Raw genomic sequence first — 72,089 nt, forward strand, 5'->3', positions numbered from 1 at the left:
TCTGAGCGCTAGTATGACCTGAGGTAGCTTAAATCCAGCTCACGTGTAATCGAAAAATATAGTGACGAATGTCACACTGAACTTTGCTATCTCGTCAACTTGAGCGAAAACCTAAACTTGAAAAGGTTTGCTCGAAAGCAAAACTTTCACGGCTGCACATAGCAAATCGTACGAAAAAAAGCGCAGAGGAACATTTAATAAGACAAAAAAAAGCTGCATGAAGAATAAACACTTTGTCGATATTTGAAGGAGGTCGTTATTGGACATCAAGGAATGTGCAGTGGATAAGAGCGAAACATCTGGTAACCGAATGACTGATGGAAGTAGGGCTCACAGGATATGTTTTCCTCTATATAAGCCGATAATGTAGAACGTATTCATGCAAATAAAGCGCCCGCTATGCGCATAAACCACTCTCGAGTAAAGTCGCCAACGCAGCCATGCGGCATTTGTTATTTCAGGACCACGAAGAACAAGGTATTCCTCCAAATAAAGCGGTGGTTTAGGTTTCAGCAAGCTGTTATTTCACAAACGGCGAAATTAAATCTCACGGAGTCCAAGCCGATGACTGCATAGGTCAAACCGAGCTCGCATGAATATCGCACACGTTAGGGCCTTTTCGACGCGCACAAAAGTGGGCGCAGAACTTATCGCGGCCAACACGATGGCAATGACTGATATTGTCACGCGGTGGTGACAATGAAGAACACAGTAGCAATACTGGCAATACTGTGAAAGCGAAAACTAACTTTTATTGGGCGAACCTGTGCCCACAAAAAGAGGCTGCACTTATACCACAAGGATAGCGGCGAACACGGTCGGCGATCGTCGAAAATCTGATCAGCGGGTCAAGCGCGTCAGCTTTTATACAGCAGTCGTCGAATGTTGCAGACTAATCATCCGGACCCACGTGCCTTCCACAAAGTTCTACACCATTCGCGTCACGCGATGAAATCAGATACCACTACGTTCGGCGACAATACACAGCCGGATAGAAGCATCGATAACTTTCCAGAAACTTCGGATACATGCACTCGTGTCCCGCGCTGTGCGATTACATTTCCTAGGCGGCGAAACGTGGTCAGCCGATAAAGATAAGTAAACGTGTCAATACCCCCCTCTTAAAAAGCGCCATCCTGATGCTACAAATATAAGAGAGCGAAACACAAAAGGATACTTATTAAACATAAGTAACAAAACAACGAAATGAAAGAAAGTCCAAAGGTCAGTTACGCGAAGTCCCAAAGTTCATCAACGCTGGTAGTACGGCTTGAGTCGCACAACGTGCACAATATCAGGTCGTGAGCGGCGCCACTGTGACAGTAAAATGCCGTCTGGCATGACCTCATAGTCCAGTGCGCCAATACGTCGGATGATCTGGTAGGGTCAGAAATAGCGACGAAGTAGTTTCTCGCTGAGTTCTCGTCGGCTTATCGGGGTCCATACCAAAACACGGTCGCCGGGCTGGTACTCGATGAAGCGTCGTCGGAGCTTGTAGTGTCGGCTGCCGGTCCTCTGCTGGTTCTTGATCCGCAGGCGGGCGAGCTGACGGGCTTCTTCAGCACACCGGAGACAGGTAACGATGTCAAGATTTTCCTCGTCAGTGACGTGCGGCAGCGTGGCATTGAGCGTCGTCGTCGGGTTCCTGCCGTAAACCAGCGTAAATGGCATTATACGTGTTGTTTCTTGCACCGCCGTGTTGTAAACAAAGGTTACGTACGGCAGGACCGTGTCCCACGTCTTGTGCTCGACGTTGACGTACATTGCTAGTATATCGGCGAGGGTCTTGTTCAGGCGCTCCGTGAGACCATTAGTCTGCGGGTGATAGGCAGTTGTCCTCCTGTGGCTTGTATGGCTGTACTGCAGAATGGCTTGGGTGAGCTCTGCTGTAAACGCTGTTCCCCTGTCGGTGATGAGGTCTTCTGGGGCACCATGTCGCAGCAGAATGTTCTCGACGAAAAATTTCGCCACTTCAGCTGCGCTGCCTTTCGGCAGAGCTTTAGTTTCAGCAAAGCGCGTGACATAGACCGTCGCCACGACGATCCACTTATTTCCGGATGTTTACGCCGGAAACGGTCCGAACCAATCCATCTCGATCTGCTCAAATGGTCGGCAAGGAGGTTTGATCGGCTGTAGTAATCCTGCTCGCTTTGTCGGTGGTGTCTGGCGTCACTGTCAGTCTCGGTATGTCTTGACGTAACGATCGACGTCGGTGGTCAGACGCGGCCAGTCATACCTTTCCTGTACCCTCGACAGCGTTCGGGAGAACCCGAGTTGCCCAGTGGTTGGATTGTCATGTAGGGCATACAGTATTTCTGGACGCAGCGCTGACGGAACAACAAGAAGGTAGCTGGCGCGGATTGGTCAGAAGCTCTTCTTTACGAGCAGGCTGTTTTGTAATGTGAACAGAGACAATCCGCGCCTAAATGCCCCTGGTGCCGTCGGTGTTCCCTTCCGAATACTCGACGAGACCTTTAACTTCCGGGTCTGCTCGCTGCTGTTTAGTGAAGTCTTCCGCGCTTATTATTCCAAGGAAGGCGTCGTCGTCCTCGTCGTCTGGCGGCGGGGGATTGATGGGGTCGCGTGATAGGCAGTCGGCGTCTGAGTGTTTTCGCCCGGACTTGTAGATTACCGTGACGTCATATTCTTGTAGTCTAAGGCCCAAACAATGAAACGTTGCTTTCCTTCGAGCGCTTCCTAACCTTACGTGAGGCCTCCTTACAGCGAAGGACCGATGGAGGAAGCAAGCATACTCTGAAAGCTCCCTTCACCCATCCTCACGTAAGGAGCGGTTGCCGCCATGCCTGGGTTCGAGATTATCTCTTAAAAGCTTTAGGCGAACACCAGAACACCGCTATTCAATAAAAAAGGTTGTATCGTCGCACAATCTAGTTCTGTTTACTAAAGTTAAAAAAAAGTTGCGCATTACAGTGCAAAATTTGATGTGCTCCAGCAACGCTGGCACGCCGGCGTCTTGCAACGCCTAGCAACGCCTAGCAACGCCTAGCAATGCTTTCATGCCGGACGCGTGACTGAAACGAACATGCCTCACAAGACGTACCGTCCTCGCGCTTCTCCGCAGGTGGGTGACAGTGCGCATGCGCAAGCAAACGTCAGATGGTTAAGCAGTGAGGCGAAGCGCTCGTTCAGGGCCAGGAGCGGGGTAAGGACGCATGAAGGTAGCTTGGCCCAAACAATAAAACGTTCCTTTCCTTCAAGCGCTTCCTAACCTTACGTGAGGCCTCCTTACAGCGAAGGACTGATGGAGGAAGCAAGCGTACTCTGAAAGCTCCCTTCACCCGTCCTCACCTAAGGAGCGGTTGCCGCGTGCCTGGGTTCGAGATTATTTCTTCAAATCTTTCCGCGAACACCATTATTCTAATAAAAGAATGTTGTATCGAAGCACAATGTTTAAATTGAATAACTAATATAGAGAAGCATGGACGCTTTCTTCCAGTTTGTTTACAAAAGTTAAAAAAAAGTTGCGCATTACAGTGCAAAACCAGATGTGCTCCAGCAACGCTGGCACGCCGGCGTCTTGCAACGCCTAGCAACGCCTAGCAATGCTTTCATGCCGCACGTGTGACTGAAACGAACATGCCTGGCAAGACGCACCGTGCTCGCGCTTCTCCGCAGGTGGGTGACAGTGTGCATGCGCAAGCGAATGCCACGTGGTTAAGCAGTGAGTCGAAGCGCTCGTTCAGGGCCAGGAGCGGCGTAAGGACGCATGAAGGTAGCTTAGGAGCTACCTTATGCTGAGGAAGTACCAAGGAAGCCTTCACTGAGGGCGCCTCAGTAAGGGAGCTTTCAGGGTGACATAAGGTAGCCTCACCGCAATGAAGGCTTCCTTACTGAGGAAAGGAGGGTTTCATTGTTTGGCCCTAAGGCTCCACCTCGCCAGCCGTTCTGAAGGGTCCTTTGAGTTAGCTAGCCAACACAACGCGTGATGGTCGCTGACGACTTTGAATGGCCCGCCATATAGGTAAGGGCGGAATGTTGCTTTAGCCCAAATGATGGCGAGGCATTCCTTTTCAGTCGTAGAATAATTGCCTTCCGCTTTTGAGAGCGACCGGCTAGCACAAGATATCACCCCTTCACGTCCGCCTTTCTTCTGGACTAGGAGGGCACCGACGCCTAGGCTGCTGGCGTCAGTGTGGATTTCGGTATCGGCGTCTTCGTCGAAATGTGCCAGTACAGGCGGTGACTGCATGCGCCGTTTTAGTTCTTGAAATGCGTCGGCCTGCGGCGTTTGCTGTTTGAACTTGACACCAGATTTGGTTAGACGTGCTAGCGGCTCAGCGATGCGTGAAAAGTCATTCACGAAGCGCCTGTAGTAGGCACACATGCCAAGGAATCTACGCACTGCGGTCTTGTCAGTGGGCTGCGGGAACATTGCTATGGCAGCTGCTTTCTGGGGGTCGGGGCGTTCTCCGGATTTACTGATGACGTGGCCTAGGAACAAAAGCTCGTCGTAAGCGAAACGGCATTTTTCTGGCTTCAGAGTGAGCCCTGATGATTTGATGGCCTCTAGTACTGTTGCAAGCCGCCTAAGGTGATCGTCGAAATTCCCGGCGAAGACGACGACGTCATCCAAGTGTAGGAGACAGGTCTGCCACTTCAATCCTGCTAACACCGTGCCCAAGATCCGCTGGAACGTTGCAGGCGCCGAGCACAGTCCGAATGGCATAACCTTGAATTCGTAGAGGCCGTCTGGGGTGAGGAAGGCGGTCTTTTCGCGATCTCTTTCGTCGACTTCTATTTGCCAGTAGCCAGACTTGAGGTCCATCGACGAGAAGTATTTAGCGTTGCAGAGCCGATCCAATGCGTCGTCTATTCGTGGGGAGGGGTAGACAGCCTTCTTCGTGATCTTGTTCAAACGATGATAATCGACCCACAAACGTAGGGTTCCTTCCTTTTTCTTCACCAGGACAACAGGAGATGCCCACGGGCTTTTTGACGGCTGGATGATGTCGTCGGTGAGCATTTCGTCGACTTGTTGCCTACTAGCTTCGCGTTCTCGCGTCGAAACTTGGTAAGGGCTCTAGTGGTTGAGCGTATTCTTCGGTTATTATAGGATGCTTTGCAACTGGTGTTTGTCGAATCTTCGATGAAGTCGAAAAGCACTCCTTGTATCGTCGGAGAATACTTCTGAGCTTTTCCTGCTTGCTCATGTGCAGACTTGGATTTACGTCGAAGTCTGGTTCGGGGACTGTGGTTGGCGGGGTAGATGCTGCAGAATCTGAGAGGACAAGGGCATTGCTCGCTTCCACAATTTACTCGATGTACGCGATTGTCGTGCCCTTGCTGATGTGCTTGAACTCTTTGCTGAAGTTGGTTAGCATCACTTCCGTTTTCTCTTCGTGGAGTCGAGCGATCCCTCTTGCGACGCAAATTTCACGGTCAAGCAGTAGGCGTTGGTCACCCTCGGTAAAGCCTTCTACGTCGGCAGGTGCTTCGGTGCCGACGGAAATGACAATGCTGGAGCGAGGCGGGATGCTGACTTGACTTTTGAGCACGCTTAAGGCATGCTGACTACGAGAGCTCTCCGGCGGTATCGCTTGATCTACAGACTGGGTTATCGACTTCGACTTCAGGTCGATGACGGCGCGGTTTTGGTTTAGGAAGTCCATGCCGAGAATTATGTCACGTGAACATTGTTGGAGGATAACGAAGGTGGCAGGGTAAGTCCGGTCCTGAACGGTAATTCTTGGCGTGCAGATTCCAGTCGGCGTAATCAGGTGTCCTCCAGTGGCACCATTGCCCACCAGGAACCATTGCCCACCAAGCCACCGACACCGAAACCATGGAAGTTGTATCCGAGAGTCACGCGAGACCTCTGCCTGACGAAGCCTTGCCTGGGCCGTCTCCCGTCCTCTCGGAGCAGCTCCACAATCAAGAATCTCAGTGGCAAATGGTCGTTTCCCTTAATCAGAAACGCCGTCTTCAAAAAGAACAATCGACTGGTGAACAAGACCTAGTCGGGCAAACTCCGCCATGGAAAGCCGCACCGTTAGGGCTAGCTCTAACCCAGGCGCCAGCCGCCGCCGCGAAAGCCACGTCACAAGCTACCTGTGAAGAGCACGGAGCCGGAACAAGTATTTCTGAAGACGCGGCTGCAAGGAGCAGGCCTCGCCGACGCGTGCCTCCACTCCCGCGCACTGACAAGAAAATCATTATCCGCCCGACCCCGGGCCTCATAGTTCGAACCTTACAGACCCACAAGGTGGCAAGGCGATCGTCCAAGCCACCTGAGGTGCGCCGACCTGCAAGGGGGATGATTTCATCGTCCGCCTACGAGATGGCTCGAACATCATCATCGTGAGCACCCCTCATGAGGTCACGGCGGCCACCTTCATGAAAATTATAAGCCTCATCTTTCACGGACTATCTCCCCCTGTGAAGGTGTGTCTATCAACACCCGAAGGCCTGCTTAAAGGTGTCGTACACGGAATCAACGCAGGCACCGGCGATGAAGAGCTTATGGCGAGTCTTCGGGTCCGCACACATGAAGTCCGCATCGTGCGGGCCCGTATGCTCGGACAATCCCAGACAGCCCTACTCCACTTCGAAGGAGCCCAGGTGCCTAGATTTGTGTATTACTATGGAGGTGAAATGCCTTGCCGTGAGTACCAGCCGACAAGGCAGTTTTGCTCCATCTGTAGAATCACCGGACACCGACAAGACGTCTGCCCCAACCCAACCGTTCGTGCGTGCAACGTTTGCCACCACATTAACCCAGACGCCAGACATACTTGTGTTTCGAAATGCGCCCTGCGCGGAGGGGCCCATCTCACAGCCACAACAGTGCAAGAACAAGCTCAAGCGCATTGCACCCAGATGGGAGCCTGCCTCCACCACCACATCCAAAAACCAACGACAGCCCCGCCCGGTCACACAGTCGACCAAGGCGGCTGACCTTCGCCCGCGATGGTTCTGCTCCGAGCGGGAAGACTCCGAGTACTCGGGGTCTCCGAGCATCTACGCATCCCGGTCTGGTTCCAACCCAAGGTCCAGGTCCCAGTCCTGCTCTCGCCCCCGGTCTCACTTTCGGTCGCCCAGACGGCGATCTCGGTCGACGGCCAAACAAGGACAGCAGGCAGCACCAGCTACTGCGGCACTCAAAGACAAGGGGCCCCAGCAACACCACCAAAAGACCAAGGAAGCCTCACTCAAGAGGACTACCACCAAAGAACACGAGGTAAGCTGGGTAGCAGCAGCCTCCCCCTTGTATAAAAAACCACAGACGCCACCACCTGTTAAATTGGAACAGGAACTCGCCACCATGCGCGCACAAATACGAATCCTCACAAAAGAAAACAGACAACTCAAGAAAAAAGTGATACAGCTCACACAAATACCACAAGAGATGGCTACGCACAAGGACATCATGGACCTACAAAGCCATGTCGATGCCGTCCGCCCCAAGATGCAAGCCTTTATGGACGCTACACGCATCGAGTTGGAACAAATAACACAGTCTGCAATACAATACACAGATGCAGCAATAAAACACATGGAAGCCACTGTAGATTGCAAGCTTAGGAACCAGCTTCACTCCATAAAACTACGAAAGACGCTACGACAGAACCTTTACAAGGCCACACCTGTAGCAGCACCGTACCAAATCGTAACATCACCGACCACAACGTCCAACAATGCCTAGACCATACGGGCAAGTCAAAAAACTTAGAAATTCGGCAATGGAACTGCCGTGGGTACCGGAGGAAGAAAGCGCTGCTGACACAATTGATCGCCCATTCCTCAGAGCAACCGGGGCTCATAGCCCTACAAGAACCCGGTACCCGACCAACACTACATGGCTACGAAGAATACCCCGCAAGTCAAGACAAGTGGAAGGTAGCCACACTAGTAGACAGAAACATCACAACCATACAACACAAACCCATAGACGACGTGGACTTACTACATGCACTTCTCGAAATAATATACAAAGGCAACCAGAAACAGAGCGCCTTCATCCTAAACATTTATTGCCCCCCCCCCCCCCCCCGGCCAAAGGCGGGCAAATATAGGAAAACTCTGCGGGGACACCCTCCGCCTCGCTAAAGACGGTCCCCTGGTAATCATAGGCGACTTCAACGCTCAGAATACGCTATGGGGGTACCAGAGGCAGGATTGGAAGGGTCTCCAGCTACAAACACTAATTGAACAGTGTTACCTCACACTCATCACAGACCCGAACATACCGACGAGGGAAGGGAACAGCGTAACACGCGGCACCACTCCCGACCTCGCCTTCATAACTCAAACCACGCGAGCCGAATGGCTCCACACACTCGAAAACCTAGGCAGTGGTCACTACATACTAAACATAACATTACAGACTGGATGCCTACGCAGGCAGATCGGCACAGCTAAACTCACTGACTGCCGAAAAATCAGGGAAGCCCAAGAACAGGACGCCGACGCAATCACGAACCTGGAAGACTAGCGTGACAATCTCCGTCGACATAAACAACACCACACAAAGGAAATCGCCAGAACGGAGGAGACCCCAGAGGTGGATACCCACATACTACACCTGTGGGATGCGAAAAGGGGCCTTACCCGCCGCTGGAAAAACAGAAATATAACAGGAAACTGAAGACGTGCATAGCACAAAAAACAGTGGAAGCAAAAGAATGTGCCATGCAACTCGCCTCAGCGAACTGGTATAGATTCTGTGACTCCTTCGGTGGCACGCTGGACACGGCGCAAGACGTGGCACATCCTCAAAGCCATCCTGGACCCCACCAAAACCAAAGGAGAAGGACACAGGGCTCTGGAACGGTTACTACACACCTACCCAGGCAGCCAACAAGACCTCATCGATGCCATCAAGACCAAGTGTTATGGAGATCCCACTCCCACACAACCATGTAGAACACCCTATACAGGACAGCCCAACCCACTAACGGATGAACCTATCACCAAAAATGAATTGAGAGCAGTCATCGCAGCCACCACCCGTAACACAGCAGCGAGCACGGACCAAATCATGAAGTCGATGATCAGAAACCTGAGCGACTAGTCTATCTCCGCGCTCACGGCCTTTCTCAAGCAACACTGGGAAAAGGTACAGTACCGGCGATATGGAAACACGCACGAATAATCATGATCCCTAAACCGGGCAAGAAATTGGCAATTGGAGACCTCAGACCCATATCGCCCACGTCCAGCCTCGGCAAGGTGTACGAAAATATTATGAACACGAGACTACAGAGGCACTTGGAAGATAACAAGCACCTGCCGGACACCATGTTCGGTTGCCGCGCAGGCTTGTCCGCACAAGATGTGCTACTTCAAATCAAGGAAGAAGTCCTCAGTAACGTTTCCCGCAGCGGCGAACACGTCATCCTAGTAATCGCCGTCAAAGGGGCTTTCGACAACGTCAGCCACCAAGGAATCCTAGAAGGGCTGGCCAGCACCAACTGCGGCGAGCGAACGTACAAGTATGTTCAGAGCTGCCTGAGCCACCCCACGGCGGAGCTGAAGATGGAAGAGATCCAGATTCCAGTGTACCACCCTCCCAACAAGGGCACACCACAAGGTGCTGTCATCTCTCCCACGCTGTTCAACGTCGTGATGATCGGTCTCGCAAGCAAACTGCAGGACGTAGCAGGTCTTCGGCATGCAATCGACGCCGACGATATAACGCGCTGGACCACAACAGGGTCCCTCGTAGAAAAATAAGAACGGCTGCAAACTACAGCAAATCTCATCCAAGATTACGTCAGCCAACGGGGTCTACAATGCTCCCCCGAGAAATCTGAGCTCCTACGAGTCTGGCGAGGCCGGGGAAACCACACAGTCCCCACATACGCAACAAGAAGACTCGAGGTACGCCTCAACGGGGGCCTCATACCAGAGAAGATATTGCTGAGGGTGCTGGGCATGTGGCTACAGTCCAACCAGCGGGCCACACACACCCTTACACTCCTTAAAACCAGTGTCAAGGCAATATCACGCATGATATCCCGCGTAACATCCAAGAACAGAGGCATGAAGGAAAGGGACACCCTCCGACTGGTCAGTAGCCTGGTGGAGAGCAGAATCATATACAGCCTGTCTTACTGCCACCACACACAGTCCGAGACAAAGCAGGCCGACAAACTTTTGAGGATGGCTTTGAAGACCGCTCTCCGCCTGCCGATGAGTACATCGACTGAAATAATATTGGCGCTAGGGTTGCACAACACCCTCAGCGAACTGACAGAAGCCCATTGCGTCTCCCAACAACAGACTTGCGCGGACTCGCACGGGCCGGCAGGTCCTACAAACCTTGGGGTTCCCAGCAATAACAACACGAAACGAAGAAACCTGCTTGATACCTCGTCACGTCCAGGACAGTTTTCACGTTGCCCCGACACCACGCAACATGAACCCTAACCAACACTCCGGCAGGAGGAGATCAAAGGCCCAGTACCTGGAGAATGTGTTCAGGTTCAGTACAACGGCCCATTTTACGGACGCCGCCATGTATGGGACTAAAAACGAGGGCGCAGTTGCAGTGGCATGCGACCACGGAGGCCACGTTACCTCCGCGGCATCAACCCGCCCCTGCATGATTACGGAGGCCGAACAGCTGGCCATCGCGTTAGCCATCCGCGAGGGCCTACACGCAAACCAACCACTGACAATCCTCACGGATTCCCAGCAGGCCTGCCGCAACTTCCTACAGGGTAGAATTGGTAGACCTGCTGCACAATTCCTAGCCGGAATACTCATGGAGGACTCTGAGGACTTCACCACCCAAATCATCATCTGGATACCGGGCCACACTGGCATCACGGGCAACCTGCATGCCGACAGAGCAGCTCGAGGATTCGTACATAACCGAGCAATAATCACGCCGGCTGCAGAAGACCTGGACCCTGTCGACCTCGAGTATTCAGCCATCGTGAACTACCACAGAGGGCGTCGCTTGCGATATCCACCACCCCATCGAAACCTAAAGACAGAAGATGCCGCTGCCTGGCGTAGGCTCCAGGCAGCACTTACACGAACCTACACATATGACATCGCATACACCACACAGCCTATAGGGACGAATGGCGTGGGGCCACACCAACCCTATACCACATTACGTGGGAGTGTACACTACACAACATCAAAAAACACCCAGACACGAACACAACGAGGGAGCAATGGGAAGCACTGCCTCCAGCTCGGCCCTCGATGACCAGCTAAAGCTGACAAAGAGAGCTGAGAAGTTCGTAAGAGCCAGCGGAGCCCTGAACTAAGTGCCCCGACCATTAGTGGTTTTTCTGATTAGTCTTTTAATAAAGTTTATCTATCTATCTCCAGCAGTCCGAATTTCAGGGCCTTCCCATGCAGTCTTAACCTTCTTGAACTGGGCGGCGATGTGTTCACTCATGACGGAGTAATCGGCCCCTGTGTCGACTAAGGCGGTGACTGCGTGGCCGTCGAGAAGCACATCGAGGTTGGTGGTTCTTGGCCTTGCGCTACAGTTAGGTCTTGGCGTCGGATCACGGCTGTGCCGCGTTAACTTGTGGCAGGTATGGGACGTCGTCAGGTCGGCTTTCGTCGTCGTATTCTTTGCTTTCAAACTTCGTCGGGATGGCGGGCGTCGTTATGTCGTCGAGGTAGTTTCTTCGGCGTCTTCTTCGGCAGCGGAGCATTCGTCAGTTCGTCAGTTCGACGAACAGCAACCGCACCTCCATCGGTTGCTGCTTTTAGTTTTCCTGATATGGACTCGCTGACCGGCCCCGGGCTGGGCTAGTGTACGGATGGCGCTGCGGCGACAGCTAGCGGCCTGGTGACGGCGAACGGGATGGTCGTCGAGAGTTGCACTGAGTGGCGGCTAGGTAACCGGCGATGTCACGTGGGCGCTCCCTAAGCGGTGGACGCGGCGCGTTGACGGAGAACCCTCTCAGTCTCATGTCGCGGTATGGGCATCGGCGGTACACACCGCCGGCTTCTCCGCAGTGATAGCAAAGCGGGCGGTGGCTGGGGGCTCACCAAATGTCCGTCTTCCTCGCGTAGGTGAGCTGGGCGATGGGTGGGCGTGCGGGTGGCGGCGGCGGCGGACGACGCAATTGCGGCGTTAGAGGACCCTGACGCGGTCGCGGAGGGGGACCTTGACGGCGTGCGACGGCGGCATAGGTCATCGCTTCTGGCTGGGGCAGCGGTAATTGAGGTTGAACCTAAAGAACCCCAAGCGATCGCTGAACCTCATCTTTCACGATGTCGGCGATCGAAGCCACTTGAGGCTGCGACGAAGGCAGGATCTTGTGCAGTTCTTCGCGCACAATGGCCCTGATGGTCTTTTGTAGGTCATCCGAACCCAGTCCTTGGATGGCGTACTGTGGCGTGAGCCCCTGGTGGTTATATTGCCAAGTGCGCATCCGCAGAGTTTTCTCGATCACCGATGCCTCCAGAGAAAACGCAGCCACAGTCTTCGGTGGGTTACGAATAAGTCCGGCGAAAAGTTCTTGCTTGACGCCCCGCATCATGAAGCGGACTTTCTTCTCCTCCGACATTTCCGGGTCGGCGTGCCGGAAAAGACGGGCCATCTCCTCGGTGAAGACAGCGATCGTCTCATTTGGCAGCTGCACTCTGCTTTCTAGTAGAGCTTGGGCTCACTCTTTTCGCACCACGCTTGTGAATATTTGCAAGAAGCCGCTTAGGAACAGGTCCCAAGTCGTTCAGGTGGATTCTCGATTCTCGAACCACGTCCTGGCAGCGTCTTCCAATGCGAAGAAGACATGTCGCAGTTTGTCGTCGCTGGTCCAGCTATTAAATGCAGCGACCCTATCATACGTCTTGAGCCAGGTTTCCGGGTCCTCGAATGTTGATCCGCCGAACGTCGGAGGTTCCCTGGGCTGCTGTAGCACGATGGGGGACGCTGGGGCGGTCATTGGGGTTTTGGCTACAATTTTCTTGGCCTTTTCGGGTAGAAGTCCGAGTTCCGGGGGCAGCTGTTGAAGACGGTGGCTTGGTCGATGCTCCGGGGCTACGTTGGTGTTCTCTTTGCGGTCCCGGATTGGATCACGGCTCGTCGGGGGCGTCCGGTACATGAACGAAAAGCACCTCCACCAGATGTCACGTGGTGGTGACGTTGAAGAACACAGTGCTAATACTGTGAAAGCCAAAACTAACTTTTATTGGGTGAACCTGTGCCCACAGAAACAGGCTGCGCTTATAGCACTACGATAGCGGCGAACACGGTCGGCGATCGTCGAAAATCTGATCAGCGGGTCAAGCGCGTCGGCTTTTATACAGCAGTCGTCGAATGTTCCAGACTAATCGTTCGGACCCGCATGCCTTCCACAAAGTTCTACACCATTCACGTCACGCGATGGAATCAGATAACACAACGTTCGGCGACAATTGACAGCCGGATAGAAGCATCGATAACTTTCCAGAAACATTGGATGCATGCAGGCGCGTGCCGCGCTGTGCGATTACATTTGTTAGGCGGCGAAACGTGATCGCCCGATAAAGATAAGTACACGTGTCAATATACGTTCGAGAAGAGCTATATCAAAAAGCAAAAAAACAAGAAAAAATGCGACGTCACACCCTGTGCAAAATAGTTGTTCTCATTTCTCACCTCCTCTCAGCTCACCAATGCGCAGCGACCAGTCCTCGGCGGCGACGTTCCCGTAGTTCCGGTATCGTCCACCCTTAGTATGAACTAGAGTGTACTCTAGTACAAACACGGCGCAGCACGGCCACGCTAGTGGGGCACCTGCACACACGGCGCACCCGCGCATCAAAGCTAAGCGGCGCAGGCGCACAGAGCATTGTAGGCGAGTCTTCGTGTCGTCTGCGAAAGCCAGGGTGCGCGCCGTGCTAGCTTTGCTGTGAAGCACGCATAACTCTCCGGACGCTCCACGCAAGTCACATCGTCCTGGAAGTTGGCTTCGATGGGACCAGCCGTTGTGCCAACTTTATTTGTGCATAGTCATATTGTTGCTCCTGGGACGATAACATCTAAAGTACATTTTTTCATACAGTTTTTCAACGTTCTTGTATTCTGCGCCTATCCGAATGCCATCGCCACGCTAAGAACCGAACCCGCGACCACAGCAGCACAATGCTTCTCAGACATGTCTTTGCATTCACCACAAAATTAGTCTGCATTAGCTTTTCTACTGTCACTTCTCAGGGAACACACTATCATCATCACCTTCCAAGTGGTTCCTCCCATCACACATCACATGTGCACCAGGACAGAAATGAGAGATCAATGTTGTGGTGCAAAGAGGTCCTAAGATGCTCCGTTTTCAATGACCTAATAATAGCATGGCTTATTCATGACCAACTGCATCATGCAACATTTGTTAGTCACCTACCATGCAGTACGTCACCAGATCATGGAACCACACTGCGTTTGGCATATTTTTAAACATTTGCAATATTCTGGGAAGCTCCCGCGAACGAAATACGAGAGTTGAAGAAAGGCACAACACGAAGCATTACTGAAAACTGATGAATTAATGAAATTAACACCAAGCTTATACAGATCCCATACACACGTGTGCACCCGAAATGCAACGTAAAAACCAATAAAAAGTCAGAGTGACCATGACCAGGGGTGCGATACAAAAACTAAGAATATGTTCACAGACGACTAAAGCATCGAACACGTGTGTATCCCATGGACGGAAACAAAAGCTATTTCTGAGAAACCGCAATTGACGTGAGGTAACGCAATCACCATCCTTAAAGTGTCGCATGGCCACTGCCTCTACAATCTCTTTCTAGCTGGCCATTTTTATCCTGATAATCTGTCTTTGAAAGCGTAGGAGAGGAGCCCACGCAACTGCGGCAATGAATAGTCAAGTTAGAGCCTCTAATAGCCATCGCGGAAGGTTTATCTTCACGCAAGCACACCTTAATGCACCTACGGCTTTGTGTCATGTAGTATTTGCCGCGCTTAGTACAATCTTAAATAAGACACGTTTCGTGCAAGGCACATGCGAATTTGTGTGCTTCGTTACACAGGAGGCCGAGGTCGTCTTTCCCTTTGCCACCATGCTGCACAGCTTCGAAAGTTTGCAAGGTGCTGAAAGGGCAACATCAATCCTGCATTTCTTGGAAATATTTTTATGATTACCGGAAACCTTATGTATGTAGGTAAGTGCTGTAAAATTCTTCCTACTGGCCCATTGGTTAGAAATTGATGGTTCTTTGTCCGTTTTCCGAATCTTCACAAGCAATGATTCGGCAACTGAATGTAAAAGAAAGCTCGAAAACCCCGCCTTTTCCAGTCGTCCTACTTGAAGTTGAAAACTAGCAAGCTGTTTGTGGTGACATGATTTTAAAAACGCTGATTGAAAACATGACGAGGCTATGCCCGCTTTATAAGCTTTGAAGGAGAATCGAAAGACAACAATGCTTTTTCCAACCTATGTTGAAAGGCCCAGGAAGCACAGTTAGCAGACGAAAAATCTTACATTATCTCAAAATTGTACTGACCCATTATGCACAAGTTCGTGAGTTAAGATCGACTGGCTTGAGCAACTGCGATAGACACAAAGTCTCGAGATACACTTCTGTAAGGTCGTCATCCGGGGAACGCTTTATTATGATAAAAAATTATCTACATATCTAAAGATTCTCAAAAATGGAAGGATGAGGCAGCTTAAGCTGCAGCGCATGGTCAGAAGTAATAATTTAGAAGTGAATTTTAATAAAATGGTGTTGGTCCATATTCAGGTCATTGTAACTGTATTGTCAATGTATATAGGATCCAGAAGCAGCACCATATCGAGGTATTGTGCCATACCATGCAAAGTCCTTTTATTGTGCCCCTCTCCCCTCTCACTGGTTAAACCTCCTGGTTAAGCATTGCGAGGGGTCTTTCTAGGTATGCTGCGTTCTTCCCAAAATGTCGTCCGAGGCGGCCATCTACTTTGTTTTCCAGACGAGTATCGGGCCAGAAGTGCATGAAAAATGCAAAAATTGCTGTCAATAGCGCTACTGAAGTTCCAGAGATGATTTCTAGTCTTACTCTCAGGTTGCAGAACACAGCAATGCTGTAGCGAGCAGTGTGGTGAAAGCTGATTCAGGGCTCTGAGAAGGCATAGCCAGCACTGCATGAACAGAAGATACACACGCATGAGGTTTTAGGAGCAATAGAAATGAAACAGTACATCGTATTTATACAGCTTCACCTTTTTACCACAGCCTGGTTTTGAAATTCACGAGGAAAGGTCAGTATTTCATTTGATTTGCTTATACAAAGACTGCGTGTGCGTGGAAGGGGCTAAGGCTCCTTTATCAACCCAAAATGACTCCCCGCATGATAAACTTAAGCGTTGTGCATTTCGCTCTGTAGACACTCACTGCACTTTCAAAAGCGCAATCTGAATATAGAGCAGAGCCAAAACACACAAGCAACCACTCAACAATTTATTTGAAACAGATGCAGCTTTATTTTACAGAACGACCACATTCCAAGAAAGCAACCATATGCTATGCACAAAATACATTCAACTTACACTAATTGGACAGCTGTGAACGTGTCCACCCTTTATATGGCAATAGTCTCGACTCATAGTGTGCCCTACTTTGTTTGTTGTCCTTTTAATTTGACACTAGATTATTTGAACAAGTGCTAAATTTAGCACCATGGCCACATTGATAGAAGTAAACTAAAATGGCAACTTCTTGATGAACAGAGAAGGGTGTACAGTACACTTCCATCATTCTGACTCCAGTGAATTTATTTTTTCAGTTAATTCAATCATGGCCGACGGTTCCAGCCGGCGCCCGTGCATTTCTATGAGCCTAAATATTCATTATTTCGATCCTAAAATCCGCATTCGCCGCATAATGCGAGCTTGACCAGAACCCAATAACGACCCCTTTTAGTGGCAGCGTCTGTTTCAGCAGAGGTTAGCGGACCGTGAATGCGTTACACAAATGCCATCTCCTGTGTGAAACGCCTATTTTCTAGCCAACCAAGAAAGATTTTCTAGCAATAACGGTAGCTGACAATCTTCGATTGTGGTACTTTGAGGCGAAATCGAGGCGAAAATTGTCTGCGCTGTGCAATCGAGTGCTAAACTAAACCGCAGCATTCATTTGCTATAAGACATATCATGACTCTAATACGGTGAAGCTGACGTTAGAACATCGGCTCAGCATTTATATGCTATACCACATATCGTGACTGTAATACGGTGGAGCTGGCTTAAGAACATCCCCTCCCATTCCAAAAAGTCTGGCACGCCTCAGGTTTCCACTTTGGTCCGAAGTTTTAGGTCATTTGTACTTTAGTTTTATACTTTGAGCAAATAAAAAGTTGGCGCGGGTTGGTTTCGGAGGCGTGTTACTCAAGCACGCACTGCCAAATGAATCAGCGGTGTTTCGGCATGTATTTGCATCGTGTTTGATTGGACCAGTCGGACAATTAGATAAATTTAGTCGGTGTCGTTAGGGTATAATTAACAGAATTTGACTGTGAAAAGCACATACCCAGTTGAAAAACACTACAGGAAATTCTGACAGTCTGTCGTATTTTGGGACGCTGTTTCTGTAGTTCTGTTGCCTGTAGTTCTGTTGCCTGTAGTTCTGTTGTCTGTAGTTCTGTTGTCTGTAGTGTGACGTCCTGTAGTAGAAAGCTCTGTAGTTCATGATCAATATTTAATTAAAAATTGACAGAGACCTCCTTAAGGATATGTAAATTTGTTAGTAAAGAAAAAGAAAAATATAAAAGTGAAAAAAATTAAAAAAAAAAAAAACATCCGCGACCAGGATTCGAACTTGCGACCACACGATTCCGAGCCCGACATCTTACCACTGTACCACCGCTGACACGTTGTCGGAGAGTAAATTTTTGGCCTTTTGAACAGTACGATGTGCTGATGCGCTGATGTTTAGATTTGCGTTTTAAGGGTCAAGATGCGCTATCACTCCACCGCGTCAAGTGCCGCATCTCTAGAAGACCAAGAGTGTTCTTACCATCGACAGGTACATCATGGAGTGCTAGAACATCTATTTTGATGTACGATATCCATATTAAATGAGAAATTCAGAAATAGGCAACGGTGACTGTTAGGGTTGTTTCTGCTAATTTCGACAGTTGTCGCTCTTTCTTTACACTTTCGAGCGCGCATATAATTGTTGTGTTCAATGCAAAATAGCTACATAAACATTCGTGGATGAGTGTTCTTTCTGACAGCATACTGGCTTCTCACGGCAGCGCTGTACCAGATTAATGTGACCCGAGCGAGACAGTCTTTCACGCAACTTTATGGAACAACCCAAAACTTCTTTTCCGCTTCGCATAAGCTTGGGAAATATTCCTGGGAAATTAGCTAATGTGTCAGTGTAACAGCACATGTAAGTCCACAGGGCTGTGTGCCACATTTTACCAAATAAATCAAAACGGATGCGCAGCCATTCCCGCAGATGGTACGATTTTGATCAGCGGCCGATTTTAAGGAGACTGGCAGGGCGTTGCTGGTGCCGCGTCGTCACGGCACAATTATAAGTATTGGCCATGTCGACTTTAATACCGGTGTCCGTGCTATCAGCATTGCCGGCTTCAGAGAAGCGCGATTGAAAACCGCGCAAGAGAAAAGTGCAGTGTACATCACCGATCTGAAATTGACATACAATTTTAAAGGGCCGCGACGGAAGGCGCTTCTGTTGCGACTCCAGAACTCTTGGCCCTCGCGACCGAATGTTTCTGTTGCGACGTCAGAATTGGTGTCGTAACGTCGGGGTCGCTGTCACGATATAAAGCTGTTGTTCCGACTTCAGAACTCTTAATTGTTGTCGCGACAGAACGTTTATGTTGCGACTTCATAACTCTTGGCCTTCGCGACAGAATGCTTCTGTTGCGACATCAGAATCTCTGTCGTAACGTCAGAGATGTCTCTCAATTAAGAAACGTCAGGAACTTCTGTCGCACAACAGAATTTCTGTAGTTGCGGCAGGAATTCCTGTTGTCTTTTTCAACTTGGAATTTTTAAACTGAGTTATGTCTTCACAGTAGGTTATGTGTCAAAACGAAATTCCGTGCTACATATATGTAGTACACACTACAAAAGCTTGTCGCATAATTTCAGTGCACTTCTGTTGTCATCATTGGGTACATGTTGCGGCGATAGGTTTCTGTCGTACAACAACAGATCTCTGTAGTACAACAGAAGTTTGTCGCATTACTTCAGGGACACTTCTGTTATGACAATTGGGGGCCTGTTGCAGCGATAAGTTTCTGTCGTACTACAACAGTTCTCTGTAGTACAACAGAAGTTTGTCGCATTACTTCAGGAACACTTCTGTTGTGACAATTGGGGGCCTGTTGCCACGATAGGTTTCTGTAGTATTTCAACAGCTCTCTGTAGCACTACAGAATTTTGTTGAGTTACTTCAGGAACATTTCTGTTGAGACAACAGGGTGCTTGTTGTGCTGACAAATTTTTCTGTAGTACTACAAAAATCTGTTGTAGAGCTTCAGCTTTCTGTTCTAACAACAGACATACGACAGAGTGTACTTCTGTAGTCACAACAAGAAATGTCTGTTGTACATCAGAAAAGTCTGTCGCTCCGTCAGGAATCTGTAGTTACTACAGAAAAATCCTGTTGTACAACAGAAATTTCTGTAGTTGCGACAGGAATTCCTGTTGTCTTTTTCAACTGGGTAGTGAAGCACGGAGGAAGTTATCTATGGTGCATCACCGCTTGTAGTCTTGCTGATGTAGTGAAAAATCATGAGGAAAGTGCTTCAGACTACACCCACAAACGTTCTGTTGCAGAGGCAGTCAGCCAGATTATTCAGTTTTTACAGTGTTGCCACATCACCATTTGCTTAGCCTCTTATGGTCAAAAAAGTCCTTGCCATATCTAAAATGTCCAGATTCACGTGTTTTTCGCCATCCAAGCAGTGTTTACAGTAAAATAATATTGCTTTCAGTAAACTCACCGTATGTTAGCCTGTACGTTAACACTGAGCTACATGATAATCTTGCTATAACGTACAAAAGAGTAATCTAGGTTTATTTCTGCGTTATCTTTACACATAAAACGTTTAGTGCTCGAATGCATGCAAAATCTGTACGTTACATTGTCTTTCAGTAAAATGGAGATGTCACTGCCTACTTATCTTTAAGTAGGAAGCTGTGGATCTGTTCATTGCTGCATTTTTAACAAGGAATCCAGTCATAAAACCAACAGGGCAAACAGAAACAAAATTATCTCTATCATGTACACTTGCTCTCAATTCACATGCTTGTATCAAGCTAGCTACCAGGGCTTTCAAGAGAGCTTCACAGAAACACACCATCGAGTATCTTCACATGACAGGAAAAATTTACCTGTTGGCATGAATTTCCATGAACTCACCAGGAACCAAATAAATAGCAGCCAAACATCAAGATTGGTCCCCACTCACTAGAACTTAACAATATTGCCAAACAGTCATGCAAGATAACATTTATCTTGCATTTAATTACCACAAACGTGGCTTCCCGTAATAGTTTTGTTTCAAAACATATGTGAATGCCTATGTTTATTTTATCGGAGAGCTAGATAAATACAGTTAGTAAGCAATGTGAAATACATACAATCTGTTTGGCTTACAAAACAAAAGAAACTGGTCATTACTTAGTGATAGCTTTCTTTTTTTGTGTAAAAGCTTGACGCTTGAAAAGTTCCTCATTTTACAAAGGTTCGCTGACGAAATTACGTTGGTCGCATGCGCATTCCAGGAAAGGTCGTGAGACATGGTTACGCCTAAGTACTTCTTTTCGAGAACTGATTCCGCTGGGACATTTGCAATTGTGTAAGTGGAGAGAAAAAAATTACGAGCGCGGAAAAGCGAAATAAATTTATACTCGTTATGGTTCGAGGCCATTTGCCAGCGGTTGCAACAGTTTTGCACGTTATAAGGTCATTTCGTAGAGATACTTGGTCAGAGATGTTAGTTACCGTACGATAAATCACACAGTCGTCAGCGATTATGCGAATACGCCAAGGTATGCGAAGAGGAAGATCGTGAATGTATATTAGGAAAGGAAGCGGTCCCAAGACTATGCCTTGAGAGTCGCCTGAAGTGATAGGGAGGGCTTTGCAGGAGAAGATATTGACAAGGACGAACTGGGAACGATTATTAAGGAATTCTTTTATCCATTTTACTGCGTAAGGATCTAAGTTCAACCTGGATAATATTATTCGTAAGCGGTTTTGAGGCACTGTGTCAAGAGCTTTAGAGTAGTCTAAAAAGATAGTATTGGCTTGAACGTTGTCATCGAGGTTACCGTGCTAACGTGTTAACGTGTTACCTAGCTATCAACGAAGTTAGCTAGTTGTGTTTCCACGTAAAAGCCCCTTACAAAAACTATGCTGAGAAGGATGAAAGAAGTTTACCAAGTCTGTAAGTTTATGATGTGCAATTACATGACATGTCTCATGATTTTGCAAGAGACACTAGTTAATGAAATGGGGCGGTAGTCCAAGCAGAAATCTTTGTTACCCGGTTTGAATACAGAAACGACCTTTCCCACTTTACAATCATCCGATAAGGCACCTGTAGATAGTGATTGAAAAAAACAACAGATTGAAACTTGGCGCGGATATATGCTTAGTATTCATTAGGATCTTTGAGTTAATTTCGTCTACAGGAGAAGAAGTGTCATAATTTGTTGTTTTTTTCAATGAGTGGCAGTATGTCATCTATCGAAAACATGATGGGTGGCTTACGCGCTGTTCTGCTAGTAGGTAGCGGACAATCTGGAGTGGTTGTTTCTTTCGTAAACACGGAAAAAATTCTCAAAAAATATCAGCACACTCGGCGACCGTGGCGGTGTCGCCGGCTACATTCATCACCCTGCTAGTGCGAGCTTCTTGAGGATTAAAAATGCGCCAGGACTACTGAGGATATCGAGTACGTAGCTGGGGCAGGTGTACGTTATAAAACGATTTTTTAGCATAGCGAATGGCACTCAGGTAGGCGTTCTGTGCCATGTAATATTTTGACCATGCCTGGGTGCTTCGAATACGTGTGGCTAGCCTGAAGCGACGTTTCTTTTGTTGTCAAGCCTCTTTAGTGCTTTGGTGAACCATGGCTTATTTTGATTCTTGCGTATAGGTATTTTTGGTATATGGTTGTGTAGTGGCTCCATAATTTTGTTTCTAAATGGAGTCTAGCTTTCTTTGGATGAGTGCATATGGAATATTGTCTCAAATGTTGAAGCGAAGTCGCCTCACTCATTAATACTAGCTTCGTAGTTCCCTTTGCAACCCCCATAGCCCCAGCTGCGGGGGTTGCCGGGGACCTCCTCCATCGGCTTCGCCGCCACTGGGAGGCGGCTCTCAAAAGTTTGGAGTTGGAAGACAAGCTCTGGGCCGTACGGCAAACCAAAGATGCACCCCGAGCACCGAGTCCAAGGACTTCGAGCCGCCACCTGAGGCCGCTACCACAAAACTTTTTAGCACAGTTTCTTCATCTCTGTCGGGTGCGCATTCAAGCTGCCGATCTCTCGGTTGCGCGACCACCGCGCTAACAAATGTATTCACTGTGGGTTCATCATATGCGCCCTTTAAAGCGGGGTTTTATATGCATGAAGAAGGCACACGCAGCGTAAGGCGCAAGCCAATCACACACGGCCCGTACCTCCAGAGCAGGGAAAGGGTTTGATCGCGTATTCGCTTTCTTCGTACCCTCGCGCCCGCCGTTTCCCCACCAGTTCAGGTCCATCAGTCAGATGGAGAAGCCGTGCTTCCTTCATTCTGCTAAAGAGCAGGCTGCGTTCAAGGAACGGCAGCAGGAGTGGTCCAAGCGTCGGGCTTTCAGCCGAAGAACAGACGGCGTTTAATGAACGCCGCCGGTAACTTGCTCGATAACGGGCTAGTGGTCAACGTGCTGACCTCGCCGTGATGCAGCGATAAGTCGAGGCGTTAGGACATCGAAGAGCAGTGGTTCCCTAGCTTCGCTTGCACCCTTCTATAATAAATAACAAATAATGCACTGTGTGCTGTTCTTGGTTTCATTTCCTATTTCTCCGTTTGGTCATGGACAACCAGAAATTGTGCCCACTGCTTGGATCTCTTTATTGCAATTGAGCAATGCCACTAGCCGGCTCACCATCGAAGATTATAGAACAGCCCAGTCGTAGTTGATCTTTTCAGTGGACGATTGAGATGAGCTACGTAGATAGGGCAGGTTACGCTGCAACGAATGACTGCTTCACGTAGCAGCTGGGGAAAGTGTCTTAGCAGTCTGCTTGCAGTGAAGCCCCTTTCTCGGGCCCATGAAAATATTTTCATAGGTGCGCCAAACCCACCGTGATTGCTCAGTGGCTATGGTGTTGGGCTGTCAGCAAGGGGGTCGCGGGATCGACTCCCGGCCAAGGCGGCCGCATTTCGATGGGGGCGAAATGCGAAAACACCCATGTACTTAGATTTAGGTGCAGGTTAAAGATCCCCAGGTGGTCGAAATTTCCTGAGTCCTCCACTACGGCGTGCCTCATAATGAGAAAGTGGTTTTGGCGCGTAAAAAGCCATAATTTATATATTTTTATATGGGTGCACCAAACGCTCCGGCTGCCTATTTGTTGTAGTAATTCAAATACTGTATTATTCTACCAAACCTCTACCCAGAGTAACATACAAATACTAATCACGCAAGACAATTCTCGTGCATCATCCCAAATTCCATCAGCTGTTATACGTGTACTATATCAGGGGTGTTTTTCTTGGGATATGAGTCTTTAATAAACTTAAAACTGGGAGACATACTTTGTGAAAGGGATATGGTTAGCTTTCTTGGGAATGGCCACTGGTGAAAAAATATTCGAAAATACAAGAAAAATATTTTTACAACAAAAGTGAGACAGCAAGCTAATGTTGAACAGTACAATATGACCGAACGCAATGATTGTTAGTCGGTGCACTTGGTGCCATTGTTCCACCAGTGACTGATGTTCTTGTACACTGATTCTTGGACAAATTCCTCACCGTACAGCTCATTGCAGACTCCGCAGAAGTCGTCGTAGTTGTGCATAACCACCTCGTAGTCCCTTTTCCAGCTAAGAGACTGGCTGTACACAAATCGCTAGCCGCCTTCATCATAAAAGCGACCACATTGTAGGGCTCCGCATACTAGTCCACATTAACGACGGAACCCTGTGGTGCAACCATGCTGCAGTTTGCAGCGCCCTTCACTACTGGAACCACTTCGTAGCGGAGGAACCGGCAAAGAGGCATCGTCACGTAGTACACGCACAAATCCCTCTCGAAGACAAGCACGAAGAAGTACTTGTTCGCCAGCATCTCATAGCACTCTTCGTCGTCTCCGTAGGACGTCGTGCGGAAGCTCATGTTGCCACACTTTCCGTACACGTCGACGAAAACGTGCTTCTTCAACTCTTCCACGTACTTGGCAGCGGCCCCGTCACACGACGTCGGGAACCAGGCCACCATGCGGCTCTTGCTCCTCCAACGCTTCTCGAGCTTCCCGACGTGTAGAGAAGAGGGGAGCGACTCGCTCCTGCGGACCACTCTGCCGAAGGCGTTCATGATGTCTGAGTCCCGCTGGTACGTCATGCTCCAGTTGAAAGCGGTGTTGACTTCCTTAAGCCTATCTTGAATGCTGTCCTTAGGACTCTCCATTGTCCAGAAAACCCACTTCTGGAATGCACACCGTCCCGGCGGAAAGGGCGAACCACCAATTTTCTGTATGTACATGACGACCGCGTCGCTACAGTGAAGTTGCTGCCGGTTGTAGGTGACGTAGCATGGCCGCGTGCAGCCTTCGTATCGCACTTCGAAGTTGTTTACCCGTTCAACAACGGGTGACTTGAACCACACGAGGATTCGTGGTACATCGCCCTTCACGCCGTCATAGTCCTTGCGCTGCGGCCATGGTACCCAGCTGGCGTAGGTTTGCCGCCAAGGCAGCATCTCGTAGTTGTCGACGATGTCTTCTGGAAGCATGGATCCGCACTCTTGGCCCTTGTAGAGATATAGAAACCCCGGAGGCAGCCGGCTCGCGGCGACTGCCAGAAGCACCTGCCATCTGAGGTTGCGAAACGGGGTAGTTCTGTTCGGGAATGAGAGAGCAGTGGACGTGTGAATTGCAATAATGAACAAGGGTTGAATGCCTTTCTCATCTAGAAAATTTCAAAACTTTTCTGCACAGTACGTTACCACGTTCGCCCTACTGCAATGTTTTAACTGGCACACGCACTCTTTTGTCGCGCTTCGCGAGTTACGCAGTCACGAAAATGACCGTCGCATCAAATATGTAGCGTTGTGGAGTCGTCAACAAGCCAATCAGGCTGAACCACAGAGCGCTGTATTATGCTTCCGCTTTCAAGACTACGCGTGAAGTAAACAGGATGTCTGATCGAACGCATATAGTTTCCGACATGCACCAGCTTGGGCGCGGTACAAACTCACCACTCGCGTCCTATTATTGGTAGAACACGATCGACTTTTAAAGTTCCTCATCGCGTTTAGTTTGATCCCGATAGTACTTATGTATCATCAGTTTTATTGGCATTCGCCTCTGGTTATGTTTTAAATTTTCTAGCCAGAAAGGAGTATCGCGTATGCTGTACTCGCCTTGACCTAAACTGCCGCGAACATGTTTGCCCCTAGAGCAGACACTTGTCTGATCGAGACAAATTCGTGTAAGTTTAAGTGGTCTGACGAATACGAGTAATCTGACAGAAACATGGATCAACATCCGTCCAGAAGGAGAGAGCGTCAAGTTTCGTTTTTTCCTAACCTGTTTTTTGGTTAACGTTTTGTATGGTCTGAAAGTACACAAGTGAACGTACTAATTAAAAGAGTACCTGGGCTATTTAAAGAAGAAAAATTCCGCTACTACTCTGAACACGGAGAAATCAACCTACATGATGCCTAGCAAGGCCATGCTTAAATTATACTCTCTGATAAGGGTGTATACCACAGATTAGCTGCGAGTTTGTGTAAACCACACATAAGGCGTGAATTTCCTTGAAGAAGATTGTTAAATCGATGACTAAATGGTGTTGAACGCATTTATACACAGATCCGAGTACAAGAACGCGTATATGCCTGTGCATTGAGCAATGGGTTTATGTATTGCATTTTTGATGCTAAAGCATTATATGTCCCTCGAGGCAGAAAAGGCGGCGTTCTCCGCAATAGGTAATACCAAAAATAAATGTGACCTTACCAGCGACGTCTATGACATCAGCGGTAATACAGAAGCGAGTATATAGAATAACAACGTATTTATTAGTAATTATGGATAATTATTGTGAAAAAAGTGAATCAGGGTGGAAAAATTGGATTATGCTTTGTATAAATTATAGCATAGTGGAATAATGTGAAATTAATATTTTATTATCACTATAAATTGTGTGGGTACAAAATATAGCAAGATTGACTAGGGCAGGTGAAAATAGTTCAGTAGGACATCTTGCTGGGCGAAGCCCTTGTTCCGTCTGTGCTTACTTCTTTGCACCAAAGCGTTAATATTGATCGTCTACTCGGCAGATGAAGATATAATTGTGAAGAACATGTGACAATGCATGACGTCACGCATCATCATCACGTGATAGTTGAAACTATACATCCGTGAGGTCATTAAGCTTTCGCATTTAAGGCGAAAGTCAATTTTTTCTAGGATTCTGGTGTTACGGGTATGATGGCCACTCCAGAATGTATCATCCAGGAAAAGTACACTCTATCACTTACAATTTCATCGATTATTATTATATTTCGTGGTTGTAGTATTATTACAAGGCAATTAAACACTTGCATTGTAATATTACTGCAACCACAAATTACAGTAGACAAACCACAGTAGCAGAAAGAAAACACGCGAGCTACTTGCACAATTCTGCAGCAATATTGCGGTGCCCTTAATAGACCAACAAAAAGTAGCGAAAGTTAAGAAGCTGTCTAGATACATTGCTGAATAAACTGGGACATCAAACAACAACAAACTGGGCATCAACATTTGCTTTGGCTCGCGAAACCATAAAGAATATATATATAGTGATGATGTAAGGCTGGAAGTTCTCAAACTCCTCCGGAATCTCCACTCACCCTGCCCAAGTTATTCAGAGCTTTACTAAGCTACTTTTGTGCTTCCTATGCACATCCTCACAGTTTGTAATGCTCAGATGATTTGTGTGCTGTACCCATAGTAATGCGGCACAGACAACGTCCCCCCCCCCCCCCCAAAAAAAAAAATTCTCGGCACGATACGTAGTAGCAACTACCAGCTCACCGCTCTAGCTAGAGACCACTACGATATAGCAGCAAACAGGCGGCCATGCTGGCAAGCAAAGTTGTCAGAATAAACGGGTGGCGGCTGATATTTCCTTTATAACTGGACTGAGTTCAGCGCGCGGCAGGGAGGGAAGGCGGAAGCTGCTCCATCATCGCATTCGCTGCGCTCGCTACAAGAAATGCGTTGTCTCGTTATCCACTGGGTTCGCGTCTAGCATTGTGCGAAATAATTTCCAATGTTTCATTTGTTTTCTGCGCGATGTACAGAAAGATGTGTCCCGTGAGTTGTGTTTTAACCGTGCCCCACCTCAAAGCAAAGCGTTGGCACACACTGAAAGATGGATCCACGGAGGGCGAAATAATCAGTTGCAACGTGCCCGGTGTCGGCGGTCGTTGGTACTGCCACAATGGAAATTTTCAGGCAAGTGCCCGTTTAAGTGGCATTTCTTTGATGCGTTACGTATTATTGTTGGCTGTGTGTGTGTGCGTGCGTGTGTGTGTGTGTGTGCCTGCGTGTATGTGTGTGTGTGTGTGTGTGTGTTTGTGTGCGTGTGCGTGCGTGCGTGCGTGCGTGCGCGTAGATGCCGGTCTGTTCATGCCACCATGTTTGCGTGTGTCTAGTGCGTACGTGTTTTTGTGAGCGTGTTTCGGTGTATTCGCGTGCGTGTGTGCGCGTGCTTGTGTGTGGGTCGTTTCGCGTGCGTGCACGTGTTTGCATGTCTGCATGCGTGTATGTGTCCTTGTTACTGTTTATCAGTGTGCGCGTGCGTGCTTGTTTGTTGGCGTTTTGTGAGTGCGCGTATTTCTGTGTGCATGGGAGTGCATTTTGCTTGCGTGCGTATGTATTGCTTACGGTGGGCAAAGTTTTACTCACAAGAAAGCTTTTCGAAATTGGCGCAGCGGCTAAGCCCACCCTGAAATCCGAGTTTTGTTTCGAGCCACCGTGGACAACTACATAATGAGTTGCCGTTTCTCGGGAGGACGAGTGGGAAGGCGTCAGGTGTAAGCTTCCTCCTTTTTCCTCTTCTACCCTGATGAATCCAGGTGCTTGATTGCTGTTTTGAAATAAGCATTACATCAACAGCATAGATAAATGAATGAGTAATATGGTAGTGTTTTACGATTACAGTAATTGGGCTCTTAAAGACGTGGGTTTTCCATTAGCCCACATTTCCGTTGGTAGACAGCTGTTTAAATTGTGATGGTAGCTTATTCGAGATGTTCCGCGTGCATATCATTTCATTTCAAGAGCTTTAAGGAATTTAAAATATCAAGTTCTGTGCTTTAGAACTGTCATAAACAAGCTTTAGTTCTCTCTAGGCACTTTGCACGCCCTTCGAGAGTTGTCGCCTATAGCCCTATTGGAATTCGTAACTACAGTTTGAGGCAATGTGGAAGCTCCAAGACATGCCCTGCCATCTATTGGAGAAAGTGTTGGAGCAGGCTGAACGGGTAGGTTGAGAAGTCTGCGGTTGGTCACACAAAGGCTTTTTATGCTTTAATAGCAGGAGTGTCAAAGCATAAAAACACATGTGTGTCAAGCGTGGTAGATGGTGTGTGTGTGTGTGTGCGCGCGCGTGCGTGCGTGCGTGCGTGTGTGTGTGTGTGTGTGTGTGTGTGTGTGTGTGTGTGTGAATTCTCTCCTCAAAAGAGAGAACGTGTGTAAGTGCGCTGCTAAACAGCACTTTCATCATCATCATCATCATCATCATCATCATCATCAGCCTAGTTACGCCCACTGCAGGGCAAAGGCCTCTCCCATACTTCTCCAACAACCCCGGTCATGTACTAATTGTGGCCATGCCGTCCCTGCAAACTTCTTAATCTCATCCGCCCACCTAACTTTCTGCCGCCCCCTGCTACGCTTCCCTTCCCTTGGGATCCAGTCCGTAACCCTTAATGACCATCGGTTATCCTCCCTCCTCATTACGTGCCCTGCCCATGCCCATTTCTTTTTCTTAATTTCAACTAAGATGTCATTAACTCGCGTTTGTTCCCTCACCCAATCTGCTCTTTTCTTATCCCTTAACGTTACACCTATCATTCTTCTTTCCATAGCTCGTTGCGTCGTCCACAATTTGAGTAGAACCCTTTTCGTAAGCCTCCAGGTTTCTGCCCCGTAGGTGAGTACCGGTAAGACGCAGCTATTATACACTTTCCTCTTGAGGGATAATGGCAACCTGCTGTTCATGATCTGAGAATGCCTGCCAAACCCACCCCAGCCCATTCTTATTCTTCTGAATATTTCTGTCTCATGATCCGGATCTGCCGTCACTACCTGCCCTAAGTAGATGTATTCCCTTACTACTTCCAGTGTCTCGCTGCCTATTATAAATTGCTGTTCTCTTCCGAGACTGTTAAACATTACTTTAGTTTTCTGCAGATTAATCTTTAAACCCACTCTTCTGCTTTGCCTCTCCAGGTCAGTGAGCATGCATTGCAATTGGTCCCCTGAGTTACTAAGCAAGGCAATATCATCAGCGAATCGTAAGTTACTAAGGTATTCTCCATTAACTTTTATCCCCAATTCTTCCCAATCCAGGTCTCTGAATACCTCCTGTAAACACGCTGTGAATAGCATTGGAGAGATCGTATCTCCCTGTCTCACGCCTTTATTTACTGGGATTTTGTTGCTTTCTTTATTAAGGACTACGGTGGCTGTAGAGCCGCTATAGGTATCTTTCAGGATTTTTATATATGGCTCGTCTACACCCTGATTCCGTAATGCCTCCATGACTGCTGAGGTTTCGACAGAATCAAACGCTTTCTCGTAATCAATGAAAGCTATATATAAAGGTTGGTTATATTCCGCACATTTCTCTGCCACCTGAATAATAGTGTGAATATGATCTATTGTTGAGTAGCCTTTACGGAATCCTGCCTGGTCCTTTGGTTGACAGAAGTCTAAGGTGTTCCTGATTCTATTTGCGATTACCTTAGTAAATACTTTGTAGACAACGGACAGTAAGCTGATCTGTCTATAATTTTTCAAGTCTTTGGCGTCCCCTTTCTTATGGATTAGGATTATGTTAGCGTTCTTCCAAGATTCCGGTACGCTCGAGGTCATGAGGCATGGCGTATACAGGGTGGCCAGTTTTTCTAGAACAATCTGCCCACCATCCTTCAACAAATCTGCTGTCACCTGATCCTCCCCAGCTGCCTTCCCCCTTTGCATATCTCCTAAGGCTTTCTTTACTTCTTCCGGCGTTACCTTTGGGATTTCGAATTCCTCTAGACTATTTTCTCTTCCATTATCGTCGTGGGTGCCACTGGTACTGTATAAATCTCTATAGAACTCCTCAGCCACTTGAACTATCTCATCCATATTAGTGATGATATTGCCGGCTTTGTCTCTTAACGCATACATCTGATTCTTGCCAATTCCTAGTTTCTTCTTCACTGTTTTCAACAACAAGCGTTTTCATCAACAAGCGTAAGACAGCTGACATCAGGAAGTATAATATGGAAAGAATTGAACATGAATTGAACATGCTCTCAGAAACGGAGGAAGCCTAAAAACAGTGAAGAAGAAACAACACTTTGTAATGCGGTAAAAGTGGTTTAACGTGGATTAGGGACCCCAAAGTGTCGCAACGTCATGCTAAAGCATTTCCCTCGAATTTTGCAGTATATTGCGGCTGATTTTCTTTTTTGCTCACTGGTGCTGTTTGCCAAGGATTTGCAAGAAAACAATTATCAAATAAATTTGACATAATAAACTATGCAAAGTACGCTGGCACAGTGATGACAGCCGCACATGAGCATACAAATATGCAGCTGTGTGACAATTTTAATACTTAACTTGAAGATCAGGAAGGAGGCTTGCTTCTTTTTCAGTAAGCAACACGAAGCCCATATTTTGGCTTTTCTCATGCAAACCAAAACGAGGCTCATTACCAGTGATCTTGCGTTTTGTTCTTATAGTATTTGTTTATCTTGAACATAAAGCGTTGTTTCTGGCAGGTCATCCAGATGATACCAGCAGTTTCACGATTCCCAACCTTGTTGCCCTCCATCAAGCAAGCCACTTTCGTTCGCCTTCAGACAGATGGTTGAGATCTTGTTTGACGCAGTTGTGAATACAACATTGTAAGCAGATATAGACGTGTACATTAATATAATGAGTCAAGTTGTAACTGTGAGGCTCCTTGGTGGCCTAAGCTTGATATCATGTGCAGTTGTGTGTGGTTTTAAATATTGCCGATGATGAATCCCAAACCGCAAGTATAACTGCTGATCCAACGTGTACACTTGAAATTTCTAGATGGCCTATCATAATGAGCATTTTCCTTTGTACATCAATTGTCATAGATTGTGGAATTGCAGCACAATATGCTGTAATATGCGTTTGGTGCCAATTTCGTATGATCTTCATTCTACCAATTTATTCGCAAGAACGGAATATTTGTTTACCATCTGCAATGAGCTCGGTATATGCTCATCATATTAAACTTCTCTAGCTTTAATTTATTCCCAAAAAATTCTCACAACCTCAAAATTTCGGCTGTCTTCATTTTGAATACTGTATCAAAATCAAAAGTTGCCTGATTACAATCTACATGGCAAGGTAATTCAAGAAATTACAAGAAACCACAACCTGTCGTCGGCGTTAAAAATGTTTCAGCTTGCAATGCGCCTATTTCTTGTACTGAGCTGGCTGCTCATGAAAATTAAAAGCACATTTCATTTACAGCAAACAGTTTTGCAGCAAATAGCGGTCCTATCATTGTCTCTAAGCACAACCTTTCCTCATATGCTTCAGGAAAATGTATTTTACTTAATTTGAGACAATTCCTAAAAAATGACTGTTTGATAATTTTGAGACTACACAAAGTGTTCATTGGAGCTATACAGTTTTCAGACATGACCGTCTTGATTCTATCCATTCAACAGAAGACAAAAAAGATGCGCAGGAGCACTCATTCAATAAAATACAATGTTTGTCGTCATTTTCCAAGTGGCAAAATGTACTTTGAAGCGAGAGAGGGTGGGTAGCCAATTTACACCTATTGCGACTCATGTGGGTAGTCGCAACACACGATTATGAATGGTTGTGACTCTGCGGTCCAATGAGTATTGAGCTCATGTATACAATCTACCCCCCCCCCCCCGCAGTGAGGGAGAAAAGAGCAATAGGTGCTGGGCGGTAACGATAATGGTTTTCATCATCAGCCTGGTTACGCCCACTGCAGGGCACAAGCCTCTCACAGACTTCTCCAACTACCCAGGTCATTTACTAATTGGGGCCATGTTGTCCGTGCAAATATCTTTATCTCATCCGCGCATCTAACTTTCTGCCACCACCTGCTACGCTTCCCTTCCCTTGGAATCCAGTCTATAACCCTTAATGACCATTGGTTATCTTCCCTCCTCACTACATGCCCTGCTCATGCCCATTTCTGTTTCTCGATTTCAACTAAGATATCATTAACTCACGTTTGTTCCCTCACTCAATCTGCTCTCTTCTATTCCCTTAACGTTAAAGCCATCATTCTTATTTATATAGCTCATTGCGTCGTCCTCAACTTCAGTAGATCCCTTTTCGTAAGCTCCCAGGTCTCTGCCCCGTATGTTAGTACTGGTGAGACACAGCTGTTATACACTTTTCTCTTAAGGGATAATGGCAAATTGCTGTTGATGATTTGGGAATGCACGCCAAACGCAACCCAGCCCATTCTTGTTCTTCTCATTATTTCAGTCGTGTAATCCAGATCCGGGGTCACCAACTGCCCTAAGTAGATGTATGCCATTGCCATTTCCACTGTTTCACCACCTATCGCAAACAACTGTTTTCTTCCGAGACTGCTAAACATTACTTCAGTCTTGTGCAGAATATTTTTAGACCCAACTTTATGCTCTGACAGTCCAGGTAAGTGAGCGTGCATTGCAATTGGTTCCCTGAATTAATAAGCAAGGCAACGTCATCGGCGAAACACAAATTACTAAGGTAATTACTCATGTCCCCAATTCTTCCCACTCCAGGTTCCTGAAAACCTCTTGTAAACACGCTGGGAATAGCATTACAGATATCGTATCTCCATGCCTGACGCCCTTCTTTATTGGGATGCCTTTGCTTTCTTTGTGGAGTACTACGGTGGCTGTGGAACCGATATATATGTTTTTCAGTATTTTTACATATGGCTCGTATACACATTGATTCCGTTATGCCTGCATGACTGCTGAGGCTTCGACTGAATCAAACGATTACTCGTAATCAATGAAAGCTATATATAGGAGTGGTTATATTTCGCACATTTCTACATCACCTGATTGATAGCGTGAATATGGTCTATTGTTCAGTAGCCTTTACTGAATCCTGCCTGGTTCTTTGGTTGACAGAAATCCAAGGTGTTCTTGACTTTATTTGCGATTACCTTAGTATATACTTTGTAGGCAACGCACAGTAAGCTGATCGGTCTATAATTTATCAAGTGTGGCGTCCTTTTTCTTATGGATTAAGATTATGTTGCCATTCTTCCAAGATTCCGGTACGGTCGAAGTCATGAGGCATTGCGTATGCATGGTGGCCAATTTTTCTAGAACAATCTGCTCACCATCCTTCAACAAATCTGGTGTTACCTGATCCTCCTCAGCTGCCTTCCCCTTTTGCATAGCTCCCACGGCTTTGTTTACTTCTTCCGGCGTTGCTTGTGGGATGTTAAACTCCTCTAGACCATTCCCTCTTCCATTACCGTCCTGGGTTTCACTGTTACTATATAAATCTCTACGGATCTGCTCAACCACTTGAACTATCTTTTCCATATTAATAATAATATTGTTGACTGTTATATTTAGAGTTTCTTCTTCGCTGCTTTTAGCTTTCCTCCACTCCCGAGAGCATGCTCAATTCTATCCATATTATACTTCCTTATGTCAGCTCTCTTACGCTTGTTGATTAACTTGGAAAGTTCTGCCAGTTCTATTCTAGCTGTAGGGTTAGAAGCTTTCATACATTTGCGTTTCTTAATGAGATCCTTCATCTCATGCGCTGGCTTACCGGTATCCTCTCTAGTGAAGTTACCATGGACTTCTATTGCATACTCCTTAATGATTCTCATAACATTATCGTTCATTACTTCAACACTAAGGTCCTCTTCATGAGTTAAAGCCGAATACCTGTTCTGTAGCTTGATCCAGAAATACTGTATTTTCCCTCTTACGGCTAACTCATTGATCAGCTTCTTATATAACAGTTTCTTACGTTCCCTCCTCAAGTCTAGGCTATTTCGAGATCTTACTATCCTATGGTCACTGCAGCGTACCTTGCCGAGCACCTCTACATGTTGCATGATGCCAAGGTTAGCGCAGAGTATGAGGTCTTTTTCATTTCTAGTCCCGCCATTTGGGCTCCTCCACGTCCACTTTTGGTTATCCCGCTTCGGAAGAAGGTATTTATTATCCTCAAGTTATTCCGTTCTGCAAACTCTACTAATCAGACACTAAAAGGGCCTAAGCTAGAATATGCATCACCTATATGGGACTCCATGCAACACACTTCAATTGAGGCTATAGAATCTGTTCAGAATCGCTCAGTTCGCTTAATCTTTTCGAATTATTCTCGCACAGCTAGTGTTTCTATAATGAAATGGAAAACTTGACCTACCTAATCTTGATGTTCGTAGAAAAACTGCACGCCTTAGTTTTTTCCAGAGCATTTTCTCTCATAACCAGACACTGAAGCAGAATGTTTTTTCGTCAATCCCATCAAGCATATCACATGTTGATCATCCGCACAAAGTAGCCATCCCTATTTGCAAAACGAATGCGCTCTTTAATTTTTTCTTACCCAACACTAGCGCAGGGTTGAACTACCTTCCACCCCCTATTGCCTGCGTTGAAAGTACGCCATCTTTCTGGACAGTCATACCCAAGTTTATCATCGAACGGCATCGGCAGCATTTTCGCATGTACTCTGTGTATATTCTTCTTTTTCACCCCCCTCCCCCCTTTTGTAACGCCGCGGTTGGCCCTAAGGGCACTGCAATAAACAAGTAAGCTTGTTTTACTACCTTTCGGCAGCTGCCAAAGCATCCCTTCCAGGCAGGTTGCCGCCCGTTTCCCACGTCTGTGGAACACGTGACAAGCCTACCAGAACGTCTGGTTTACGCAGAGGCCGGAGGACGGCGAAAGAAGTTTGTCTTAGTGTTGTTCCGGAAAGGGTTTGCTTTCTCCATAAAAGAGGCAAGTTTGGGGCTGTTTTTCTTAGAAACAAACTAATTACCTGTGTGAATTTTGATAATAAATACTTTATAACAGAACTTGTTGCTCCGATAGTTGGTTGACGACTTAAAAACAAAGGATTCGGTGCTACGCAGTCGAGCACACAGTGAGACATATATGTCGCTTGTGCCTCACTTCCTCGTCTTCTTAGTGCCGTAACTTTTGTTTTTAAGGCATAAGGTGATCCGGAAACCGTGATCTTGCTAAGGAATTTCATTCACAAGAGGCGACCAGGAGGAGCAAAATCATTTTATGCACTGTTGAGAAAAAGTGCGCAGAAATTCTAATGCAGCTGCTTAATTATGCGTAAGTATACCACCAACTTTCAGTTTACCCACCACGAAATTTCAGTTCGGCCACATCTAAATCTCAAGTTGGAGTACCCCCACATTTCATGTTAGCCTACCACATATTTCTAGTTGGCCCACTCGCGAATTCCAAGTTAGCCCCCTCCCAAACTTCAGTCGGCCCACCCCCAAATTGCAGGTGGTCCACTCTCAAATTACCACTTGGCCCACACCCAAAATTCAATTGGCCCACCCTAAAATTGGAAGTTTTCATTATTCAAGGTCATTTGGTCGAAGAGGCGTACATTACTAGCACGAGAAATCAAAACAGTTACTCAAATGGTTAACAAAAATTCGATAAATAATTTACCGATTACTTTACGGCACTTACTGCAATTTATTAATTGTAGCTGGAGTGCTTGCAAAACGTTTCCATTTGAAATTAATTTCCAAGATGGCACCAGTTTCGAGATATTACTTCCCCAAGTGTAGAATGAAATACATGGGTGTTCCATTTAATTCTCTTGTTCAATGCATACAAAAGAGTTTTGTTTAAAAAGTAAGTGGAACACTGCATTTTTAGGGTAAGTTAATTGCGTAAGTCTCCAAGCTGGCGTCATTCTGGAAATTCATTACGAGTGAATACGCCTTGCAAACTCGCAGGTTATAATACGTAAATTTCAATGTGTGCCGTAAAGTAACAATTCTTAGCATAAATAATGTATTTTTGTTACTTAGTTGAGTACGTGTAAGTAAAGTTTGTTTATCTGAATGACTCGGCTGAAGGACCAGGATTCCGTTACCTGCAGCAGGCTATTTTAGCAGTTCCATAGAACTGAACAAGGGTCCCTCTGTATATGCGTGCATGTCGTTTACATCCTTCTTAAACGTTACAAGACACCCTTAGTTCCAATGAGAGGGTGCTAACGACGCAAGGAGCCTACTGAAATGGTGTAGTATAGCAAAATAGTGGCAAACACTCTTAGAAATATTTACACCCTTTGGGGCTTATCTTGTCCCACAACAATAATCGTCATCTATCTTGCCCGAGTTTCCTTTCTTGAAAACTTGGCGCACGCTACTTTCCTTTCGAGAAGCTGCGTCACCCTGATAACGCGCATGCCGTTCGTGACTGGGAAGTACCGGGCTCGCAGCGTTAAAGAAAGGAAACGCGGGCAAGACAGATGACGATTATTGTTGTGGGACAAGATACGCCCCAAAGGGGGTAAATATTTCTAAGAGTGACGGGTCGCTAAGGGGTGTGAAAAGGGTGTGAAATCTTCATACCCCATTTTAAACCCTTACGGTTGTAAAACCTTCTGCAGTGTAGGGCTGCTGTTGTGAAATAAGCGTTTCTCGAACAGCATAAATAGGTGAATAAGGAATCTGGTTATGTAATCTGGTATTCTGATAATGATTTCGATCTGAAGTTCTTGGAGTTCCTATTGGCTCACATTCGCGTTGAAATGTAAAAGTGCATATAGAGGCTGCTGCCGCCGAAATGGAAACACTCACTTATCCCGTGCATTCGGGGCAAGTTTAAAAGCCCTTGGTCGTCAAAGTTGATCCGCAGCTCCCCGCAACGGCGTGTCTCATAATGAAAACGTTGTTCTGACTCGTAAAATACCAGAATTCAGGTAGACTCCTGCCTAAATTGTGAATAGCTGGTTATTTAGGATGGTATGCATATATGCCAGTTGGTGTCGGGTGCGTTTAACAATTTGGACATAATATGAAAATATTAAGTGCTAGGCCTTAGGTCTCTCAGGATGCTTTGCAGGCATTTCGAGAATTGTCCCCCATAGCCCTAGTACAATTTGTAAAAACGGAATTTGTAAGAATGCCCTGGCTCTCGAGAATGAGTTTGAGTGAGATGGAGATTCATATTGAGAAGGTTGCACTTAGTCACTAATTCTTTTCATGCTTTAGCAGTAGGAGTGTTGAAGTGCAATCAAGGCGCATGTGTCAAAACTGTTGGCAGCGAGCCATGTTGTACTAGCGCATATATGTGTGCGTGTGCAGAGAAACACTTTGCTCCTGAAGGTAGGACTTGTTTCAGGTACAGTGCTGAGCAACACTTTGCCATGTGGTGAACGTGGTTTAAATAATACATTTGAGACCCCCCAAAGTTTTGATGCTATACTAATGCATTTCTCTCACATTCACCCCTAAATGGCCGCTCAATTATTTTACTCCCTGGCGCTGTTTGGCCAGCATTGAAAAGAAAACACAATAACCAAAGAATTTGTTTGATTCGCACCAGTTATTGCCAGCATAGCAGTGCAAGCCACTAGTGTCAATAGGTGCAGATTTGCAATATGGCACTAAGGTTAGTCATGGCATATGTATATAACTTAAGTTCTTAAAAAATCTTTGCAGCCACTTTCACAACTGGTAATGAAGGTACAGATCCCTATAAGAAATAATAACCTATGAAAATCACGCTGGCACAGCATTCGCAACAGCGTATGAGCTTTGAAACGTACAGCTGTGAGGAAAGTTTCATGCAATGAGCTTCAGCTACATCATCAGTGGTACGAGGCTTCCTTGTTTCTGTAAGCTGCAATGCGTTCATATATGTTTTTCTCTTGCAAGCCAACATTAGCCTTATTGCCAGTGATTATATCTAATTGTGATAGCATTTGTCTATCTGAAACTTAAATCACGCTTTCTCGCAAGTCATGCAGGTGAAAGAAGCAGTCTCGAAATCCCCAGCCTTCGTGCTTTCCATCAGTTAGCCATCGGGGGCGAGCCATTTATGTTTACCTTCGGACTAGTAATTGATCTCACGTTCAACGCAGTTGTGAAGACAACATTGTAAGGCACATTAGGCAGGCAGTCTAATATATTAAGCCAAGTCTGTTTAAAACTGTGAGGCTTCTTTGGCGACCATGGGTTGATATTATGTGCAGTGGTGTTCAATCTTTAGAGATTGCCAATAGCACAGGGCACACTGCGGGTATGACTGCTGGTCTAAAGTATACACTTGCAATTTTATTAGGGCTTTTCGCAATGAAAGTTTTCCTTTGTTGAAGGATATTGGTAGATGTGGCATTGCAGCATTATATTCTGTATTGCGCATTTAGTGCTAATTTCGCAAGACCTTTAGCATGCCAGTTTATTTCTTCGAAAGGAATATTTTTATCATCTGCAATCGGCTTCTTTATTTGTTTACTGCATCATACTCCTATACATTTTCATAACCTTAAAATTTGAGCTGTTTACTTTTGTTTGAGTACAGTATAAAAATGATAAATACGCCAGAGTACAATATATTTTATTTTGGTGAAAAATGCAGCAGCGGACACGCCCAGCTCGCGCGTCTTGTTTCCGCCTGTGATTGGTTGGGTGCCTCGTAACGTCAACTCTAGTAACGGAACGCTGCCGCTACACATAAGCGCGGTGCCAGGTAGTTTGGTGCTGTTTTTCTGAGATGGTAATGGAAAATTTAGAGAGACTGCATTTTTCTGAGGAGTTCGGCGTTACTCCCTACATGTACGAGCTGATTGCGAAGAGCCGGCCTCTCGAAGAAGCAAACGATGCTGGTGCGAGCAATGCTTTCGACGCGAACGAAAGCAAAGTCTTGCGATCTCCTCGTGTTGGAAATGCTCTTTGGAGAGTATGATTTTTGCAAAGCGATCTAGTGATCTCGCCGGTCAAACAACTTTTCGTTTCCAGTCAAACAACTGTAGTGTTGTGTTCCTGCATGCCTCTTCGTGGAACGTAAGCGGGGATGCGATCGTCGGCATTTGTGCGCTGTCCGAAGCTGTCGGCAATCTACAGAGACGGTTTAAACGCGTGAAAAGCTTCCCGGTTGATGCAGCACGTGTAGTGACCTTCATCTGTTGACTACCACGTTGACTACCACTCACATTGATTACCACTCACGTTGACTAAAACGCACGTTGACTACTACTCTACATACATGCAGACGCACCAACAAAGGAATGCAGGGTCGATCGAAGCAGATTACGATGGCACGCACGCAGAAACAAGTGCGGTCAGGCACGGTCGCGGACGCTGCGAAGGAAGGAAACACTAGAGTTGACGTCACAACACCGTGATTTCCGGTCTCCGCTCGCATCGTCAGCTTCAGCAGCAGCGCGTGGCATTCGACGGGGGGTGGAGCTACAGCGCAATTTCAGCCGACGATAACGTCGCTCCTAATTTAAAAAAAAAAACAAAATTTTACCTACATGGTTTATAAGGTTCCCGCATCCGTATATGAGCGTCTTATTGAATTCGACAGAATCTTCAGCTTCCCTTTAAACGTGAAAAATATTATGACTTTTTTAAACAAAAGAATATTGGTTGCGTAAATACATTTTTATAGTTCAAACTCACCTTTTTTCTATGTTTGAATGAGCTAACATACACGTTTTATTATATTATTATCCATGCTGATACAATCAATTCTTGTTGGATAATATTAGGCGTGATGTTCAACTTGCAGTTATGCTTGACTGCCAATATTTAAAAAAAATGTGAACTCTCACATTTGAAACTTCATTCAATAATCACAGTATAGCTGATTTGATAAATATTATTTCATCATTTATGTGCTCACGTGCTACAAGCACTAATATTGCATTAGTGCACAGAGCACAAATAATTTAGAAATTGGGAACGTATGCTAGCTCACTTCATCCATCTGTTGTGGCCAGCAGAATATAATAGTGAAGGCGGTTTGCTTTCCACATTAATACTGAACTTTTGATGTAAGCAGCGGTAAATGTGATATATTAAGGATTTCATTTTACAGTAGGAAAAGAACCCATTTTCCGTCGATAGTCCATGCAGTGCCTTTACAGTGCAAAATATAAAGAAACGGGAATTGAAATTGAACGATCTCCTACACAGCTACTTTAGCCCAAGGAATTTCCTGATCTCATAAGAAACGATTTAGGTGTAAAAAATTTATAATGGTGCTCCTGGCTCAAACTTTATGTTAAACAAGTTCATGTCTCGAAAACATCGTTTCAGTAAATCAAAAACATTGGCCAGTCATCCTATACAAAGACCTTCCAAATGACCTTTTCAGAATGCTATTACCATGACAGTGGTGTACGAAAATAAAGGGTGCGTTTCTTGCCATATGCTTGCTCAACATTTCGTGTACTTCCATAATTGACCATTTCTTCCAGACCATCAATACATATTTTTTACTTCCAATTTATTGCAGCAAATTTATTTTTTAAGTGGCACAAAACCTCAAGAAAATCTTCCGCTCTTTTAGGGTTACCATATTCTTCCTCCTTACATAAGGGCACATTTGATCAGTTCTTACATTTTAACATACTTCCTTAGGAAATGTAAATTTTCTTATCAATACAAATGTGTTTGGTGATTGCGCATGTTCACATTATTGTTATTTATGGATATATTGTGCTTTATATTCTAGCATGGCCTGAACATATTTATATTGTATTAGAAATTGCAGTCTCATAGGCCTTGCCGCTCTGTATAGCATGTTATGCGGATCTGGAAATCCTGATAGCCATTGAAGTGTATACACATGCTCAGTGGTATAAAATTTAATAAGTTGAGTTTGTGCAGTGAAGACAGGTTTGGCCGTATATAACCTGAATTACTAATAGTTATTGCGATTTACACGTATGATTTTTTTGCATGCAAACCGAAGCTTCAAGCTGGCTATCGGATGCTGTGTCCGGTAGCCGAGCTTGAACTTTTGTGCACTCACCGGAGTTACGCCTGAATCGCTCTAAATAGTCGTAATTCAAGGGGTGTACAGCTCAGCTTGCTTTCAGTGCACACTGTAGAAATAGAAGAGTGTGCACCCGTCCAACACCAATGGATATGGGTGTTAATCTGCACTATACTCGAGGACAACTTTTTACGGCTATGAAAAGAAAGCTTCGGAGGCAAAGCAGTCAGAAGTGCAAGCGCTTCTGAAAAGAGTCCCTTGTTTTCATCCACATTGGTTTAAGTCGAGGACAAGAAAACACAAACGGCCTAATAGCAACAATTAAATAGGACAAAACCGACCACTCAAATTAAAGGTTAACTCATTTTGCAGATTAGCCCTTTCGCGTCTGGCGAAATGCGAAACCGTCCGACGTGGCAGCTGTGCCGATTCAGCGTCTATTCCGAGCACCAAAAGCACTGTCGAACCCTGCTGGACTACTTGGCGTGGTAAGAAATGCGCAGCAGCAATGCGCCCGTAGCATTCCCCTCATAGCCACAGAAAGTTGTGCGCGCGTATAGCACCCTAAAAACATTAAAACAGGCGTGAGGGCGGCACGCATAGCGTGGGAAGCTAGCCGCCAGAATAGCTATCTCAAGGACTGCTGCTTACGAGGGCGAAATACCTTCGTGTAACTATAATAACCCGAATAGGACTACTTTCAAAGAAAAAAAAAGGAAAAAAAGGAAACGGCCCAGAAGGCTATGCTACGAGAGCTATGACTGATAATTTTCTCTATATATATATATGTATTCATCTCATCTATGGGATCGCATGCGCGCGCTGTTGCTTTGTCTCCGCGTGTAGTAGTTAAGAGAGCCAGTTTAAGGGCGGAGAAGAAGGAAGGAAAGGAAAGCAAAATTGCAGCGCCATGGGTTGCAGCGCTGCATGTTGTAGTTAAGAGAGCCAGTTTAAGCGCGGGGAAGAAGGAAGGACAGGAAAGCCTCTGAAGCAAACTTGCAACGCCGTGGTTTTAAAAACCATGGAAAGGAAAGTCTCTGAAGCAAACTTGCAGCGCCGTGGTTTTAAAGCGTAACCGTGGTAGAGAAATGGAAGGCGATACAAGCGTGCGTGGTCATGATACGCACACGACAAACTGGCTTAATGTATTTAGACTTGAGGGAAAGCTTCGTTAACAAACTATAACGCGACAATCAGCACTCGAATACGACGAGAGAGATTATTGAGACATGGAAAATTCCCTTGAAACAAATATGGTTTGCGAGACAAATGCTTGTAACTATTGAACCTCCTAAAAGATGAGGGGGGAAATATGCGCTCACCGAGAGGGCATCGTCCGCACGAGACCACCACCAGGCACCTTACTGAGATGTGGAGGGCTCCGCGGCCGGAACGAAGCCTCCCTTCTCCGCCGGCCAAGAGGGGAAAATGCGCTTTCCGATCGCTCAAGGTTGCGCGGACATAGTATAACTCTAGCGTCTAGGAAAAGCTTAAAAAGGTGCGAGGGCGGCACGCATGGCCTGGGAAGTTAGCCACCAGAATAGCTATCTGAAGGACTGCTGCTGACGAGGGCGAAATACCTTCGTGTAATTATAATAACCCTAATAGGACTACTTTCAAAGAAAAAAAGAAAAAAAGAAACGGCCCAGAAGACTATACTACGAGAGCTATGACTGATAATTTTCTATATATATATATATATATATATATATATATATATATATATATATATATATATATATATATATATATATATATATATATATTCATCTCATCTATGTGATCGCATGCGCGCGCTGATACTTTGTGTCTGCGTGTAGTAGTTAAGAGAGCCAGTTTAAGGGCGGAGAAGAAGGAAGGAAAAGAAAGCAAAATTGCAGCGCCGTGGTTTTAAAGCGCAACCGTGGTAGGGAAACGGAAGGCGATAAAAGCATGCGTGGCCATGATACGCACTTGACAAACTGCCTTAACATTTTTAGACTTGAGGGAAAGCTTCGTTAACAAACGGTGGCACAGCAATCCGCACTCTTATATAATTGTAACCCTAATACTAATTGTAAATATTCATGTCATCTATGGGATCTAATGCGCGCGCTGTTGCTTTGTCTCTGCGTGTAGTAGTTAAGAGAGCCAGTTTAAGGGCGGAGAAGAAGGAAGGAAAGGAAAGTCTCTGAAGCAAACTTGCAGTGCCGTGGTTTCAAAGCGCAACCGTGGTAGAGAAACGGAAGGCGATATAAGCGTGCGTGGCCATGATACGCACACGACAAACTGCCCCAAAGTATTTTTTGACTTGAGGGAAAGCTTCGTTAACAAACTATAACACGGCAATCAGCGCCCGAATACGACGAGAGAAATTATTGAGACGTGGAAAATTCCCTTGAAATAAATATGGTTTGCGAGACAAATGCTTGTAAGTATTGAACCTCTTGAAAGATGAGGGGGGGGAAATATGCGCTCACCGAGAGGGCATCGTCCGCACGAGACCACCACCAGGCACCTTACTGAGATGTGGAGGGCTCCACAGCTGGAACGAAGCCTCCCTTCTCCGCCGGCCAAGAGGGGGAAAAGGCGCTTTCCGATCGCTCAATGTTGCGTGGACATAGTATAACTCTAGCGTCTAGGAAAAGCCTAAACAGGTGCGAGGGCGGCACGCTTAGCGTGGGAAGCTAGCCGCCAGAGTAGCTATCTCAAGGACTGCTGCTGACGAAATCAGCAACTCCTAAAAACATCCAGCAAACATTGACTGATGGTTCTGAAAGTTGTGTGAATGGTTGTGGCAATAAATTAAGCAACTAAGGTAGAACTACTCAGTCTGTTAATGCTGGGGAATACCAACCTGTATCACAGGAGGCGCTTGCAGATGAAGCAGCCGGACTGGAACACTATGCAGTGTGAATATCTGTGAACAAAGTAAAGGCCTCTAAACATAGTTGTGCGGAAGCGCCCTTGCACCACATGAAAAAGAAAAAACCATGTTTGCCTCCTTCATTTTGAGGATAATTAAGGTACCGTAACCTGCATGGTGAGGGCGGTGATAAAAAAAAGCTTCAATCTTGCACATGTTCTTATACTTCCAAATTCTGATTTAAGGAAAAGAAACGACACATGGACAATACTAGTGTTTTTGTTACACTAGAGAATGTCTGATTAGTGCATATTCAGCAAATCAATTTTAAATATTTAATGGAAGGTAAAGTTACATCTTAAATGACTTTTGCTTGCCTTTTGTAGAAATGTACACTCCAGGGCCTGAAATTAAAGTAAGTTGAAGAGTGATGTGAACTATGTTAGGGCATAACAGTTTAAAACAGAAATGCTGCTCAGTCGATCCACCCTACTCACCGTCGCAACTCTGTGTGATTGCAGAAAGCGCACCTGGTGAAGCAGCCCCTAAGAGATAAAAAGACACCACATTGAACAATTTCTTCGCAAAAGTTTATGTACGCAACGAAGCAAGCAGGCTATACCAATACACTGGTCAAGCAGCTTGACTGGCGAATGCATGGATTACATTTCCTATGCACTACGTAATACTGGTCAATTTTTATCCCCTTAGCAGTAAGCAAAGCGTTCGACCTTTTCACCATTTTCGAGAGCCGTACACATGCTCACTGTTGTGTCGCAATTTTATGATTTCCCTCTTGATAATTGTCATTACCGACACCTCACCAACCATCACTGTACTCGTCGGACGACACGTACGGACACGCTCGTCGAAGCGTTATGTATGACGATACGAGACTTCATCGTTGTTGACATTATACCAACGCACTACCGACAAGTAGATGCGAAGAAAGGCTTCTCCGATAAGACTGGGGTACACTGGCGTATACGACGTGCTGACGCCATGTTCTGAACACCTCTGCACCAATTGAGCACGCTATAGACTTCGTTGACAGGTGCTGTACACGCAAAAAAGGGCACGCACCTTGCCGAGGACACTTTGCTGACCTTCTCATCGCACGTTGACGACGACGTAACCCGCGGGTCTGTTTATCGCGATTTTTAGCAAATGTGAACAATGTTGGCACGAAGTCCGGGTGCCATGGCGACATCCAAGGTGATCCTGTTAAAAGAAATTTTTCTCATACGGTGAGAGCTAAAAAGTGTTAATAACGTGTCCGTACATGTCACAGTGTTTTCCGCAGATCCTCGACACTGTCGACGGCTCCCAAGGGCAGCCGCTCGAGTCCACTCGTCTGACAGCCCTAACCCAAGCTTCGCGTCATTTGCGATCTCTCGCAGCACTCGGAAATCAGAAAAAAAACGACGCAACCACCCTTTTGAAATGTGGAGTTGCAGCCGTACGCTACGCACGTTGTCGGCATTGCGCCCACGTCGAGATTTATTCGCACGTCGGTTCGCTGCTTCGCGCGCGTGTGGCATGCGTGCGCGCTCTCTTGTGCTGCCCGGCTCCCGGCTCCCCTTCCAAAACGTTTTGCGACTGTTCCGCTAGGGTCCAGCGCATGTGCAGTGAGGCCATGAAAGAGGCGGATCGGTACATTGCAGTACGTGAGCTGTAGTTTCCATTTAAAAAGACACCCGTTCTAATACGGCCAGTGTACCACTACAAGTTTCCGGATTCCAAAGCGAAGCCCATCACAATACAATGTAGTGTCGTTTCCGTTCGTGAACGCGGGTGACGCGCAAGCCTATGGCTGCTATAGCGCACACAACGTTACCGGCCCTCGGTGAGACCAAACGTCTACACTGTCCGTATTACAGATCGCATTCAAGACGGGTCTCGCGCGGCCGTGCCAAAAGCAGCAGCTGCCGTACTAGAACGCGCATACAAAACATTTGCTTACTAAGAAAATAACTACCCTGGTGTGAGTGCGCTTCCGCATGCATGAACACTTCACATTCGATTACCGCTGACACTCGCTCTGACAACGGTGGCGCGAGAAATCTCGGCTGCAGGAGCGAGTGAAGCGACGCTTCAACGCAAACTGAAGAGTGAGAACACAGCGCACCCAAAGCTACGAGCCGTCAGCGCACCTAGACAGTGCTACCAAAGCACATAGCTTTCAAGATAGCACCAAAGGTCGATTCAAATAGGTCGCGAAGCTTCGTGCGAAAAGCGGTTCAGTACAGATTGTCACCGACATCAGCATGGGGGGTTATGGGAGCAGCGATTAAAGCGCGACTATGTTTGGAGGGAACAAACATTGGGAAAGAAAAACGCGTTTTTAAATTCAGACGAGACACAGTTAGATTCACTCAACGAAAATAAAATTCCTAGTAAATGTTATATATTCGTGATGAGTTGAGAAAATGCAAGTTTAATTTTATTATTATTAATAAATGCATTTCTTTTAAGCGCCCATCGCTACAGGGGGCCTGACGCCACTATCACTCGCAATGCAATGCACGTCTTGAAATGGGCAGAAAGGCGCACTCTTATCACCTGTTGAAATACGCCCCCCTCACAGCTTGTGCTTTCTTGCTTGTCGAAGTTTGTCTCAATTTGGTGACGCGGGTAAGCTTCATTGCTTCTTAATCTGTTCAGTCAAAAGTAGTGAGTTATGACCACCAGATAATTGTGTAGTTGTTTTCGTGCGACTGCGCTGACCGACGGGCTTAGCATCCGACAATAGGATCAGCACTCTACACCTAAAACTTTCGTTGGCCTCCAAAGAAAGTATGTTCTGTGCAGGGATGTGATTTAGACAACCTTACGGCTGACCTTTTCCTGCATCGCTGTCCACGCTGAAAGCTCGAAACGCCCACAAAGTCGAATGGCGGGGCATTTGAATATATAGCTCCAAAGGAAGAACAACAAAACAAATTTCGCGTCTCCGAAAACAAAATGACGTCACTTCTGCTTTTAACGGACATGGCGTCACATTATTTCTTCCGCCGGAAGTGTTCCCACCACATATATATGGCGCTAAGCCCCCTGGACCGCCATGTTTTGAACGTATGGGCTCCTATGGAAGCTTCGCTACCAGGTATATTTACCTTGTAGAACCCTTGCAGCTGCACGTTGCCGAAGTACAACGTCCCGTTGATTCGTGCGCGCGACGGAATACGGCGCCCTTCCTTCCCACTTCCCTTTCTTGCGGGTGAGATTTAGCCGTGATTGTCGGCTCCCCTCGCAAGTTTTCCCTCGCACTTACAGCGTCGGGCGTGCGGCAACGGTGTTATCTCCCTTGGTCTTTATATGGAACATGACGGGGATGCCAACGGCAAAAATGCGCCTAGAATGTCATGCAATTGCTATCGCATATTCGTTACATTGAACATGAGGGAGAACATTGTGCCGAGTCCCTTCACAAGGGGAATCATTGCTGCGCAAAGCATACCGTTTACAATAATGGCTGTATATATGGAGTCAGCATATATGCTGCACCTGGCAATAAGGTAAAACATGATCGTTCCAATATCACATCTGTAAAAGTTTTGTTCCTAATTAAAAAGGCCCCAACTAGGCGATATGGGAACCTGCCTGCTGCAGTGTTTTGCAAAGGCGTGAAGAAAATGTGGTATTAAAATTCATATGCCTGTAACATCCCCGTAACTCGTTGGTGTTTGCACAACGGACAAAAAATATGGTGTTAGCGAGTGACGTGATACACTGGATCGGTGTGAGAGTTGCAATATATTTACTCTTCGTTATCTCCATGCACAAAAGCAGTCACGGCCACGCAAAATTTATAGCAATGATGGCAATCCCTTCCCCTCACTTCTGTGCCACTCTTGTCCTCTACCGCCCACTGTCGGCTGGCCGTGTTGAGAACGCGTGACTCCACACGAAAAGCGCCAAAAGGGATATCACCTGCAAAGCCATCACTTCCATATTGCCGCGCTGATACTCGACTCGCCAATTCCTGTGTGTGATGAGAGTTTTTGAAAAACCACACCTTTCCACGCCCTAATGCCGCCCTAATTTTTTACACCGCCTTTACCAACAGCAAACCCACCCGGTATCAACGACAAGCATGACCTGTCGCATATATTTCCACGGCTATGTCCTTTGGTTTTGTGCATCTGTGCAACGCCGCAGCTTAAATGCGTTGTGGCTGCCCACCGTCATATATTCTCGCATCCCCGAAAATCCAAGTCACCATACCAGGCACACCATATGTGGATCCTCAATGACAACGGCTAACCGCACTGTGCTTCTGTAGAAATCAGTTGTAGGGAATGCAGCACGGGACAATAGTTCAAACCCATTCTTTTTCACCTCACCTGCGCATTCTTGCGAAAACGTAATCAACGATATTATTGTCAGCATGCTGAGATGGCAAATATTTCGGGATGTCAACAGCTACTTATGTAGAGTATCCTGTGAGCGTATTATGGACAGCCGAAAGTACTAGACGTGCCACCCAGAAGGGCGCCGTAGGAATACCAAAATTGTTCTGCTGGCTGCATACTAAATTTTATGCAGCCGATTGTCAGGCTCATTAGCCATGAGATTTACCGCAAAATACAGCTCAGTGTTCAGTGCTGACCAAAATATGCACATCTTTGTGCCTGCGGAATATGTCCGCAAGTGTGCGCGCGTCTCTAGAAAGCTGTGGCTTCCACACTGTCCTGCTTCAGGTTTCGAGATCACTTCGAAGCTTTTAATACCAAGGGGCACCTATATCGAATACAAAGTGCAGTTGCAATGAAACTTCATTTCGGCAAAGTTGGTCATAAACGACTAGCGCATGTGCTATCATAGTAATATTTGTACAGATGTGGAACTGGCTATTGTCCTTTTTTTTTTACCAGCGAGCAATAAGGTATACCCTAAGGAACCAGCGCGTTCGCAGCGTGTTCAGCGGATATGACGCCATCCCTTACCGTAATTCTCAGCAATCTTAATACGGGGAGATCTAGAGGAAAGGCGGTTTATTTGCAATACGTACAAGGCGACTAAAATGGGGCAGCAACAACAAAGATGGTGAACGACAGACTTCACTTCGTTCTCCTCTTGTCTGCTCTACACATCATCATCATCTTCTTCTGCATCAGTACTGTTGCTCATAACAGTATTCTCCGGCAGCGAAAGCACCGACTTGCTGTACGTGAAGATAGCTACAAGAAAGAATTTGCACAGAAGGTATTAGGGAGTGACCGGGGCACGATAGAGCTTGAGACGGACAACGTGGACAATATCCGTGCGGGGATGAGCAGATGATGATGAAGGTAGCCGTGCAGTGATTATATAAGTGGCATCATTCACGTGGCTTTATACGTGATATCAACCGGTGTACTGGAAAAGCAGTTTTTCGGACAGTGTGACTCGTCGTGCTAGGTCCACAGGTGGACGAGCAATACAGGGACAAAGTAGGTGGTCTTGTGGTGGCTATTGTAGTGAGACTGCTCAGAAAATTGAGCGCAAGTGACTAGACGTGCACGGCCGGCAAAGTCTCACGAGCATATTCATTGGGTGAGCACACAGAAGTAGGCACCAGGATATTCATGAAAAGTGTTGGCTTGCGACCATATAAGAAAAAAGAACAGCTAACAACCAGCTCTCTGATGCTTGGAAGCGTTGTACGCGAATGTCACAAAGGGTAATGCAGAGTAGCAATCAGAGGTCGTCAGACACATACATAGCCAACATGTTGGTAAGTGTTTGGTTCAGGCGTTCTGCCAAGCCATTCGCTTGTAAGTAGTAGGCCGTAGTCAATTTACGTTGGGTCGCGCAAGATTTGAGAACTTCATCGAGCACCTCGACAAGAACTATCTACCCCGGTCAGCTATGGCTATGTAACCATATGCTGGAGTATGACGTTAGGCAGTAAGACGACTGCGACGCCTGTTGCACTGCTAGTAGGACGTGCACGAGTAATGGCAAACCACGTCCCACAATCTGTCGAAACTGCGAGTCACTTGTTTCAAAATGCGGATCCGGGAAACGTACCAATTAATTAAATGCCGACCCGGTGAAATGGCTCATACAGAATGTCCAGAGTCTGAAGATGGCCTGCAGGTGGCAGTGTTGATCCTTTCCGGTGCTGGCGCAGGTCGCACGAGCCTAAGTAAGGGTGCACAGAGCGGGATATCACAGGCCAATCGAAACGGCGGCTTGCGCGGTCGTATGTGTGCCACACGCGCATATGGCGTGCCGTTGGTGTGTCGTGCAGCTACGCCAGGCGAGTCGAATGGAGGTGAGCCGGGATGACAAGCAACAGGTCAAGATTGTCAGGGAGCATAATACTTTCGCGAAGGTTATCCTTCCTATGCGTTCTGAAACAATGCCATTTTGATGGCCGTATATTTGACGTAGTTTCGGCCCTACAACGTAAAATTTTCTAACTTTATGACGGCAAATTTCCGTGACCACTGACAAAAGCATCTGGTGGTAACCCACAGCGTTCTTTGAAACGCCCACTGAAGCGCACTTCTCCTTTGTAGGATGTCACCTTCCTCCTCTATGAAAGCTAATAGGATTGCCTACATTGAGTAGTTTATTTTGTATAGTTAGCTGAGAAAATGCGAGGAGCGCGCTCAACTGGAGACAGTTTCGATGGGGACGAGCCAGCAAAGCGAAAGTAGGGAACCGGCAGAGCAGGGTGGTATCGGCGCCTGTGATTGCTCCACTTCTTTCTACTTAGCCCACCCTGGCTAGTCGAAAATCGTGGCCTGCGTGCAATGAAAGTTTAAAAATGCGCTTAAAAGCACCCTCGGCAAAGACGAGTAGGCAGAGTAATGTCACATACGTGTCAGAAGGTCTCAAAGACAGTATTTTGCCACGCAAAATGATTTATTATACGGATATAAATCCATGTAACGTGGTAGCTCTGAGTAGTCTGTGCCACAGGAATAAGCGGACAGCCATCTTTTACTCCTTTCGGAATGAGACAGCCTGCGGTTATTGAGAAAATATTGCAGTTTTGATCGACACATTATGCACCTTTAACGTGTATACGTCACTCTAACGCGGTAATTTTCGCAGTTTTGTGACGTTGCGTAACAGACAGGTGAAATGGGCGCAGACCATAAGTGTTGGACCGATAGCAATTGGTGAGACGACACCTTTTTGCAAATGTGGAATAATGGATTGAATCGGGAATTATTTTTCTTTCGTTTCGTCTAATCATGCATAATAACTGTTCGCACACCATATGACATGGGCGTTTTCACGACGTCGAGTGACAGATTGTTGCAGGCAGGAGGGTTGCTCAAAAGCTTTTTGAGCAGTCGCAGAGAGCTGATTACACAATGGGAATAGAAAAGTTTGGAATTGCTTATGCATAGCGCCCTTGGTTTTCAGAGTAATGGAACATACTTTAAGCAGTAAGACACAATAATATTTTTTTTCTTTCGCCTATAGTAATAGTACTAACGACAATATTTCCTTTTTTCCAACATTTGAGATGGGGGAGGCTAGGAAAAAAATCTGTACGAACAGCTTCACATGCTCCTGCCCTCCCCCCCCCCCCCCCCCTCCCCGAGCGTGAAGTACAATGTGACATATTTTCAGCAGCGTACAGTGCATGCATGGAACAGCGTAAAGAAAACAATCAGCAGTCTTTGCAATAACAGAATGCGCGCATCAGTCGCAGTTGCTCGCGTTTTTCCATGCACTCTTCGCAATAACAAAAGCGCACTACACTACCGGTACATTTTTCCATGAGATGAAAAAAATTAAATTAAGAAATAGAAAAAGAGTTACGTACAGAACAAAAAAAAATTGTGGTTATGACAGGTAGGAACAGAAAAGTAAATGAATTACAACCAGTAGCAATCACTAGTACTGGGAGGTTTGCGATAGAAGAGAAAAAAAGGGACGTAATTTCTTGTGCGTTGTTCTCCCGAGAATAATGTGGTTTGTTTGATCGAAGTTTAGCAATTCTGAAAATTCTTGTGCCAGCATTTGGGTGCGATAGTTTGTTCTGCAAATGTTATTTTCGAAACTTCGTTAGTTCGTGTGGCATATGGATCAATTTTTATAAGACAGCGACATCTGTTTATCTACACTGAGACCTCCAGTCGCACTATATATTCATTTATTCCCGTTGCTTGCATTCAGCCCATTCCCCATTTCCCGCTCAAAAAGTATGCAGAGACCCCACTGGAATTGTAGAAGTATGTGTAAACATGCGCCGAGACTTCAGTTGGCCCACCCTTAAATTTGTCCTAACTCATAATTTAGGGTGACTCACCTTCATAGATGAAGTTGGTATTACTTCGAATTTGAGTTCACACACCCCTGATTTTCAAGTCGGCCCACCCAAAATTTCAGTTGCCCCATCTCGAAAGTTCATGTCAGCATACCCTGAAATTTCAGTTGCCCCATCGCCAAAGTTCATGTCGGCACACCCTGAAATTTTGAGTTGGGTCACTCCAAACATTCAGTTCGCCCACTCCTAAATTTCAGTTAGGCCACCCCCCCCCCAATTTAAATTTGGCCCGCCTCTACATTTCAGTCAGCCCCCCCCCCCCAAAAAAAAAATTATCGTAGAAAGAAAGCTGAGCTAGTTGGAAACGATTCATTATGCAAAATAGAAGTGAGGTGTTAATGCACAGGTCCGGCGCCTATTATAAGCAGGTTATTCTAGTGTAGCGGTGACCACTGTGGCTGAGCACCTAAAGAGGTCGGTTTCGAGAGGGACGGACGTGATTACAGAAAGCAGTAATAGCAAAAAAAAGAGTAGTTTGCTATTCCGTATATTCATTCAGTGTCGCACAGGCTTAAAAAAGTTGCTAGTAGATGTGATGTTAATGTTGCTTTCACTGCTCCCCATAAGCTAGGTAAGATATGCGCTGCCGTACAGAATAAAAATGAGCGGGTAAAATGCAAAAACGAACAGATATTTGTCCAGTGAAGCACAATAGGAAGAACAGTTTTACTGAATGTCGTATGGGTGTGGTGTATAAAATCCTCTTAGCTGTGGCCAGTTCTACGTAGGGCAAACGGGACGGTATATGAATCAGAGGCTAATGGAGCATAAAAGGTCGTTAACCGGTGGATCGCTTTCTAATCTTTCGCTACATTGCCGAGATTGTAACTGCAAGCCAGAGTTAGATGAATGCGCGATATTGTACAGGCATAAGAATTAAGAAACGCGTCTAATGGTAGAGGCAGGGCATATCTATAATGGTGGAAGTGCGTGCGTGAGTCAGCCTTCAATCACTTTACATAAGGAAGAGATTAGGTGTCTTAACAGTTATCCCTCACGTAGACCAGCACGTGTACCCGATTGACACGTGGTGTTACCATTCCTGAGCATGCATAGATGAGGTTTGTGTCTTCTGTCATTTTTCGCCTCAGTGCTCCCTTCAGTTGATAGTCGGCGTTCGTGTTGTCCACTTCTCTACTCTTGTGTCCTGTCTTCACGCCTCACTTCTATTTTGCATAATAAATTATCTTGGCTGCACCCCAAAATGCAGTTAGCCAACCCCCAAATTTGAAGTTGGTGCGCCCCCTATTTCAATTGGTCCGCTCTTAAATTTAGGCTGCCCTACCGCCAAATTTCACTTTGGTCAGTCCGAGAAATTCCCTTGGCCTAACCCCATATTGCAGTTGACACACTTCCTAATTTCAAGTTTGGCCACCCCACAATTCAAGTTAGCCCACCCTCAAGTTTCATGTTGGCCCCGCCGAAAATTTCCAGTAGGATCACCCACAATTTTTTTCTGGCTGACCTCAAAACCTTAAGTTGGCCCATCCCTAATATTTATGTTCGCTTACCAGCAAATGTAATTTCACCCAACCCACATTTCAAGTTCACCCACCCTGAAATTTCGGTTGGCCCATCCCTGCTGTATATTTCCTCTTGGCTCGTCTAGAAGCCCTTCGTATCCCCATGGGTGTTCTCTGATCAATTTTATTCTTTTTGTTCACATTGTTCCTTAGTGCTTACAAAGCTACCAATCATCTAAATTTTCAGTATTATAGCGGTTAAATGTCCTAGCTCCTCGAATTTTACATTTTCGTGCAGATACAAAGCAGTACAGTTTTCGCATGATGGACATATTTGCTGGAGTAATCGTGAAAAAAGGTTTAGAAATTGAAGACCTAGGTTTGTTATTTATTTTCTCTGCTAGAGTTGTAGAGATGTCTATATCTGAGGCCTTCTTGTGTTATAGGTGCATTCCATGCAAGAAGGCGCCCGTTTCGCTTTGCGTGACACAAAGACATGCGCATGCCTGTAGTTCTGTTGTCCAAGAAATAAGATCTGATTATAAAAGGTATGACTTAAAAATGAGCGTCACATTGCCAAGTTTTGGGAAGTAAGAACAGGAAATGTAGTATTTCTACAGCTTTCGTGAAGAAAAAAGAAATCCTATGTTTTGTGTTCCCGCCATCTGGTGGAAAGGCTGTGGAAGTAAGTCTTACTTGGCGTTAAAAATATCACGGATCACGGCATTGAACCGCTGTCAGCATGACACGGAACGGTAGTCGCGAGCGATTAAACCGCTGGGTCACGGCTCCCAACATTCCGTCCCCCAAATGGTTGGGTTTTAAAGATACCACGTGAATTTAAACGACCAAAGCCTACTCTGCCTTCGTATGCTTGCTCATAGTTCCACCACTGCCGGCTCATTATGATCCTCCCGCCGCGGTAGAACTTCATCTGGCCGCCAGCCGTCATGGAATTGGAACTTTACTTCTTTAATGGCAACGTAACGCAGACGGCGTAATTTCGTACGACAGCCGCCTCCTGTCACCCGCTGAGAGAAATTTTTCATTAGGCAAACAGGAGTGCTTTGCATTAGTTTGGGCAGTTGACAATTGTTTGGCGTTTTGGTTGCGAATTGAAGCTGGTAACGACGCTCGCTTTGTTTAGAGTGGGATTAACTGCTGAATGGCGGTTGCAGAGGGCAGGAGACAGTATGGTAGTCGCAATGGCGGACAAGATGACCTATACGCCTGCAGGTGAGACAGCTTCGCCTATCGTCCGCAGTTCGCAAATTGGCTGGATTTCGGTAGTGTGGACCCGGGGCATTAGAGATGTAGCATGAGCATGAGTAAATGGACCCGGAGCATGAGAAAACTTTGAAGCGCCAGCGACACACAGAATGAACTCCAAAATTAGCCACTTCTTCGTGGACTATTGCCTGCAGAAATGTTGCAGTAGGCTTGTTGTTCGGCTCACTGGGGCAGTAAAAGATAGCTGCAGCTGCCATGGCTTCAACTTCTCGCCCAATTATCCACGTCAGATCATCGGATGATGGTCGCAGCACTCCTAGCGTGTCATCATGAGAGGATGTCGCAGCTTTGTTTGGCAGATGTGGGAACGGCGTGGGAATGCAGTGGCTCTTAGCCTGCTCGAAGCGTTGACCCTCTTTTATGATCTCCTGTACTGTTTACCAATTTTTGCACATGAGCAGGTTGAATACATTCGTCAGCGACCCCATTCAGCACACGCCTCACCTTGTCTGACTCAGCCATATCGCTGTCAGCCTTACGGCACAGAGCAAGCACGTCCTAAATGTAAGACACGTATGCTTCTGTGGACGTCTGGGCGCGGGCCGCTAGTTCTTTATAAGTGATAGTCTTGCACCCTACAGGGCGGCCGTACAAGTCACTCAGCTTCTGTTGGCACGTGTCCCAGGCATTAAGCTCTTTCTCGTGACTGTCATACCTAATCTTCACCGTGCCTTGTAGGCAGAAGACCAAGTTAGGCAATATAATCGTCGGATCCCATTTGTCCTGGGCACTTACACGCTCATACGTGGCGATGCTGTCTGCCACGTCGAGGTTATCGTTGCTGCAAAACGTTCCTGGATCCCGCGCCTTAGCCAGCACAGCCGTCGTAGTTCCAGGCGTTGATATGGGCCACACCATGTCGTGTCTTTCTTCGTCCGTCATATTGGGCCATCCGAGCTGACGACCACACCGGAGCTCCCTAGATTTTCTTGGGTACCCCGCAACTCTCGCTTGTTTATTACGTTGCAAAAGTTAAATATAAAGATGTATTTAAAATATTTACACGAGAGAAAATAATGCACGAACGAGATGGCTGTCGCTAGCGATTCCACCCTGTACCCGTCAACCGTCTTTTTCTGACTGGCTCCACTCTTGGTTGCGCCGTAACAGTATGGCAGACATGGTCAACCTGCTTAATTTTTATTTTGGCAATTCTGATGTTTAGCACAACCAAAACATTATTATGAGGCATGCCGTAGAAGGGGACTCCGCAGTAATTTTGTCGAGCTGGGTTCTTTATCATCGATCTAAATCTAGGCATGCTGTCCTTTTTTTCGTTTCGTGTCTATCTAAATGCAACCGCAGCAGAGCAAAGAACCCCCGTTCTCGTGCTTAGCAGCGAACCGCCATAGCTACTTAACCACCATGGAGGGTCAACATTTATTTGCAAAGACTTGACTAGATGTAATGTAAACGATAACAAACTAGTTAACATGCATCAGACATGCGCGGTCACCGCAACCTTGCTCATCACTGAAGTCACCTCGTATTAAAAAAAAACCATTTGTAATAAGATACAAATCTGCATTCATACACCATGCCACATTTTTTAAAAGTTTGTTAATACAGAAACGTCTCGTGACAGAAAGCGTCGCGAAGTTTAGAACCAAATTTCGCGGAAGAAAGTCATACGGCACGTTCTGCGACACATAATGCCCGAAGCTGCCTGAACATGCGGTACTACGTCTAAGTGTAGGGACGGGCCATCGACCATGTGCTGTGGCATGCCGTCAGCGCGCGTCTGCGCCTAACGCAATAGTAAGGCTGCCGTCCTACCGGGTGTCTCACGTAACTTGAGCCAAACCATAAATATATGCAAATGTTGCGTAGATGGAGAGAGGACCAAGGTAACGTTGTTTGACTAAGCTTGGAGTGAGACCAATTATCTCATTCTGCCTTATTTGATAATTATTGCTAATTAATTAGTAAGTTTTCAATTATTTAGATTTTAGAGCAACATGAAGAATTGCCGATACAGCTTTCTCTTGGTGAATGCGTGCTAGATAAGTGTTTTTCCAAGCATAAACGATGCCCGCGGATAGATGCAACGTGCCTCGAGTGGCCAGTCGCGCGGCACTTTTTATTTGGATAACCCACTTAGGTAGCGATAGAGCGTCCACAGCTTCAGAAAAGCAATAGGATCAGGTACCCTACATGCCGTATATCATCAGTTATGAGTTTTATATCTTTCCTATGTTCAAGGTTGCACCATATATTTTTGAGGTATCGTCTGTTCAAATCTGGACCATGAAAAAGTTCTAGAAACAGTGATCGCAGAGCAATGTACTCGTTTGCGCACACTTTTGCAAATAAATATTAATGAACATAAAAAAACTCACCGGTATTCGCATTTGCAATGCCTGGTGGATGATTATCTGTACCATGCGTTGTTGAATGAAACCACAACAAGAGTTTTGATGGTACTAGGTTAGAATTTGCCTTATTTGAAAGGTGAAAATCTGTCACATGCTCTTCAATGCATAAATAACATTATCTTTATCTCTTTGGACATTAGAGAAGGTGCTGTGCCAGGAAAATCAGTTTAACAGAGAAAGCGTAAAACTGCTGCTCGTTTCCAATTTAGAATGGCGCAAGGCGAGCTCTGCAACTTGCCTGCCACTTTATTTTCTTAACGAAGAAATTGTGTATATTTATAAAACCGCTTTCATTGTACTTCATTCTGATTAAAATATGACATGTGCTACGGCCTTTACTCGCAGCTGAAATTTTTAGAAGAGCTCTATTTGTAAGAGAAAATTTTATATTGACCGAAAAGCTGAGCACAGTCAGGAGCGTAATTAGTCGTATGTACTATGCTAACATGGATTTCTTGGAAATTGATGAATACTTGAGAAGAAACCATGCGAAGTTTTCTCCCATAACTGTGGTAAGTTGTTCAGTAATAAATATTGTTTGAGAGCTCCATTCTCAGTTTTTAAAAACACTTAGCCATTTCTAACTATCTCTCGTGCTTTCGTTTTATGCAAAAGATTGTCTAAACAAAAGAACCAGAATTTACCAGATAAAAGGTTTTGAGCGATGGGTCAAAACAGCGGGTCATAAAAGAAAATGTTGAAAGTGACCACTTACTATTATTTTGTTTTTCGTTAAAATAATGCACCATGTATATCTTGTTTTAGACCACTATTGCCAGCTTTTAAGAACACTGAAATTTCTAACACTCACTCATGATTTATTTTTGTGCAAAATTTTGTGTCTGTACACAAACGAACTACAACACACAAGATACCAAATACAAGCGTTTGAGCGAAGGGTGAAAAAAGTAAGTTAGAAAAGAAAATGTTGAAAGCGATCTATTGCTTTTGTTTCTTTCATTAAGATGGAACGCCAGCAGGCGGCGCATTGCGCCCCGCATCCTTTTGCCAAGAATAGTGTTGGCCAATGCAAAAATGCACTCTTTGTAAAAAGGAGGAATGCCCTTTCTGCTAACATTACTCTTGAGAAAGCCATTGTTTTATGCCTAACATCATTCATAAAGGGCTTCACGTACCGAAGTGGGTATGCCAAATGTTCGTAATTTGCAAACTGCATAAAAAATACTGATTTCCGAAGTATATTGCAGGAAGTAAGTTGATGAAGGTCCTTGGAAAATGTAGGGGCATTCTTTAAAACGCAGAAAATCGGTTTCTGCGATAGTGAGCAAAACCGTAAATTGAACAAATGACAAACGTCAGTTTCTCATTGCCCTCAGTACAGGACATTGCTTTTTTAGTTCGAATAATTTATAATAAGCATTTATTTCTGCACTGGTACATTGTATGTCACATGCTTAGTCACACTGGACATATCAGGGTTCGTTGAACCATGCAGCGGCTATGCTCCATCATGTAATTCTCAACCAACATCATTCTGCCGAGACAGTACATGATAGAGAAATGCGATGCCACCAGCGAGCCGCTGTTAATTGACATAGGTGACAATTTTTAATCACATGTGGATCCACACAGTGCGTGGGTACACGGATGCAGTCCGTGTGTATCTTTCAGCGCCCAGTCCATGTAAGCAGCAGAAGGAGGGTCCGTGTAAAAACGCTTGGCCATATCCGGCTTTTTTGAAAAGTAGCAACTAGAACCAAAAGCGGCTGCAACGCAAAGCTAGCATATTTTCCATACAACGGGCCGCCTTGTAGCGAACCGTTAAAACTGCAGGTCAAATATTCAAAAAGTCAGGTGACAAACAAATTTTCTAGTAAGCAAGTAACACGAGTGAAATGCAGTGGTTATGCTATAGAAAGCTAAAATTTCGTTCGTAAACCGGTTAAAGATTCAGCAGCCGAAGCATACGGAAACTAGGCAAATTTGTACTGGGCTTTCGGAACAAAATGGTCACTGTGACAAAACTACTGCTGCTGTCGTAATAACCGATACAGCGTGTGTAGTCAGCAGGCTCAGCTTTTGATTCATGCCTGTTGCTTCTTTCTACAAATGGCGTAAACTTCTTCCCAAAAGTCACTTTGAAGCCAAGTCGTTTAAATTCAAGTGGTATATTTAAAGACCCAACCATATCATTGACCAAGCGTTGGAAGCCAAGGCCGACTGCTTTTATCGCACGCAGCTACCCTTCTGCATCATGCTGGCTGCGGCTCGATACCGTGCACAGTGATATTTTTTAACGCTATGTAGGATTTACTTAAAGTCTCCCACCAGACGACAGCAACACAAAACTAGAGATTTTGTTACTAATTTTTCAGGATTGCTATTCAAATATGATATTCTTTTTATTTAGACTTCCTAAAACGTAACAATCTGTTGCTCATTTGTTAAGTAATCGATTTTATGATCAGATTTTATTCCTTGGACAGCGTAACTGCAAGCATATGTATGCCTGTGTGTCACTTAAATAAACAGGTGCCTTGTTGCGTGTAATGCACCTAATCTGCAAACTGGTCCCAGGTATAGAGACCTTTGTAATTTTGGCTCAGAAAAGAATTAACAAACTTAGGTATGTAATACCTGAGCATTCTTTCGCGAACCCCCGGAATAATTTGTCCGTCATGTGAGAAGTGCACTGTCTTGTATCTGCACAAAAATGCGCAGGTTTTAAAGCTAGGACATTTTATCATTAAAATACTGAAATTATAGATGATTGGCAGTTTGATAAGCAATGAGGAACCATTGAAACGAAAACTGAAACTCATCAGAGAACAGCGATGGGGTTACAAAGGGCCCCATAGAGAATTCATGGGGAAATCTGTAGTAGGGTTGGGCCTACTGAAATTTTGGGGTGAACCCACGAAAGCTTACGGGTTATCCTACTTGATATTCGGGGCTGGGTCAGCAAGAATTTGGAGGTGGGCAAACTTGAACTTTGGAGGTTGGCCAAATGCAATATTGGGCTAGGCCAAGGGAATATTTTGGGTGGCCCCATCTAAATTTGGTGGTCGACCTATATATTCAGGGTGGGCAAACTTGAAATTTTGGGGTGGGCCAACCGAAATATAAGAGTGGGCCAACTGATATTTGAGAGTGAGCCAAATTGAAATTTGGACGTAGGCTAACTGCAATTTGAAGTAGAGTCAAGAGAATTTCGGGCGATGGACCAACTTACATTCGGGGCTGGGTCAACTTCAAATTTGGGGCTGTGCCTACATAAACTTTCGGGCGGGCCAACTTGAAATTGTAGGTGGTGAAACTTAAATTTACAAGTGGGCCAACATAACTTAAATGAGTGAATTTGAGTAGACCACCCTCAACGAAGTTGGGAGTTGCCCAACTTCAAATCTTGGGTTGGGTTAGGCCAACTTGAACTTTAGAGGTGGGCCAAATGCAATTTTACGGTTGAGCCAACCTGAAAATGAGGTGTAGCTCAACTACCATTAGACGCAGTGCCAACTTCAAATTTGGACAGGGACCAACCTAAAATTGGTGGCGGGTCAACTTAAGTTTAAGGACAGGCCACCTGAAGCCTTGGGGTATGCTTACACATGTACAACTGGGCCGCTATTTTGTGGCGATGCCTTATGCCTTATTCTATGCTATTCTTATCATCCACCACACACGGCCGCTTGATCCCGTTGATAATGTGGGCAGACCGTCGCTCTGTCCACTGGCCAAGCGCGAAAATCCTGAAAAAGGCATAGAATCGGAAAAGGCATCGCTACAAAATACCGGCCCTGTAGTGGAGTCTCTGCATACTTTTGTAATTGGAAATGTGCAATCCGCGGAATACAAGACATGGACAGAGATGACAACTTAGTGATATGTATTCCTTTCATTACAGATCTCACTGGAGTTCAAAAAGACGTCGCGGTCTTATTGGTTAAGAAAACATTATTGTGCCTTACGGCTTAAATTAACTTCCATTTCTCTGAAGAACAAGAGTGCTATAGCATAAAACTACTCCAAACATTTCTATTCCAATTCTGTAATCAGTCCTCCACGCTCAGTCGAAAAACTTTCAAGCCAGCCGCCTGCATCTATATGTCCCTCGCCGTTACGAAAACCGCGAATACCCCGATATTATATGAAATGTGAAGTCTGTACATGCATCATTGGAATGAACGAACGAAAAGTAATTTCTGTTCCAACGCATTCTGCCTAATAGTAGAAAAAACGCGCTGTTTGACGAAGTCTAATTGGGCAAATGTTTTCAGGTCTGAGACCACTTCACTGCCCCGTTCCGAAAGGAATAGAAGATGGCTGTCTTTCGATTCCTGTGGCATGGAAAATTCGGAGCCGGTGAGGAGCACGGATTTATTAGCCCGTTATAAAACAGTTTGCGTCGCAATATGTACTTACCAAGACCTTGCGGAACGCATACGACATCACTTTGCGAAGTATTCTTTGCTAAGGATGCGTTTTAGGGGCGTTTTTAAACTTCCGTTGTACCACGCAGCGATTTTGCTCTAGCCAGTGCAATCTAAATTAGGGGAATAGCACCAACCGCAGACGCCACCACCATCCTCTGCATCCGGTTATCTACTTTCACTGTGCCTGCTGGACCTCATCAAAACTCTCCCCACGCATCTTTTGAGCCAATTAGATAAAAAGGCATCTCAATGTAGACAATGATATTCGCTTTGGTAGCAAACGAAATTGATATCCTTCACGCGACAAGCACATTTTATTTTGCTTTTCAAACAACGCTCTGGGCTATAGCCTGATCTTTACATCGTTGGCTACTTAAAGTTGATGTCAAATGATTGGAATAAAAACAAATAGGAATAGCCTTGCATTATAGAGCTGCAAGTCCATCAAAATTACGGGCTTCACAAATGCACTTGTTTCACAAAGCGTAGTCAAGAATAACCTTTGTGGAAATATGATGCTCTGAAGGTAATAACCTGTTCCTTGTCATCCCGCCTCACCTCCGTTCGACTGGTCTGGCGCAGCTGCATGACACAAAAACGGTGCGCCATCTACCCGTGTCATGTACGTACGACAGCACACGCCACCGTTTCGATCGCCCTGCGATATCCTGCTCAGTGCGTGCTTACGTATGCTTGTGCGACCTTTTCGAGCGCCGAAAAGTTCGACACTGCTGCCTGCAAGCCATCTTTTGCCTTTGGACATTTCTTGCAAGTCATGATTTCCTTGGTACGTTGCCCGTATCCGCCTCTGGAAACAAGTGATTCGCATTTGCGACAGATTGTGAGAGGCCGTTTGCCAATACGCGTGCATTTCCCACAGGCTGTGCAACCGACGATGCAGACTTCTTGCTGCATAATGTTTACTCCAGCACGGGGCTCCCTGACGACTGCTAACTGCGCGGGACCTAGACTGCATGTTGGGTCGACGGCTTCAAATCGTGCGCGGAACATAAATTGACTACGACCTACCACCCACCGACGAATGGCTTAACAGAACGCCTGAGACAAACTCACAGTGACATGATGGCCATGTATATGTCGGCCGACCAGCAGGATTGCGACGCTGCATTACCCTTTGTGACATTCGCGTACAACCATTCAAGTATGAGACCGCTGGTTATTCGCCTTTTTTATGCGGTCGCAACCCAACATTATGCATAGACACCCTGTTGCCTTCTTCTGGGTGTCCACCCACTGAATATGCTCGAGAGATTATAGTCCGTGCCTCCCGTGCACGTCAAGCTGCTCACCCTCCCCTTTCTGATTTTCAAATCTATCAGCGTTATGGCTACAGCAGCCACCACAGGACCAGTCACTTTGTCCCTGGATCTCTCGTCCACCTGTGGTCCCAATCATGACTTGAGGAGCTATCTGAAAACCTGGGGCCCTATAACGTATAACTATTCTAATATGGTTTTATACCAATCTCCTGACGTCAAATTCCGTAACCGCCGACGCAAGCATATGGCGGTCACCTGCAGAGTTGTCTGAACAAACGAATCAAATGCTCCCCTCGTTCATAGGAGGTCACTTTTGTTTGCTTGAAAAACGAATAGCATTGTCTACCCTGAGTGGCTTGTCTTATCTGATTTGCTGACAAGAGGCGAAGGGCGCGCTTAAATGGAGAACAATTCAATGGGGCCGAGCCACTGCACTGAAAAGTGATAACCGGATCAGCCTGGGGTGCGATCGCGCAAACAGCTCGCTTTTCCGTTCTCTCGCTTGCCCTCTCGTGATTCGTTGGCGCCCGCGCGTTTCGTCACGGCCGTCATTGCGCCGGGGCGGGACCACAAAATGCGCTTACGTCACACTCCTGTCAATCATTCCAAAACCGAGTGAAATCGGCCGCTATCGTGGAACGGTCGACAAGGGCATTCGTTTCGAAGAATGAATGGCCGTTGCCATAGCAGCGCCAGTAGCAGACGATGCGCCTGTCGTCTGCTCGTAATGTCGTCGCTCGCCGAGCTTGGTTGGCCCTGCCGGGGGTCCAGTTTTTTTAGATTAGAGCGCGATCCGCCACTGCAGAACGTTAGCGATGTTAATTATTGAAAACAACTGTGATCACAGTGAAATTAAATGTTGTGCCTGCGCTGTGATAAATATAACTAGTGTTCTTCTTTTTAATGTTGTTTGATCTGACCTCATTTGTCTGGAATGCTCGCCGTTTCACGTTGTGCTCAGAGAATCGCGTTCATTGTTCGGTGGTTTGACGCTCACGAGTCACGATGACAGCTCCTATTATCGCGCTTTTGGAGTCTCTCGGGCAGCCTCGGCGACGCATCTCTCGGGACGCATTTGACGAGCTTACCGAGGAAGAGTTCCGCGAGCAATTCAAGCTCTCGAAGAGCACTGTACGGTGGTTCTGCGAGCAATTGGAAGACGTTATGGGTGGCCTTCGGACCGGTGGCATCACGACGCAAGACAAGGTGCTTTGTGCTCTCCGTTCGCGACGGGGAGCTTCCAAAGATCCATTGGCAGCGAAGAATTTGTATCCATAGGGCTGGCTTCCGTGAGCGAGACCATTCGCGCAGTTGCGGAAACAATAACCGGGATGCGCCGGCAACAGGGTTGGGTGAGCTTCCCGTTGACAACGGCCGGCAAGCCTAGTGCAAAGGCGGCCTTTACGGATCGCGGCCGCATTCCCGGTGTAGTGGCCTGGGCCGCTATTTTGTAGCGATGCCTTATGCCTTATTCTATGCTATTCTTATCATCCACCACACACGGCGGCCTGATCCCGTTGATAGTGGGGGCAGACCGTCGCTCTGACCACTGGCTTAGCGCAAAAAGCCTGAAAAAGCATAGAATCGGAAAAGGCATCGCTACAAAATACCGGCCCTGTGTCGACGGGACGCTCTTGGGTCAGCGCGCGCGATGTCCGCACAAGGTACGGATGGCCCTCTATGAACGCGACCAACAGTTCGCGTTGGTGCGGCGACACGTGCGGGTCAAGTCTTAGATTTTTGTGCGACGACATAACGATTCGCAGTCGATGAACAATGATCGCCAATTGAACTGCGCGCTCCTGCCAATTTGTTTTGGCGTGTGCGATACCACCTAGCGGACTAAACCAAAATATATGCCGCTTAAATTAGTTTTCTTCTCTCGCATCACATTTCCGACGCAGATTATATGTTGCAACAGAAAGTGTTTTTTTCTTATATTACGTGTTTAATTATTAAAGCATCACAAACATTCTGCACGTAATATATTGTCCCCGATCGAAGCCCAAACTGGTGACGCAAACTTCCGGGGCTGGGCTCGCTCGTTTATTGGCTGTGCTCTCCCTCCCGTTCTCACAAATCTTGCGGACGGCCCACTTTGTGACGTAGCAGCCAGACCGAACGAACGGAAAAGCGAGCTGTTTGAGCGATCGCACAACAGGAGGGTTATGCCGGCGCGTGTGACTAGTTCGCTTTCCGTTACTTAGCTTGCGGTGGCTGGTCCAAATCGTGGCGGTATGGAAGTGAAGCTTCAGAATGACGCTGAAATGGATGCTCAGTAGACTTGGCACAACGAGGTCGTAAACATGCCGAATGTGCTCGAAAACGTTGCACGGCCACGCAAAAAGTTTTATTATAGGCAAATAAACCCCATGCTCGCCGGCACGTGCGAGTCGGCAGTGCGAGAACGATTTGCGGCAGCCATCTTTCATTGCATTCGGAACGGGGCAGCCTGCGGCTATTGAAAGAAAATTTAATTTTGTTCGATTATTACTGCATCTTTAATGCATACACGGCCATTTGACGTGGTCAGTCTTTGCTGTTTTGTGACGTCGCTTGACAGGGAGGTGAAATGGGTGTTGCCCGAAAGCTTCTGACCGATAGCACACGGGTTATGGCAAAAAGGGGTCGAATAAGAAATTACTATTTTCCTTTCTTCGGTCAAATGATGCATAACCAGTGTGCACACGTCATATCATATAGCGAGCTGTCGCGGTTTTCGTAACATCGCGTGACAGGGAGGTACAGCAGGGGTGGTCCGAAAAAGTTTTTGACCAATTGCAGAGGGCTGATTGCAGAATTGGAATAGAAAAATTCGCGTGTGCCACCAAGTGACTAATATCACTTATGAAATCACCACACTGCTGCCTTCGTCATCATCTGCTCACCCCCTCACGGATGTTGTCCTTGTTGTCCATCTGAAGCCCTATCGTGCCCTGGACACTTCTTGATAGCTTGTGTGCAAATTCTTTCATGTAGCGTTGTTCATCTGCACCATTCGGTGCTTCGGCCGCCGGAGGGTAATGTTGTAAGGCAATTTACCGGTGTTTATACAAGCTGCTGCAGTGTATAGCAGTTCCAATCAATTCCAAAATGTTTAAGAACACTGCACGCATCTCTAGTGTACTTTTCTGCCATATGTTTCAGCAATAATTATCATCTAGAGTGGTGCCGCAAGACTAGCAAGTAACTAAGATTATTCCAGTACCAAGAAAAGGATCATCGTCATCGTGCCACAGTTACCGTTCAATTTCCCTCGCCCGTATTTTTTCCAAACAAATGGAGCGTATAATTTATTCTCATGTTGTACATTATCCAACATCCGCTATTTTCTTTAATCCTGATCATTGTTTTCCGAAAGCCATGTCCTGCGAGACTCAACTAGCTCTTTTCGTTAATGACACCAGCTCACATCTTGATCGAAACATACCCATAGATACCATCTTCCTGGATTTCGAAAAGTGTTTCGACAAGGTTCCTCATGAACAGCTCTTCCTAGAATTATCGCGTCCTAATATTAAACCCTGTGTTCTCCAATGGCTACAAAACATTCTGAGTAACCGTCAACAGTTCGTTTAAGCTTACCTCTACTCGTCTAATTTATCACCCGTTAGCTGCGGTGTGCCACAGGGCACAGTACTGGGGCTAGTACTCTTCTTAACATTCATTACCAGCTTACCGAGAGGTTGTTCTTCCAAAACTTGTTTATTTGCTGATGAGTGCGTAATTTCTTGTCCTATTACTAACACTGCTCATTGTCATGCTCTCTAGTCCGACCTTAACGTCATTGACACTTGGTGTAACAATTGGCTACTGTCCCGCAACGTCAACAAACGTCGATACTTAATTTCGTCATCGCGAATAACTTATTTAAGCTAACTGCGTCATCCCCGGTTCAGAAATAAGTTGTTTGACTTCTTATAAGTACTTATGTATTAACTTGTCCAATTATCTCTGTTGGACCTCATACATTTGCAGCATTAGCAATGATGCCATTCGTGTACTATGCTACCTGCAACGTAATCTACGTCTTGATCCCCCCTCAGTAAACCTATTCGCATATTTAACACTCGTTCGAACCAGACTGGAATACGCATGCTCAGTATGGGACCCATACCAATCTAACCTGGCAACAGAATACAGAGTCATTCAGCAAGGTTCATTCATTCTGACTACGATTACCACACTAGCCTTATTAAACTTAAGTCATCTCTGAGCCTTTCAACCCTCTAGCACCACCGCTAAACAGCAAGACTGTGTTTCTTTTTACAAATTTTATCACTCGTTGAAACACCAGACGGACATCGCGCCTGCGCATCGCACTTCATCCTTTCATAGCCATACAAGGGCTGTTTATCACTCTCCAGCTCGCGCCACCACTCATCTTAACTCTTTCTTCGTTCAAACAGCGAAAGGCTGGAATCATCTACCTGCTGAAGCGATGCACCACTCCAGTCATTCATCGTTCAAGTCATTCATTGAAAATATGATCTAAATATGCCCACCCCTCATGCAAAACACCCAAAAGATATTTGAGGTATGAATAAATAAATAAATAAAAATAAACAAACAAATAAATAAATAAATAAATAAATAAATAAATAAATAAATAAATAAATAAATAAATAAATAAATAAATAAATAAATTGTAATGGGTGCACTGAACAGCTCCGAGGGTAACGCCTGTTCGTAACCGAGGAGGCAGGTGATGCAGAGCAGGAACAGCTGGTTGCCCGAACGGCTCACACTCGTGCTAAACCCTGGCGATTCGGCTGATCCACTGGTTAAACAGCAGGCATGGAAGAGACGATCTGGCTGGCCTTGTTGTTGTGCTCTTCTTCATTACAATTACCCCCGGTGCAAAAGCGGACCCATCTTGGCGGCTTACTACGTGGAGACGAACGGGTCATAGAATTGTTTCAGGCAGCGAACGTGAACAACATTTCGTCCACGGCGGCGTTTGTCGGATGTCGATGTAAGCGGCTGCTTGACACAGTTGACCAGAGAGGTAGGCTTGACGATGCGGTACGGTCCATCATACTGCGAGAGAAGTTTCGTTGAAATCCCAGACGTTGTAGAAGGCACGAACAACAAGACAAGGGTGCCGGGAGCGAAGTTCGGATTCGTAGCGTCGCCATCACGATTGGCTTTTTGTCGTTGTTGGTCAGTGGAGGGGAACTTTCGGGCTAATTGACGGCTGAAACGTGAGCACATTCTGACGTGTCTGGTGCATAAGGCAAAACCGTATCAATGGTTTGGGAATGATCGCGACCGTAGAGACGAAAGTATGGAGAAAATCCTGTGGTACTTTGTGTAGCCGCATTATATGCGTACGCTACAAATGGGAGGAGGATGTCCCAGTGTGTATGCTCAGATGAAACGTACATGGCAAGCATATCACCAAGGGTGCGATTGAAACGCTCCATAAGCCCGTTAGTTTGAGGATGGTACGCCGTGGTGGTCCGGTGAATTATGCGGCATTGAGAAAGCAGAGCATCAACCACGTGCGCCAGAAACACACGGCCGCTATCACTCAGCAGCTCCCGAGGTGGGCCATGACGAAGACTGAAACGACGGAGCAGAAAGGATGCAACGTCACTGGCGGTCGCTGCAGGTAGAGCAGCTGTTTCGGCCTAGCGTGTAAGGTGATCAACTGCGACAATAATCCAACGTTTGCCAACGGGTGTTAGCGGTAGCGGCCCATACAGGTCAATTACCACACGGTCGAAGGCACAAACAGGGCACGGAAGTGGCTGTAATAAACCTTGGGCCGGATGAGGCGGAGATTTGCGGTGTTGGCCTTGCGGGCACGAGCGGACAAACTTTTGGACAAAAGTAAACCTTCCTCGTCAGTAGTAACGTTGCTGCAGGCGCTCATACGTCTTCAAAACATCTGCGTGCGCACATTGTGGGTCAGTATAGAAAGACGCGCACATGTCGGAACGCAAAGTCCTAGAGCCAGGAACCACTTGTGACCCTCTGGCTGGCAGTCGCGTCGATACAAGACGTTATTCCGGACATAAAAATGGACAGCCTGGCGACGCAGGGAACGGGAGATGGGAGATGCAGGCGAGCCAGAAATCAGGTCCAAAAGAGAGGCCACCCAAGGATCCTTGCGCTGTTCTGATGAGAAGGTGTCGATGTCGACCAGGGATACCGCTTTAATGGTGGAGAGGGAGGCCGTCTCGTTGGCTTGCAGCGGAGAGCGGGTCAGAGCGTCAGCGTCAGTGTGCTTGCGACCTGAGCGGTATATGAAGTGTATGTCGTATTCATGAATGCGCAGAGCCCAGCGGGCAAGGCGTCAAGACGGGTCTTCTAAAGAGGGTAACCAACAAAGGGCGTGATGGTCAGTAACCACATAGAAAGGCCTGCCGTATGAATAGGGGCGATGCTTCCCGTGTGCCCAAAGGATGGCCAGGCATTCTTTTTCTGTGACGCTGTAATTGCGTTCCGCTGTGGTCAGCGCACGACTGGCGTACACAACGACGTACTCGGAGTAGCCTGACTTGCGCTGCGAAGGACAGCCCCAAGGCCAATACCACTAGCATCGGTATGCACTTCAGTTGGAGCGGTGGGGTCGTAGTGTCGCAGTATAGGCGGAGACGTCAGGAGACGGCGTAAGGTCACGAACGCGGTGTCGCACGCAGGAGACTAGCACGATAGGCCGTTGGCGCCACTTAAGAGTCGTGTCAGAGGTGAGATTATCGAGGCAAAATTGTGAACAAAGCGTCTGGAGTAAGAACAGAGGCCAATGAAGGCGCGGAGTTATTTGAGTGTCCTAGGTTTTGGAAATTCTGCCACGGCACGAAGTTTTGATGGGTCGGCGCAAGTACCGTCTTCTGATATGACGTTACCTATGATCATGAGCTTGCGCGCGGCGAACTACCATTTTTTCAGGTTCAGTTGCAGGCCAGCGCTGGTCAAGGACGTCAACACTTGCGTAAGGCGAAGAAAATGCGTGCTGAAATCAGGGGCGAACACAACGATGTCGTCGAGGTAGCACGAACACGTGCTCCATTTTAGGGCGCGCAACATTTTGTCCATCATTCGTTCAAACGTAGCAGGCGCATTGCATAGGCCAAATGGCATCACATTAAATTCGTACATACCATCTGACGTAATGAATACAGTTTTAGGGGGATCAACTGCTGACATCGGGATCTGCCAGTAGCCCGAGCGTAAATCCAACGAAGAGAAGAATTTAGCGCCTTGCGAGCTGTCCAGAGAGTCGTCAATCCGCGGTAGAGGGTAGACGTCTTTGCGCGTTATCTCATTAGGACGGCGGTAATCGACGCAGAACCGAATAGAACCATCTTTTTTGTGGCAAGAACCACCGGTGATGCCCAAGGGCTATTGGAAGGTCGAATGACGCCGCGCTGAAGCATGTCGTCCACGTGCTCACTGATCAGCTGACGCTCCTTGGCGGATACGCAGTACGGGCGCTGCCGGAATGGCGCTTTGGAGCCACTGTAGATGGGGTGGCTGACGGTTGACGAGCGACCAAGAGTAGGCTTAGCGACATCAAAAAAAGAGCGTAACTGGGCAAGCAGGTGAAAAAGCTGGGAGTGATGCTCGGAAGTAAGGTCATCGGCATTCAAAGGTGGGAATAATTCAGTTGATGGTGGAGCAGAAGTGGAAAGTGTACAGAAGTCAATGAGGTCTGCACACGAAGAATCCGGCACGTCACTCATAAACATGTCGTCAAGAGGCTGAACATGGCCAAGTGCTTCGCCGCAAAGAGCTATCAGGGCTGTAGAAAGCGGATTGCAGACAACGATGACGCTGAAACTGGCTGAAATGTCAAGCGTGGCGTAAGGAAGGGGAACATCTTTGCGGGTTATGAAGTGTTCTGAAGCAGTGTAGAGGACAGCGCATTCAGAGACTGCGTCACGGAAGACGGGAACAACGTCAGACGAGTACGGCGGTATGGCGATGTCTTCTCGATGGACTAGCTGAGCGGGAAGAGAAGGGGTGCCGACGAGGGGCACGTCACACAGAGGCGATAATTCCACTTCCACATGTGCAGAATTGATGACGGCGTTATGTCGCGAAAGAAAGTTCCACCCAAGTATCACGTTGTGAGAACAGGACTGCAGAACCACAAACTCTACAATATTGAGAACGCCCTGAATAACAGCTCTAGCTGTGCATGCTGCTGAAGGCTGACGCTTGCTGTGCGAAGAGAAAACCCAGAAAGTGGCGTCGTAACGTTTCGTAAAGCGCGAGAGGGCGTTCCGTTAGGACAAACACGGCTGCTCCAGTATCAATTAGCGCTACGGTAGGGACGCCGTCAGCCGACAACGTTCGAAGGCGACAATGGAGGACTTGTACAGATCGATGGCGACGCAGTTCTTGCCTCCTGAACTGCGGCGCTTAGTCTTCCACTTGCTTGGGTGAAGGGTGACGATGCACGGGGGACAACGAGCAGCGACGCGGGGAAGGTGAACGACGAGTATGGACCGGGCGCTCGGCTGGTGGCGCGTTCGACTGCTGACTAAAATTAGTGTCGTGGAAAGGCTGCACGTCGGTGTAGGGAGGCGACTGCACAAAGTCATCAGAGTGCAGCATGCGCCTGCGGCAGAGTCATGCAACATGGCCGGGAATACCGCAGGCATGACGAATGGGCCTGTTGTCTTGCGTACGCCAAGGATTAGTAAAGGCAGGAGCAGGTCGATGAACGGGATTATGAACGGGTGGTAGCTACCGAGGATGTAGCGCAACGAGTACTTGACGAGGGGAGTGCGCGGCGACGGATGCGTAAGTATGTGCCGCGGCAGCAGTGTAC

General features: G+C 46.5%; 1 protein-coding gene across 1 annotated transcript; it reads right to left on the minus strand.

Annotated features, from left to right (window-relative positions):
- Positions 1-23,853: 23,853 nt before the first annotated feature.
- Positions 23,854-34,946, minus strand: LOC139052587 (alpha-(1,3)-fucosyltransferase C-like). The gene is made up of 3 exons (XM_070529669.1): positions 34,811-34,946; positions 24,091-25,021; positions 23,854-24,034 (listed from the first exon to the last, which is right to left on the minus strand). Exons 1-3 carry the CDS (start codon positions 34,870-34,872, stop codon positions 23,861-23,863), a joined length of 1,167 nt encoding a protein of 388 aa, XP_070385770.1. The 5' UTR covers positions 34,873-34,946; the 3' UTR covers positions 23,854-23,860.
- Positions 34,947-72,089: the final 37,143 nt, after the last annotated feature.

The sequence above is a fragment of the Dermacentor albipictus genome, unplaced genomic scaffold (genome assembly GCF_038994185.2).
Source record: "Dermacentor albipictus isolate Rhodes 1998 colony unplaced genomic scaffold, USDA_Dalb.pri_finalv2 scaffold_27, whole genome shotgun sequence".
In the NCBI taxonomy this organism is placed as follows: Eukaryota; Metazoa; Arthropoda; class Arachnida; order Ixodida; family Ixodidae; genus Dermacentor; species Dermacentor albipictus.

What these genes read in the sequence shown, in the direction of transcription:
- LOC139052587 (XM_070529669.1), bottom strand. Translation starts at nt 34,872, where the DNA reads ATGAGAGAAAATGCTCTGGAAAAAACTAAGGCGTGCAGTTTTTCTACG. An exon ending in TCTACGAACATCAAGATTAG is followed by an intron (nt 25,022 to 34,810) that starts GTAGGTCAAGTT and finishes ATTCCCGAACAG; the next exon opens with AACTACCCCGTTTCGCAACC. An exon ending in CACAGGGTTCCGTCGTTAAT is followed by an intron (nt 24,035 to 24,090) that starts GTGGACTAGTAT and finishes GAAGGCGGCTAG; the next exon opens with CGATTTGTGTACAGCCAGTC.